The sequence below is a fragment of the Ascaphus truei genome (assembly GCF_040206685.1).
Source record: "Ascaphus truei isolate aAscTru1 chromosome 2 unlocalized genomic scaffold, aAscTru1.hap1 SUPER_2_unloc_6, whole genome shotgun sequence".
NCBI classification, from domain to species: domain Eukaryota; kingdom Metazoa; phylum Chordata; class Amphibia; order Anura; family Ascaphidae; genus Ascaphus; species Ascaphus truei.
The window spans coordinates 209,410-280,000 of NW_027453820.1; the positions used below are offsets into that span (position 1 = coordinate 209,410).

At 43.8% G+C, this 70,591-nt stretch overlaps 1 protein-coding gene and 1 pseudogene across 1 annotated transcript; one reads left to right on the top strand and one right to left on the bottom strand.

Moving 5' to 3' along the window:
- Positions 1–29,847: 29,847 nt before the first annotated feature.
- On the bottom strand, positions 29,848–31,685 carry LOC142473290 (uncharacterized; annotated as a pseudogene).
- An 11,542-nt stretch (positions 31,686–43,227) lies between these two features.
- LOC142473291 (uncharacterized) lies at positions 43,228–48,076 on the top strand. Its single transcript, XM_075580493.1, has 4 exons — positions 43,228–43,272; positions 44,940–45,111; positions 46,507–46,584; positions 46,950–48,076. The coding sequence occupies exons 1-4, from the start codon at positions 43,228–43,230 to the stop codon at positions 48,074–48,076; spliced, it is 1,422 nt and encodes a 473-aa protein (XP_075436608.1).
- The last annotated feature ends 22,515 nt before the right edge of the window (positions 48,077–70,591 follow it).

A 70,591-nucleotide genomic window follows, 5' to 3' on the forward strand; every position in this document is an offset into this window, starting at 1 on the left:
TATACAGTGATGTGAAATAATCCTTTCTGTGTGTCTGAGAGTGTTGAAAGTCACCAGGTCCTCATCTAGTAGAGTACATTCTCGAATACCTTTAGAATAAAAATACAGTATATATAAATATACAGTATAAATATTGCACAGTATACTGTAATGTTAAATAACCCATCCTGTTCTTTTTCCCTTCATACTGTAACAGTATCCTCATTGTGTCTGCGGTACAGTAGTTCATTGAGAGAGGAGAGGTTTTGTGTACATCATTACTGCTGTTTATATACTGTACATTTGACTGCACAAGCAGATTTGACGAACACAAGGCCCCCCCTCCCCTCTGGTGCACCCTTTTTCCTGGAACGACAAGAAAACAAAAACTTTGTTCAGTTACTGTACTGTACTGTATGTGCGTACTGTATTATGGTAGAACTACTGTACAGTAGGTGGCTGGTGCAGCTTTCTCTGGAAAGAAAAAATGGAGCAGTTAGTAGGCAGTTACTGTAGTATGTCAAACTAGTCTACTGTACTGTATACTGGAACTACTGTAAACTCTGACTATTGGGAAAGCTAAAATCTGTGCCATACTTACCTGTATCATAGTGTACCTACTGTACAATACTACAGCACTGTACTACTTTCCTGATGCTTGTCCATTGCGCGCGATGACAATGGGCAACACAGTGGCAATATGGTCTATATATTTATTGCATCGTTCAACGGTGAGTACATCGTTCCAAAAACTCATTATGGCTGTATACAACTCGTCCTTCTTGGAGGGTTTCGCCACTTTACGGATGTGGTCCTTCAGCTGATGCCAGACCATTTCGATCGGATTGAAGTCTGGTGATCTGTGATTGGAAAGAAAGGACAATTAGTTTAAGAGATACAGTACACAGTAAAAACAGTGGGGAACATATAAATGGGACACGGTCTACTACACTTACTCCGCTGGCGTCTTCACCCAGTTGATGCCGCGCTCAAGGATATGCGCCGTCGACGCGGTGTGCTTGGGATCATTGTCCTGGTAAAAGCGATGACCATTGGGAAAGTCTTCTGTGATGTATCGCACTATCACGGGCACAATGTTGTCTTGGAAGAAATCTTTATTCATGATTCCTATAGCAAGAAAAGAAAAGTGCTCAATAGTACAGTACAGTGCATACGGTAAGGCAACACTAGTCAAGTACAGTGCATTAGGCGGCATTATATTTGAGAAATTGTACCTTCAAAGACGACAATGCATCCCGGTCCACGCCTAGAGATGGCACCCCACACATGCAGCTTCACAGGGTGTTTTGGCCGTGGCTTCAAAGTTATGCGGCCTTTTTTGTGGAACGCAAATCTTGCAAATCTCTCCAGCGACACAGTAGACTCATCAGTGAAGATGCAATCCTGGAAAGTCTCACCGCTGTCGATCCATGCCTGGGCCTGGAGCACTCTTTTGATTTTGTTTGCGTCCCGTATCATGGGGTACGCTCTGTAATGACAATGAATAAAAAATGTTAGCGTCACAGCGCAGTACAGTTTGCAAAACAACATTTTTACTTTACAGTACAGTACCTCCTGTACTGTCCACTACTAACCTCACACGTCCATATTTCCATCCAATTCTGCGTCTCATCTTCTTTATGCTGCTCTCGGATACAGTCAGATTGTGGTTTTCCTGAAGAGTGTTTTTAACCCTTAATGCGCTCCTCTCATCATTCTCCTCACTTATTCTGTCCACCAGAAGAGTAGTCTCCCTACAATGCAAAGAAATTATATTGTGTTATTAATATGCAGCAATATAAAATGTATATTGTATACTGTACATGTAATGTTGTAATATACAGTAAATATAAATATACAAAAAATGTATACTGCTGTACTATAAATATAAATAGACAAAATATACAGTATACAGTACTGTTGTAATATAAATATACTATATAAATACGGTATACTGTTGTTACTGTATATCATAATAAATACACATCATATACTGTATATTCCGTTGTCAGATGAATTGCAATATACCAAAAGTGTATACTGCTGCACAAAAAATATAAATTGACCACACATACAGTACACTACAGTATATACTGTTGTAATATAATAAATATACTATATAAATACGGTATACTGTTGTTATATCATAATAAATACACATCATATACTGTATATTCCGTTGTAAGATGAATTGCAATATACCAAAAGTGTATACTGCTGCACAAAAAATATAAATTGACCACACATACAGTACACTACAGTATATACTGTTGTAATATAATAAATATACTATATAAATACGGTATACTGTTGTTATATCATAATAAATACACATCATATACTGTATATTCCGTTGTAAGATGAATTGCAATATACCAAAAGTGTATACTGCTGCACAAAAAATATAAATTGACCACACATACAGTACACTACAGTATATACTGTTGTAATATAATAAATATACTATATAAATACGGTATACTGTTGTTATATCATAATAAATACACATCATATACTGTATATTCCGTTGTAAGATGAATTGCAATATACCAAAAGTGTATACTGCTGCACAAAAAATATAAATTGACCACACATACAGTACACTACAGTATATACTGTTGTAATATAATAAATATACTATATAAATACGGTATACTGTTGTTATATCATAATAAATACACATCATATACTGTATATTCCGTTGTAAGATGAATTGCAATATACCAAAAGTGTATACTGCTGCACAAAAAATATAAATTGACCACACATACAGTACACTACAGTATATACTGTTGTAATATAATAAATATACTATATAAATACGGTATACTGTTGTTATATCATAATAAATACACATCATATACTGTATATTCCGTTGTAAGATGAATTGCAATATACCAAAAGTGTATACTGCTGCACAAAAAATATAAATTGACCACACATACAGTACACTACAGTATATACTGTTGTAATATAATAAATATACTATATAAATACGGTATACTGTAGATGTACACTACAGTTTTCTATATTTTTTTTGGTTAAGTTTTATAAATACAGTATACTTACGCATTTGTTACCCTTGGTGCCTTTTTGCGGTCTCTGTTTTTTCCTTGTGCATGATAGCACACAGTGCTTGATGGCACAACGAGGCCAGAAGCAGTTAACCAGCGCTGGATATCTGCAATTCGTTTTCCGCTCGTGTACATCTCCTTCATTCTCATGCTGAGATCCTTTGAAATCTTCTTAACAGGCATTGCTGCGAGTAGAAAGAAATACAAAACAAGAATGTGTATTCGATGTTTAGTCGATGTGTATTCAATGTGCAGTGAATCCACAAAATGGATGGTGTATTTATATGTTAATGACTCACATAACAGACCACCCACTTTCAACACCTGTACCTGGCCACCATGCATAAAAGGTTGTACACGTTGCATAGCCCACCACTTGCTGATCTTTATCTGAGCCATTGTCCAGATACTGCATTGTGCCTCCCGCTTACATGGAGCAGCCCCGGTTCTATGGACGAAAGAATCATCTCACCTCTGCTGTGCCTGCCACACTGAAAAAGAGAAAGGCAGTTACTGTTTCCAAGCCAAAGGCAAAGCGACAGGCTAAGGCCAACAAAGAAAACCTTCTGCTGACCCCAAAGGCTAAGGCTTTTAAAACACGTCAGCCTTATTATGTGAAGAAGAAATACGGTACTGTGCTCGGTACGCAAGACGCATGGCAGCCAACTCACCGAATCCGCAGACCACTTGCTCCCATATGCTTCGACGACTCTGCTGTAGCTGTCCCGGAAATCTTCAGCCCGGCTTCTCCACCCCCATCTTCTCCGGTTCCATCTGAAGATGCTGCTGCCTCTGAAATCAACGGGTCACTGTCTCCTTTGCTCTTGGACGACTCTGCTTCTCTCCCGGAAATCCAGCGGTCACCTTCTCCATCCCTCTTCCACCACGCTGCAGCTTCTCCTGTACCGGGCATCCCCAGGTCACCTCTTCCACTCTCCATCGATGCCGCTTCTCTCCAGGGAACCCCCATCTCATCCTCCGTTGCACCCATCCCCCCAGATCTCCAGATGCCATGCACAAGCAGCTCGTTGGACCAGATCCTGAATGGGCTAAGTGTGGATCTCCCCGGGAATTCTAGTGTGCTGGCAAAGCTAGATCTGCTTCTGGAGTCGGTGCTACATATGGAGCAACGGATGCTACAAATGGAGCAGCGGCTGGATCAACGGATGCTACATATGGAGCAACGTATGGATCAACGGATGGACAAGATAGAGGCAGACATAGCGGGCATACATTATTTGCTCGGTGTTAATGCCCCTGTTTCCCCGACGCTGGAGCAGGGGGGTGACATGGATGTGATGCATGGTACCTTCGACCCCCTTCCATCACCAAGCACACCCCCTCCACCAGAAGATACAGTGTACTATGCTATTGAGGAGGACATGACAACCCCATCTAGACCATGCCAGGAGACAACCCGGCGACCACTACCGGAGGAAAGCTTCCTCCCAGACACCCTACCATTGCCCATCGCCTCAAGTACACCCGCTCCCAAAAGACTTCCTACACCCGCTCGCATACAAACAGTGCCCGACATCTCCCTGTGCGATCTGACACCGGCGCTGAGGGAGAAGTATAGGGTGAGGAGTGCTGGTATACCATACAAGTATGCCTTGATCATATTTAAACACCATGTTCCCTACACATTGTACTGCGAGTGGGTGTTCAAAGTGAACTATGATGGGAATCGCCAAAAAAATGCCCTTCCTGCCAATTTAAGGAAAAAGATTGTGGAAGAAATGCAGCGCTATTACCCTGTTACAGATCCTGTAATGAGAGGCGTTAGAGACTGCATTAATGGCGTTTTGCGCCATGCAAGGCATCGGCCATGGCTGGAAAATGGGGAGGACTTTCAGTGAGACCATACTGTAATGTTGTGCTGTACTGTACAGTACATGTTTTACCCTATAGTACCTGCTGTACTTAAACAAAGGATACTGTATGTTGTTGTGTGTTGCACGGTTTTTGTACTGTATTTGTAAATAAAAGTTTTTAGTGGCGACTTCAGCAATAAAAGAACTGGTTACTTTATCTCACACACAGTACTACAAACTGCTTTTTGCTGCCAGACTGCAAACCCGCAAGACCAGCAACATTGTAACAAAAGAGCAATGAGCGCGCAATTGGCGTGGGAACTTCTGTTCTAAGGCCCCTATAAATAATATTCTTTATTTTATTTATAAACTCACATTTATAAACCCCGTCACCCACCCCCGCTAAACACAATAAAAAATAATCACACACAGCATCCCCGCAATAAATAAATAAATAAATAAATACAAATAAATACATTTGAAATACATTTTTATTGATAGTGTAGATGTGCAGGGGGTCTCTGGAGCTGAACCGCACAGGTTTCAGGTCTGGGGACCCAGTGCCCCCCGAGATACAGGCCCCTTTAGGGGGTGCCGGTATCCAGCTCTGCGTTAAAAGCCCCGATCACGTGACCGCGGCCTGTAAACCAAGCAGAGCAGAGGGATGCCGGCACCCCCTAAAGGGGCCTGTATCTCGGGGGGCACGGGGTCCCCAGACCTGAAACCTGTGCGCTTCAGCTCCGGAGAACATCTACACTGTGAATAAAACACACACATCATTAAAGAATCATTCTTTAGCTTAGCGGCTATGCGCTATGGTAAAGAAGCAGCATTTCTGTATTTTTAATAATATTGTAGAGTGAGCAGGGGGTTCCCTGAGACAGAAATCTAATCTCAGGGGACCCCCTGCTCCTGCACAATATTATTAAAAGTTCAGAAACGAGGCTTCATTAGCATAGCGTATAGCCGCTAAGGTAATGAAGGGGTTAAGGCATAATAACCAATAAATACATTCAATACACTACCCACTACCCATGGCAACCTCCGCTGCTGTACAGTAAAACAGAGAAAAAAAATAACACTTTCAAAGTAATGTCCCCTAACCCCTTAATCACCATAGCGGTTATTAACCGCTACAGTCATGAAGGGGTTAACCCGCCCTCACCCACCACTCGGGACGCCTACTGTACATACCCTCCCACTCTAACCCCCCACCCCGTGAGGCCTAACCACCCTCAACCCTCACCCACTAACTACCCACAAGGGAGGCCTACCCACATACCGTTGGGGAAACACCCCACCCCCACCCCAGTACCCACAATAAAAACAGTACAATCACCCACAATAAACAGCATTCTATTTATTAAATACATTACCCACCCCCTGTGCCCCCCCCCATAAATACAAGATTTATTCTTTTACATTCAGGGTCCATAACGTAGCCCCACGCTAGTCCCCGGTGGGCTGGCAGGGCACCTGGACAGACCTACAGTTTACCAGCAGCATTCCACAGGTTCTGGAGGCCTGCTGGTGGATCCTGCCAGCACCATGGCGCCCAGGTGGTCTCCTTGGGTCACCGTGAGCCTCAATTGGGTCCACACGGTAGGCCCAAGGATGTCTGGGAGCCCCGGGTCAAACCCACAGGTGTCTGCGGGGCCTCGGGTGGTTCCCATGGGGGTCTGGGGAACTCACGGGTGCTCACTACGGGTCCGCGGTGCCCCCACAGAAGTGGGACCACACATCATCATCCCCGCACCTACGGCTCAGAGGTGCCCCCACAGAAGTGGGACCACACATCGTCATGCCCGCAGACTACGGGTCCGCGGTGCCCCCACAGAAGTGGGACCACACATCATCATCCCCGCATGTGTCACCCGTGGAACCACCAGCCTGCTACCCTTTAGGATACCCGAGGATTCCCCGCGGGTGGTCTCCAGAGGTCCCACGCAAAACCACGGAAGTAACCCTGAATGTAAAAAAAATAAACCTGGCCAATACATTCAATACATACACCCTCCCCCCCAACACCTACAGTACAATAATGTGCAAAATAACTATTATCCAGATATGGATAATAGATTAATTGCCCATTATTAAAAACATTAACTAGCATATACAAATAAATAAAGTACTACTGACCTCATCAATACGAAGTGTCCGACGCCAGCGCCTTCCTTCTCTTGCCCACACAAAACATAGCCAAAACCAAGCCAATACATTGCAATTACATTCAGATATCAATTAACCCCTTAAACACCTTATCGGATAATAACCGCAAAGGTAATTAAGGGGTTAAGCCACACAGGCACGATACCCACCCTTCACCCATGAATTTGTACTGCGGCTTCATCATGCAACTGTATATATATACTGTATATATATACATACAGAGAGACAGAGAGAAAGAGAGAGAGAGATATATATACAGTATATATATATACACACGTTATATACACACCCATGATAAACCAAATATACAGTACAAATAAATGTAGAAGGGTTATCAAAACCATACTGTTCTACAACCAAACACTTCTCCATACAGACACTACATTAAAAATCAATTTCCTTTAAAAATCCTAACTGATCTCACAATCTACTGTACTGTATATGATCACAAACCAATGAAAAAAGTCACATTCCAAAATGCATAAAATCTATGCACCATACTGTATACATTCTGCAAAAATCAATTAGCAATCATTATTTAGATCTCTAAACATTTCACACTCAATCATGAACAATGAAACCATTAACAGATTCACGCCTAGAGCAGAACAATTAAGCCTTTGAAAAAAATATAAGTACCAACAAAAATACAACCTTTACAGTACAACCAAGGCTATCTATCCCTGACCTTCCTCAAACACACAATACAATACCAAGGAATAATACATCTATCTAATTTTAAAATACTTTAAACTCACAAAATAATTAAAAACACATCTAATCCAGCTTTTAAAACATCATCATTTCTTACCCTGAATGTATACTGTACAGTATATCTCTCTAGACATACAGTATATATTGTACATACATACATACAGTGGCAAGAAATGATATACCACAAACAAAAAAAAAATACACATGTTAAAAAACCTTTTGAAATAATGAACAAGTTAAATAAAATACATTTCTTTACTGTAGTTCACTTACCATTACTTGCCCCCACCGACTCCCGTTGCCCAGCTTACTCACGAACCAATCCACGATCAGGAACCCATAAAATAATAAACCATTGAAAATAATAAACATTAAACTAAAAATCCAAACCAATCCACGGGTCTTCTACTTGTAATACACCTTCATCTGTATTCTTCTTTCTTCTATCTCCTTCCGGGCGGGGCAGGGCGTGGTCTTCTTTCCATCATCGGCCACGCCCTTGTCTTTTTTCTTCTCCGGAGGTCCTTCCTCCGCGGCGTCTGGCTGCAAAATGAGACGACATAGGCTTTTAAAGACCTATGACGTCACATTTTGCGTCATGGTTCCCACGGTCCTGATTGGACCGTGAAAACCATGTGTTTTGGCCGATAATAAAAAAATGATGACGTCACTTAAAGGGAATGAAAGCACAGCCAATCAGAATGGCTTTGCTTCAATTGCCTTTAAGATGACGTCATGAAAAGGCACATGGCCGTGCACACATGGTACTAGAGCCAATCAGAGCGTGGGAACTTTATCCCTACTCTGATTGGCTCTGGTATACCATGTGTCAGGGGCTTGGGGGAGAAAGGATGTGACGTCAATGAAAACCTGTCACGTGGTACGGTAGCCAATCAGAGCGTGGGAACTTTATCCTTATTGACGTCACATCCTTTCTCCCCCAAGCCCCTGACACATGGTATACCAGAGCCAGAGTAGGGATAAAGTTCCCACGCTCTGATTGGCTCTGGTATACCATGTGTCAGGGGCTTGGGGGAGAAAGGATGTGACGTCAATAAGGATAAAGTTCCCACGCTCTGATTGGCTACCGTACCACGTGACAGGTTTTCATTGACGTCACATCCTTTCTCCCCCAAGCCCCTGACACATGGTATACCAGAGCCAATCAGAGTAGGGATAAAGTTCCCACGCTCTGATTGGCTCTAGTACCATGTGTGCACGGCCATGTGCCTTTTCATGACGTCATCTTAAAGGCAATTGAAGCAAAGCCATTCTGATTGGCTGTGCTTTCATTCCCTTTAAGTGACGTCATCATTTTTTTATTATCGGCCAAAACACATGGTTTTCACGGTCCAATCAGGACCGTGGGAACCATGACGCAAAATGTGACGTCATAGGTCTTTAAAAGCCTATGTCGTCTCATTTTGCAGCCAGACGCCGCGGAGGAAGGACCTCCGGAGAAGAAAAAAGACAAGGGCGTGGCCGATGATGGAAAGAAGACCACGCCCTGCCCCGCCCGGAAGGAGATAGAAGAAAGAAGAATACAGATGAAGGTGTATTACAAGTAGAAGACCCGTGGATTGGTTTGGATTTTTAGTTTAATGTTTATTATTTTCAATGGTTTATTATTTTATGGGTTCCTGATCGTGGATTGGTTCGTGAGTAAGCTGGGCAACGGGAGTCGGTGGGGGCAAGTAATGGTAAGTGAACTACAGTAAAGAAATGTATTTTATTTAACTTGTTCATTATTTCAAAAGGTTTTTTAACATGTGTATTTTTTTTTTGTTTGTGGTATATCATTTCTTGCCACTGTATGTATGTATGTACAATATATACTGTATGTCTAGAGAGATATACTGTACAGTATACATTCAGGGTAAGAAATGATGATGTTTTAAAAGCTGGATTAGATGTGTTTTTAATTATTTTGTGAGTTTAAAGTATTTTAAAATTAGATAGATGTATTATTCCTTGGTATTGTATTGTGTGTTTGAGGAAGGTCAGGGATAGATAGCCTTGGTTGTACTGTAAAGGTTGTATTTTTGTTGGTACTTATATTTTTTTCAAAGGCTTAATTGTTCTGCTCTAGGCGTGAATCTGTTAATGGTTTCATTGTTCATGATTGAGTGTGAAATGTTTAGAGATCTAAATAATGATTGCTAATTGATTTTTGTTTACGTTGATTAATTTGCAGAATGTATACAGTATGGTGCATAGATTTTATGCATTTTGGAATGTGACTTTTTTCATTGGTTTGTGATCATATACAGTACAGTAGATTGTGAGATCAGTTAGGATTTTTAAAGGAAATTGATTTTAATGTAGTGTCTGTATGGAGAAGTGTTTGGTTGTAGAACAGTATGGTTTTGATAACCCTTCTACATTTATTTGTACTGTATATTTGGTTTATCATGGGTGTGTATATAACGTGTGTATATATATATATACTGTATATATCTCTCTCTCTCTCTCTCTTTCTCTCTGTCTCTCTGTATGTATATATATATACAGTATATATATATAGTTGCATGATGAAGCCACAGTACAAATTCATGGGTGAAGGGTGGGTATCGTGCCTGTGTGGCTTAACCCCTTAATTACCTTTGCGGTTATTATCCGATAAGGTGTTTAAGGGGTTAATTGATATCTGAATGTAATTGCAATGTATTGGCTTTGTATTTGCTATGTATGTTGTGGACAAGACAAGGATTTTGCTGGCAACGGACACTTCGTATTGATGAGGTCAGTAGTACTTTATTTATTTGTATATGCTAGTTAATGTTTTTAATAATGGGCAATTAATCTATTATCCATATCTGGATAATAGTTATTTTGCACATTATTGTACTGTAGGTGTTGGGGGGGAGGGTGTATGTATTGAATGTATAGGCCAGGTTTATTTTTTTTACATTCAGGGTTACTTCCGTGGTTTTGCGTGGGACCTCTGGAGACCACCCGCGGGGAATCCTCGGGTATCCTAAAGGGTAGCAGGCTGGTGGTTCCACGGGTGACACATGCGGGGATGATGATGTGTGGTCCCACTTCTGTGGGGGCACCGCGGACCCGTAGTCTGCGGGCATGACGATGTGTGGTCCCACTTCTGTGGGGGCACCTCCGAGCCGTAGGTGCGGGGATGATGATGTGTGGTCCCACTTCTGTGGGGGCACCGCGGACCCGTAGTGAGCACCCGTGAGTTCCCCAGACCCCCATGGGAACCACCCGAGGCCCCGCAGACACCTGTGGGTTTGACCCGGGGCTCCCAGACATCCTTGGGCCTACCGTGTGGACCCAATTGAGGCTCACGGTGACCCAAGGAGACCACCTGGGCGCCATGGTGCTGGCAGGATCCACCAGCAGGCCTCCAGAACCTGTGGAATGCTGCTGGTAAACTGTAGGTCTGTCCAGGTGCCCTGCCAGCCCACCGGGGACTAGCGTGGGGCTACGTTATGGACCCTGAATGTAAAAGAATAAATCTTGTATTTATGGGGGGGGGGGCACAGGGGGTGGGTAATGTATTTAATAAATAGAATGCTGTTTATTGTGGGTGATTGTACTGTTTTTATTGTGGGTACTGGGGTGGGGGTGGGGTGTTTCCCCAACGGTATGTGGGTAGGCCTCCCTTGTGGGTACTGACTGGGTGGTTAGGCCTCACGGGTGGGGGGGGGGTTAGTGTGGGAGGGTATGTAGGCATCCCGAGTGGTGGGTGGGTGAGGGTGGGTTAACCCCTTCATGACTGTAGCGGTTAATAACCGCTATGGTGATTAAGGGGTTAGGGGACATTACTTTGTATGTTTTAATTTTTGTGTCTGTTTTGCAGAAGCGGAGGGGCCATGGCCAGGATGGGGGGGGGGGTTAACGGTATGTGGGTAGGGGGTGAGGGTGGTTAGTAATGCAGGGAGGGAGATTTACTGGTAACAGAAACATCTCTCTCCCTTCAATGTAATCTGTTTAAAGCCCCCTCCCCCCTAATGTGTGTTTCTGTAAAATCTCTCTCCCTTCAATGTACTGTAATCTGTTTAACAGAAACATTAGGGGGGAAGGGGCTTTAGGCCTTTATATCTCTCTCCCTTCAGTGTAATCTTCTTAACACAAACATTAGGGGGGAAGGGGCTTTAGGCCTTTATATCTCTCTCCCTTCAGTGTAATCTGCTTAACAGAAACATTAGGGGGGAAGGGGCTTTAGGCCTTTATATCTCTCTCCCTTCAGTGTAATCTGCTTAACACAAACATTAGGGGGGAAGGGGTTTTTAAACAATGCTGTGTATAATGTATAAGGTTTTTTACAATTAGATAGATGTAATCCTTGGTATTGTAAGGGTTAGTTTGGTTTTAAATTGTCTTTTCTGGTTGTTACTTACAGTATATATTGATTTTGGTTTACTTGCTTGGTTAAAATACTGTAGTTAAGTTGACTTGTTTGGAAGTGTTTGTACAGTATTTACTGGTAGAGTAGCTTGCAATTATATTGTTAACATTCATTTGCAGAATGTACAGTACTGTATATGGTGCATAGATTTAATGCTATGCATCATTTACAGTATACAATGTACTGTAAATGCAATGTACTGTGTGGATTGTAATGTTATGTTTTACTGTATACTGTATGCTATTCATTAACTTCATTGCTCTACACATCTAGGGATTTCATTCCACCTTACCACCTTTCCTACACATGATTTGTGCTGTAGGCATTGGTTATATTACTGTATGCTAATGCAGATGTGTGATGCTTTGAGACTGTCATTTATACTTTGACAAGTCTACCTTTTGGTGTGTAGTGTGCATTATCCTTAGCGTTGTATACTGTAGGTGCCTTTAAACCCAGTAACCTATTGTGATTCACTTTGATTCTCCCTAGTGTTTTTTGAGTCACTATCCTTTTCATGTTTAGGGTTGACAGTGTGTGTCGTTCCCTAGTGCTGTTCATTAGTGTTTAAGGGTCCATGCCTCTTTTTTAAGTGTTTTTAAATCATGTACTGTTTATTCATCCCTTTTTGCACTGTGTCAAATAAATAAACAAATATATCAATTGCATACCTGAGTGCTCCCATACGGGTTACTTTTTTCTCTTTTCACTCACATACAGTATGTATATATATATATATATATATATATATATATATATATATATATATATATATATAGCTGTATGATATATATATATATATACACAGTGTATATATGTATACTGTATATATATATATATATATATATATATATATATATATATATATATACAGTGTATATATATATATACAAAGTATATACTGTACAGTATATATTTATTTCTCTTCATGTCTTTATTTATTTATTTAGATTTATTTATTAATTGTGGGGCTGCTGTGCGTGAATTTTTTTTATTGGGGGTGAGGGGGGTGTTTGGCCCTTGGTGTGAGTTTACGACTTGCAGCAGCAGCACAATTAATAAATATAAATAAATAAATAAATAAATAAATGACAATAAATACATTTGAAATACATTTTTATTGATAGTGTACATGTGCAGGGGGTCTCCGGAGCTGAAGCGCACAGGTTTCAGGTCTGGGGACCCCGTGCCCCCCGAGATACAGGCCCCTTTAGGGGGTGCCGGTATCCCTCTGCTCTGCTTGGTTTACAGGCCGCGATCACGTGATCGGGACCTTTAAACGCAGAGCACTCAGCACTCAGAAACACAGGCCAGCCAGATTTAAACACACACACAATAGGGGGAGGTTTTTTTACATAGCTTGCAGGGAAGCTTAACGCACACACACAATAGGGGGATAGGGGGAGGGTTTTTTACATAGATTAGAGAGAAGGCAGGGCGTTTTAAAAGCGAGAATAGGGGGAGGGGGTTTTACATAGATTTTATTTATTTATTTATTTAGATTTATTTATTAATTGTGGGGCTGCTGTGCGTGAATTTTTTTTATTGGGGGTGAGGGGGGTGTTTGGCCCTTTGTGAGTTTACGACTTGCAGCAGCAGCACAATTAATAAATAAATATAAATAAATAAATAAATAAATGAAAAATAAATACATTTGAAATACATTTTTATTGATAGTGTACATGTGCAGAGGGTCTCCAGAGCAGAAGCGCACAGGTTTCAGGTCTGGGGACCCCGTGCCCCCCGAGATACAGGCCCCTTTAGGGGGTGCCGGTATCCCTCTGCTCTGCTTGGTTTACAGGCCGCGGTCACGTGATCGGGGCTTTTAACGCAGAGCTGGATACCGGCACCCCCTAAAGGGGCCTGTATCTCGGGGGGCACGGGGTCCCCAGACCTAAAACCAACGCGGTTCAGCTCCGGAGACCCCCTGCACATCTACACTATCAATAAAAATGTATTTCAAATGTATTTATTGTCATTTATTTATTTATTTTTTGGCGGCTGCTGTGTGTATTTTATTGTTGTGGGTTGCGGGAGGGTGGGTGAATGGGGTATTCGCCCCAACGATGGTTGGGGAGGGCTTGCGGGGGGGGGGGGTGGGGTAGCGGGAGGGCTTAACCCCTTCATGACCGTAGCGGTATTAACTGCTACGATCGTGAAGGGGTTAAGTGCACCCGCAACCCCCCCCCCCTCCCGCAAGTCCTAAACTCACACCAAGGGCCAAATACCCCCCTCACCCATCCCCACTACACACAATAAAGCGGGCACGGTGGGTTAACCCCTTCATTGCCTTAGCGGCTATCCGCTATGGTAATGACGCAGCATTTCTGTATTTTTAATAATATTGAGCAGGAGCAGGGGGGGTCCCTGAGCATTAATTTCTGGCTCAGGGAACCCCCTGCTCACTTTACAATATTATTAAAATAATGCTTCTTTACCATAGCGCATAGACGCTAAGGTAAAGAACGAGTGTTTATTTATACTGTATATTGTATGTGTTTTATTGATACTGTACATGTGCAGAGGGTCTCCAGAGCAGAAGCGCACAGGTTTCAGGTCTGGGGACCCCGTGCCCCCCGAGATACAGGCCCCTTTAGGGGGTGCCGGTATCCCTCTGCTCTGCTTGGTTTACAGGCCGCGGTCACGTGATCGGGGCTTTTAACGCAGAGCTGGATACCGGCACCCCCTAAAGGGGCCTGTATCTCGGGGGGCACGGGGTCCCCAGACCTAAAACCAACGCGGTTCAGCTCCGGAGACCCCCTGCACATCTACACTATCAATAAAAATGTATTTCAAATAATTTTTAATGTGCGGATGTTTGCGCAGAGAGAGAGCAGCGGATCTCTCTCTGCTGCAAACACATCTCGCCCCCGCCGCCCATACAGTAGTATCATTTATGTATGTGCATATACAGTACAGTACAGTACTGTACAGTACTGTATGTTAGGGCTTACAGGGGTTGTTGTTATACAGTATATATATATATATATATATATATACTGCATTACAATTCATTATAGGGGACGGCTTCACAGAGAATAGCTCGCAAGCGCCACCATGTGTATTTTGACGGCATTGCAGTATTGTAACCAGCCGGAATAAAAAGCTTAAATTCCTGCCGGAAAATAACGCAATGCACTCTGGCTGAAAAATATCAGAAACCTGAATACAGTGTGTCGCCAGTGTCAGTTATGAATATTAAAGGAAATTGATTTTAATTTAGTGTGTATGTATGGAGAAGTGTTTGGTTGTAGGACAGTGCTTTTGATAACCCTTCTACATTTATTTGTATATTGGTTCATCGTGTGTATATATATATACTGTGTATACAGTATATATATATATACTGTATATACATATATATATATATATATATATATATATATATATATATATATATATATATATATATATATATATATATATATAGTTGCATGATGAAGCCACAGTACAAATTCATGGGTGAAGGGTGGGTATCGGGCCTGTGTGGCTTAACCCCTTAATCACCTTTGCGGTTATTATCTGATAAGGTGTTTAAGGGGTTAATTGATAGCTGAATGTAATTGCAATGTATTGGCTTTTGATTTTTGTTTACTTGGTTGATTCATTTGCAGAATGTATATGGTGCATAGATTTTATGCATCATATATATTGGAATGTGAGGTTTTTCATTGGTTTGTGATGATATAGATTGTGAGATCAGTTAGGATTTTTAAAGGAAATTGATTTTAATGTAGTGTCTGTATGGAGAAGTGTTTGGTTGTAGGGCAGTATGCTTTTGATAACCCTTCTACATTTATTTGTACTGTATATTGGTTTATCATGGGTGTGTATATAACGTGTATATATATATACTGTATATCTCTCTCTCTCTTTCTCTCTGTCTCTCTGTATATATATACAGTATATATATAGTTGCATGATGAAGCCACAGTACAAATGCATGGGTGAAGGGTGGGTATCGGGCCTGTGTGGCTTAACCCCTTAATTACCTTTGCGGTTATTATCCGATAAGGTGTTTAAGGGGTTAATTGATATCTGAATGTACTTGCAATGTATTGGCTTGGTATTGGCTATGTCTTGTGTGGGCAAGAGAAGGAAGGAAGGCGCTGGCGACGGACACTTCGTATTGATGAGGTCAGTAGTACTTTATTTATTTGTATATGCTAGTTAATGTTTTTAATAATGGGCAATTAATCTATTATCCATATCTGGATAATAGTTATTTTGCACATTATTGTACTGTAGGTGTTGGGGGGGGGAGGGTGTATGTATTGAATGTATAGGCCAGGTTTATTTTTTTTACATTCAGGGTTGGTTCTGTGGTTCTGTGTGGGACCTCTGGAGACCACCTGCGGGTATTCTCGGGTATCCCAAGGGTATCAGGCTGGTGGTTCCACGGGTGACACATGCGGGGATGATGATGTGTGGTCCCACTTCTGTGGGGGCACCGCGGACCCGTAGTCTGTGGGGATGATGATGTGTGGTCCCACTTCTGTGGGGGCACCGCGGACCCATAGTGAGCACCCGTGAGTTCCCCAGACCCCCGAGGGAACCACCCGAGGCCCCGCAGACACCTGTGGGTTTGACCCGGGGCTCCCAGACATCCTTGGGCCTACCGTGGGGACCCAATTGTTGCCCACGGTGACCCAAGGAGACCACCTGGGGGCCATGGTGCTGGCAGGATCCACCAGCAGGCCTCCAGAACCTGTGTAAAAAGGGCTGCTGGTAAACTGTAGGTCTGTCCAGGTGCCCTGCCAGCCCACCGGGGACTAGCGTGGGGCTGCGTTATGAACCCTGTATGTAAAAGGATAAATCTTGTATTTATGGGGGTGGCACAGGGGGTGGGTAATGTATTTAATAAATATAATGCTGTTTATTGTGGGTCATTGTACTGTTTTTATTGTGGGTACTGGGGGTGGGGTGTTTCCCCAACGGTATGTGGGTAGGCCTCCCTTGTGGGTACTGACTGGGTGGTTAGGCCTCACAGGGGGGGGGTTAGTGTGGGAGGGTATGTAGGCATCCCGAGTGGTGGGTGAGGGTGGGTTAACCCCTTCATGACTGTAGCGGTTAATAACCGCTATGGTGATTAAGGGGTTAGGGGACATTACTTTGTATGTTTTAATTTTTGTGTCTGTTTTGCAGAAGCGGAGGGGCCATGGCCAGGATGGGGGGGGGGGGGTAACGGTATGTGGGTAGGGGGTGAGGGTGGTTAGACCTCACAGTATGCACATTGGGTCCCCCCCCCTCCCCACATTTACATACACTGCACTCACAGCAATGCAGGGAGGGAGATTTAACAGAAACATCTCTCTGCCTTCAGTGTAATCTGTTTAAAGCCCCCTCCCCCCTAATGTATGATTCTGTTAAATCTCTCTGCCTTCAGTGTAATCTGTTTAACAGAAACATTAGGGGGGAGGGGGCTTTAAATCTCTCTGCCTTCAGTGTAATCTGTTTAACAAAAACATTAGGGGGGAGGGGGCTTTAAATCTCTCTGCCTTCAGTGTAATCTGTTTAACAGAAACATTAGGGTGGAGGGGGCTTTAAACAGATTACACTGAAGGCAGGGAGATACAGGGGATGTACTGTACTGTATGTTGTTTATTGCAATGCTTCAATGTGTGTATAATGTATAATGTTTTTTACAATTAGATAGATGTAATCCTTGGTATTGTAAGGGTTAGCTTTGGTTTTAAATTGTGTTTTCTGGTTGGTACTTACAGTTTTCTGGTTGGTACTTACAGTATATATTGATTTTTGTTTACTTAATTGGTTAAAATAGTTGACTTGTTTGGAAGTGTTCGTATTTACTGGTACAGTAGCTTGCAATTATATTGTTAACATTCATTTGCAGAATGTATATGGTGCATAGATTTTATACATAATTTATACAATGTAAATGCAATGTACTGTGTGGATTGGAATGTTATGTTTTATATTGTAAGATCAGTTAGGATTATTACATGGATTATTATTATTGTCTGTATAGAGAAGCTTTATTTGTAGGACAGTATGATTTTGATAACCATTCTACATGTATTTGTATATTGGTTCATCATGTGTGTGTATATACTGTGTGTGTGTATATATATATATATATATATATATATATATATATATATATATATATATATATATATATATATATAAATAAATATATACTGTATATATATACTGTATATATACAGTATATATATAATAACAATCCCTATACATATACAGTATACACTGTGTATATATATACTGTATACATATATCCACCTTGAGAAAGGTCCCACTGGGGGACCGAAACGTCGTTTTTTGTGTCTTCTATCAAATATAGAACATTTTTGATTTACTTACCTGCGTGCTGTCCCTTGATGTCGTGTTGCAACCGGTATCGTATGGTCTGTTATTGCTTTATGGGATAAGCACCAAAACTTATTTACTTGCATATGGTGTGCCGGCTGTGCATTGGATTCTATATATATATATATATATATATATATATATATATATATATATATATATATATATATATATATATATATATATGTATGTATACAGTATATATATACACAGTGTATACTGTATATGTATAGGGATTGTTATTATATATATATACTGTATATATACAGTATATATATACAGTATATATTTATTTCTCTTCATGTATTTATTTATTTATTTAGATTTATTTATTAATTGTGGGGCTGCTGTGCGTGAATTTTTTTATTGGGGGTAGCGGGGGTGAGGGGGGGGGTTTGGCCCTTGGTGTGAGTTTAGGACTTGCAGCAGCAGCACAATTAATAAATAAATCTAAATAAATAAATGAATATAAATAAATACATTTAAAATAAATTTTTATTGATAGTGTAGATGTGCAGAGGGTCTCCGGAGCTGAACCGCTGTGGTTTTAGGTCTGGGGACCCCCTGCTCCCCGAGATACAGGCCCCTTTAGGGGGTGCCGGTATCCCTCTGCTTGGGTTACAGGCCGCGGTCCCGTGATCGGGACCTTTAAACCAAGCAGGGGGATACCGGCACCTCATAAAGGGGGCTGTATCTCGGGGAGCAGGGGGTTCCCAGACCATAAACCAACGCGGTTCAGCTCCGGAGACCCCCTGCACATCTACACTATCAATAAAAATGTATTTCAAATGTATTTATTTATAGTCATTTATTTATTTATTTATTTCGATTTATTTATTTATTTTTTGGCGGCTGCTGTGTGTGTGTTTTTTTTTATTGTGGTTAGCGGGGGTGGGTGAAGGGGGTATTAGCCCCAACGGTGGCTGTTTAGGGCTTGCGGGGGGGTAGCGGGAGGGCTTAACCCCTTCATGACCGTAGCGGTATTAACTGCTACGGCCGTGAAAGGGTTAAGTGCACCCGCAACCCCCCCCGCAAGCCCTAAACTCACACCAAGGGCCAAATCACCCCTCACCCACCCCCGCTACCCACAATAAAGCGGGCACGGTGAGTTAACCCCTTCATTGCCTTAGCGGCTATCCGCTATGGTAATGAAGGCATTTCTGTATTTTTAATAATATTGAGCAGGAGCAGGGGGCCCCCTGAGTTTAGATTTCTGGCTCAGGGAACCCCCTGCTCACTGTACAATATTATTAAAAATACAGAAATGCTGCTTCTTTACCATAGCGCATAGCCGCTAAGGTAAAGAACGAGTGTTTATTTATATATGTGTTTTATTTATACTGTACATGTGCAGAGGGTCTCCGGAGCAGAACCGCACTGGTTTCAGGTCCGGGGATCCCCTGCTCCCCGAGATACAGGCCCCTTTAGGGGGTGCCGGTATCCCTCTGCTCTGCTTGGTTTACAGGCCGTGATCACGTGATCGGGCCCTTTAAACCAAGCAGAGGGATACCGGCACCTCATAAAGGGGGCTGTATCTCGGGGAACAGGGGGTCCCCCGACCTGAAACCAGTGCGGTTCAGCTCCCGAGACCCCCTGCACATCTACACTATAAATAAAAATGTATTTAAAATAATTTTTAATGTGCCGATGTTTGCGCAGAGAGAGAGCAGCGAATCTCTCTCTGCTGCAAACACATCTCGCCCCCGCCGGCCCATAGTATCATTTATGTATGTGCATATACAGTACTGTATGTGTACAGTACTGTATGTTAGGGGTTATAGGGGTTTTTGTTATACAGTATATATATATATATATATAAATTCATGAATTGTAATGCAGTATATATATACAGTACTGTATATACACAGTATATTTATATATATATATATATATATATATATATATATATACTGTATATACAGTACTGTATATATATACTGCATTACAATTCATGAATTTATGCCATCTGGTGGACACGTGAAGCATTGCAGCCTATTAAATCCTGATCATTATCATTTAACAGATCAGGCCCCCATCAGCCAGGCATGAACCGTGGCTGGGAAGGCAAACGCAACACGGCATGCCAGAGGTGAGGAGCGGCGCATTCCAGGTATCTGCCAGGTACAAACTGGTCATTTGCTCGAATAAAGTGTGTCGCAGCAGTACAATTGTTTTGGTGATCCAACTCTAGAACATGCAACATACAACTGGCCGTGGGAGGAACATGGTGATTGTAAGTTGATACCAGTGCAATTGATTGACTGTCCTTGTGCTTTGTTGATTGTGATAGCAAAAGCTAGTCTGATGGGGAACTGTAGCCGTTTGAAAGTAAAAGGCATGTCTGTTGGAATGAGTGGAATGCGGGGGATGAAGACATCTTCTCCTTTGGCGTTGCCGGTTAAGATAGTAGCTTCAATGAGGTTGGACATCAATGTTTTGATGCACAGTCTGGTTCCATTACAAAGGTTAGGTGTGTGTAGGTTGCGAAGTAGCATGATGGGTGAACCAACTTTTAGGCGAAGGTGATGTGGTGGCATTCCAGATGGTTCCAGGGAGTGTAGGAATTCTGTTGGATTGTTGACGGTTTCATCGGTATCCACAACTTTATCGATGGAGTTGTATTGAGTAATGGGGAAGAATTGAGTGTGGGGAAGAATATCTTGAATTTGATGATTTAGGTCATTGACAGAAGTATTTTTGGCAGCAAGGATGGCTCTTTCACAGAGCCACTGGTGGTTTGTGTAATTGTCTAAGAGATTTGGATAGACGTGATGTATGAGATCTTGAAGTGATGTCATCATGTTACAAAAATGTGTGGGAAAAGCAATTTTACCTGATGTCAAGTCAGTAGGTAAAGTACCTTCACCTATTTGAAGAAGGGTGTCTGCAAAAACTTTTTCATTTGAGTGGCCGAGAAGTTGTACTCGCATATTGGTTGTTAATGGTAAATGTTTGACATGTCGCCATAAAATAGAGGATTTAAGGCATGCATGAAGTTCGTCTGCTGGTATGGATCGTGGTATGACTGGAAGTGTTTGTCTGAAATCACCAGCTAAAAGAATGACAGCTCCGCCCATTATTTGTTTATTGTTACGCAAGTCTTGCAAGGTTCGATTAAGTGCTTCAAGTGCTTTTTTATGCGCCATGGTACATTCATCCCAAAACAATCAGTTTGCAAATTTGCAGAACGCGTGCTTGTCCAGATGTTTTGGTAAGATTACATGTTGGGTTTTCTTCATGAGCAATGTTTAGAGGTAATTTAAGAGCTGAGTGCACAGTTCGTCCTCCATCCATAAGAGTGGCTGCAATTGCAGATGATGCTAGTGCAAGTGCAACATCATTGTGCATTCTTATTTCGGCAAGGAGAAAATTGATGAGAAATGTTTTGCCTGTTCCACCTGGAGCCTCAAGAAAGAATATTGCACCTTGTCCGTTGTTGATGTGCTCCATGATGTTGTCATAGGTGGTAAGTTGTTATGCAATTAACATTGGTTTTCTTGTTGCAACATATTGTTTGAGAAGTGAAATATTGTATTGTTTCTCTCGCATAAGCTCTGTATTGAGTACATCGTGATGATTACGTTGTGGAGATTGTAGACCTAATTGAAGTAGTGTTTTGTTATTGATAGATAGACATGTATCTTATAACAATATGAGTACCTCGTTGAAAATCTCTGGTGAAAATTGAAGATTGAGTGATGGATTGTCTCTGTGCTTTGGCAAGTATATCTTCACTCATGCTTTCTCGATGTGTCCCATAGAGTGTTGGGGTTTGATGGGTTGCAAGTGGTAAGGAAAATGGCAAAAAGGTTGCGAATTTTGGTTGGCAATGACTGTAATGCAGCTTCGGCTAATGTACTATTCCAGTGTTGATCATCTTCTAGTAAGCCAAGCTTTTGGCAAGCTTCTCGATAAGTCTCACACAGTTGACCGTTGACAGTTTTAAGAGTGTCAAATGAAGTTGGGCCTGGAACGGTATGAAGTAGCATTCTGAGAAAGAAGCATTCAGCGTTGTTTGGGTGAACAGTGTAGACACGCCCTAAGGCTTCACTTGCAAGGGTATCCGTTCCTGGAACTGCTATACCCTGCTTTCTTTTCTTGAACTGTTTTGTGGATGCATTCCAAGTGTAATATCGTGGCGTTTCCGGATAAAGCAATGTCCTTGCAAAAGAGTTGTGTTGACATAATTGAAAGAAGGCAGTTAAAGTTGTGCTTGGTGGTTGAGCAGCAACTGCCTCTGCGTTGTGAGGTGTGAAGTATACTCTGTCCATTTTCTAAATGAACAGTGAGGTGAACAACGGTTGGGTGTCGTTCGTGAATGGGAAAAGCGAAAATCCTCCAAACGGCTTAATTACTACTTATATATCTTCCCAGCTGGTAGAGTGTCACTTCGTCCCGGATGTGTTCATTTGTGATTCCGAAAATTGCCATGTCGCTTCCCTTGTTGACATACTTGCAAATGTATTTAATTGATTTAACCGAATTACAGTATTCGACATTAATGTGTGCGTTATAAATTTTACAAAGAAGTGGACAATATGGAATAACCCATTTGTTGTCGACTTGGATGTGTTTGTTGCCTCGAATAGTTATTGTTGCTGTGTATCCACTGTCTGTGGGAGCGCGTCTTCGATATTGAGGATATCCATCATCTCCACTTTGTGTGTCTGCAATGAATGGTTTAGGATATTTTTGGTGCATTTACCGTCTTTCATACATGGTGCATGAATATTAATGTTTCCACATGGCCCATAAATCATATTTTTTGTGACTATTGCAAATAGTATTGGGTCTTCTTCTGGATTTGGCAACTCTGCTGAGATAACGTTATCGATGTCTATGGCATGTAGCTTTTCTTTGAGCCATATAAGAATATGAGCATGTGGAAGGCCTCTTTTCTGCCACTCTATTGAGTACATCCAGCATCGTGTTTGTCCAAAGATATAACTCTTAGTGATGATGTAAATGAATGTGATTAGTTTTTGTCTAAATACTCTGGCGATTAAGTCGTGTCGATCGCTGTGTGCCTGGCCATCCCCAAGTTCTTGTTTTATTTCTGGCCAAGCTGGATTACATGTAAATGTAATAAAGAAGTCTGGTCGTCCATATGCTCGAACATATGCCATAGCGTCTTGAGCATATTCGTGCATGTGTCGAGGACTTCCTGTGAATGTTGCTGATAGAATTAACATTTTGCCTATGTTCTCAACGTGACCATCGTTGCCAACAGCATCCCTGAGATGTATGTATTGATCAACGCGAAGTTGTTTTTGATGTAAACGTATGTATAGAAGACGCTCATGTGAAAGCGTAGAAATAAAATCAATGAGTCAAGGGTTCAAAAGTAACAACATGAGTTTATCTGTACCAAGGCACCATTGAGAGAAAAGAATTCCAACAAGGAACTCAGGCCTCTGAAAACCTATTGCTTGGATCACATTTTTATACATTTCAAAATGAGTAATACACCCCTTAAGGGGGCTGGCTTAGAGATAAATGATAATATGATGACATGCAAAAATACATATTGGTTGATACCTAAATATGCTGCATACGCTATATTCTTATCGATAATTTACCAGAATGTGGGCCTCTTAACCTTGTGACATAAGGGAGTTACTCTGTTCAGCCCTGTATACACTGTAACTGTTAGATAATAAAGCTTAAGATCAGCAGGAATGTCTAAGACTGGAGAAATCGCTTACGAATGCTATTTCAAATCTTGCATGCCTTGTAGGAATTACACACAAGGGTTAGTTATATCCAGGAGCGATACTCTGCAGAATCAAACATTCACAGTTCATTCATTCACGAATGAAACAAATAAACATTCCTATAAGCAAACACTCAGAAAATGGTGGTTTAGGCCAAAATGGAGGTGATGATAACCACACACATTATCTCAATCTTCACACTCACTTTAAATTGTTGCATACATGTAAACAGTAAACTGATGAAAGAGTTGGCGACAATGTAAAATGTGGTTTTGCGATGCATCTCGTATCATTAATCTGTATGCATAGAAGTCCATAGCGGAGACAGTTTTTTTAGTGTTTGCTTGGGAAGCTGGGTCTACTTGCATGATGTTGAAGTGATAGCCATCGTCACCGTTCCAAAGTATGAGAGGGTATTGAAGTGCATCATATGAGCGATGTGTTTCACAAATGCGTGTGAGTGAATGAGCGTGTCGCTGAAGAATGATGTCCCGTGTATTAAATTGTTCCCCTGCTATAACAATAGCGACTTCGTTGATTTGTGGAGCATTAAAGCGACGTTCATGTTGACCCACTGGTGTTCTGTCCACTCTGATAATGACTTTATAGTCATCAGTTGGCATGCGTTCAAGTGATGTTTTGAATGTGTTAATGTGATGGTTGTGTTCATGTAACATCCTTTGTAAGGAGATGACAATATCACGTCTTGTATCGGGTATCCAATGGCATCGTTGATCAGCTTGTTGTTGTTCATCACCCATGAAGTAAATTTGCAAGAATTGTGGATCTTGTTCTGGTAATGGGAGCAGAGAGCCGGCCCTGTGGTAAACTTGACCTTGTACTTTGAAAGTACTTTTAAATCCTATTTGTTCCACTATAGATGTAGCACCAAAGGATGTCATTTGGAAACAGGAGTTGTATTTGCGTTTGTTTTGTAGAAAATGTTTAGATTCTGAAGTTGTTCCTGACATGTATGAAAGAAGTGGATTTGGTGGTGAGTGTAGAGGTGGTAGTTGCACTTTGCCATTGCTGCAGCACATTCCAGCTGATTCTATGTGGAATTTCTTTGCTTGACAGTAGCGACATATAGTGTCAATGTGTCCAATGTTGACATTTGGATGTTGCTGGTATAGTATGTGTGGATTATAAAGGAAAGCAGCGCATAGCAAAGTGTAATGTGTTGAATGCGTTAATGTACTATGTGTGTGTTGTTGTTGTTCTTGTAGTGTCTCTGTTGTTGTCTTTTTTTGTGCTCTTGATGTGCGCCGTATTGTTCTGTGTTTAGCAAGGCGTGTTTCATGTTGTTCTGGAGTGTCCGTGGCTCTTGATGTTGTAGCTCGTAGTCGCATTTTTGCCAGGCGTGTTTGATGTTGTTCTGGTATCTCTGCGTCTCGTGATCTTGTAGTACGTTGTTGGTCTTTTGCAAGGCGTGCCTCATGCTGTTCTGTAGTCTCTGCGGCTCGTGATCTTCTAGCACGTTGTTGGTCTTTTGCAAGGCGTGCCTCATGCTGTCCTGGAGTCTGAGCGGCTCTTGATGTAGTGGGTGTGTCTCTGTGTTGTTGTTGTCGTTCTGTTGCTCTTCTGACTCTGGCTCTGTCTCTTTGTTGTGCAAGGCGTGTTTGGCGCTCTAGTGTTTGATTAGCAGGTGATGTTGTGTGTGTGTGTGTTGAGGAATTGGTGTGTTAGGATGCTGTGTGTTTCTTTGTCCCTTTGATGTACTTGGTGTCTGTGTATTATATGGAAGTAGTGTGTGATGTTGCTTTGTGCTATCTGTTGCTGTTGATGTTGTGCTTGAGTATTTGTTGGTGAGCTAGTGTGTCCTGCGTTGTGAGTTGTTTATTTTGATTGTGTGCGTGCATTTCAACGTGTGTGAAATGGGTGTGTGCATTGTGTGGTGTAGTAGACATCGTTGCTGTGTGTGTGTGTGTGTGTGTATGTGACCTGCATTGTCAGGGTGTGTATGTTTTGTTTTCTGAAGGTGTTTTTTGGGTGGCATGTTTTGGTTTGGCAAGATGTGTTGTTTGTGTTGAGGTTTTGATGTGCGGTATTGTAGGTGGTGTAGAGCTGTTGTGTGTGTCACTTGTGGTGTGTTGTCAAAAGTATACGGTGTGTGTGTGTGTTGCGGTAGGCGTGGTATGTGATCTTAGTGAAGTGTTTCAGTGCGTGTGTGTTTAGTATACTTACTGATGTTGTTGTGTGAACGGGCACTTGGATCCAATTGTTGTGTTCTGTGTTTTGGGTACAGCGTTCAGGTGTGGAGGTGCTCAAGGCATCCGGTGGTGGTCTGTGAAAGGGTTGTAAATGGGTTAATTGTGACAGTCTTGAGGGGTGTTTTGTGGTTGTTGTGTGGTGTGTGTGTGTGTTTGAATGTTGTGTGTCTGGGTGGGTGTTTGTGAGTGTTGTGTGAATGTTGGTTGTGTGTGTGGCTGAATAGTGTGTGTATGTGTTGTATTTTTGTGGTGTGCGTGATTTTTGGTTGTGTGTGTGGGGTGGGTGGATGAGTGTGGGGTGGGTGGATGAGTGTGGGGTGGGTGAGTGTGGGTGAGTGACTGTTGTGAGTGTGGGTGAGTGTTGGGTGTGTGAGTGGTGGCTGGGTGTGTGAGTGGTGGGTGTGTGTGTGATTGAGTATTCTGTGTCAGTGTTGGGTGTGTGTTGGCTGTGTGGGTGTATGTGTGAGTGTTGCGTGTTTGGGGGTCTGAGTGGTGTGTGTGTGTGTTGTAGTATTGGTTGTGTGGTTGGTGGAGTATTGGGTGTGTGTGGTTTGTGTAGTGTTGGTGAGTGCTGTGTGTGTCTGTGATGAATGTTTGTGCACCAAATGACAGATACGGGCCAAGTAGTATTGTGTTAATAATTTTTTTTTTTTAAATGAAGAGCCAATTGGCTGTGTGAGGTGTGTTGGGAGCGGAGGGTGTGTGTTGGTGTGCATGTTTGGGGGTTGGTTTGGCGTTGTAGGGGAGGGGGGGGTGTGGTGGTTCAGGTGCAAGGGGAGGGTGGGCATACAGGTGGTAATTTGCATTCTCTTCAGTGTAGTGTGTATGTCACCACGGTGAAGGTGAGGTGTGTTTCCAGCGGAGAGGGTGTTGTGGGGGTAGGGGATTGTTCAATTGTTGTTGTGTGTGGCGTATCAGCACAGGAGGGTTGGGTGTGTGTCTGGGTGAGGGCGTGTTGTGTGTGTGAGTGTTGTGTGGGTGTGTGTGAGTGGTGGGTGGGTGTTCTGACTGTTTGTGCAAGAAATGACACAGATGGCTCAATTTTCATTGTCTTCCAAATATCTTTTATTTCAACGAAGAGCTGAGTTCCTGTGGGAGGTGTGTTGCCAGCGGAGGGGGTGTGTTGGTGTACACGTTTGAGGGGGTGGGGAGTTGATGTGCAAGGGGAGGGGGGCCCAGACCTGTAAATCTGCATTGTGTTGAGTGTAGTGTGTCTGGCAGCACGGTGAAGGGGAGGTGTGTTTCCCGTGGCGAGGGTGTGTTTGGGTGTTTTGGCGTCCGTGTGTGTGTGTGTTGAGGCGTTGGGTAGGGGAGGTGTGTTGAATATGCGGCAGCGTGAGTTGTGCGTTGCGGTGGTTGTGGTGTGGGGGGTAGGTAGGGGTGTGGTGAAGTGTTGTTTTGTGTGGCGTATCAGCACAGGAGAGTTGGGTGTGTGTGAAGCCGTGTGGCATGGCTGAGGGCGTGTGGCGTGGCTGAGGGCGTGTGGCGTGGCTGAGGGCGTGTGGCACGGCTGAGGGGGTGTGGTGTGGCTGAGGGCGTGTGGCGTGGCTGAGGGTGTGTAGCGTGGCTGAGTGCGTGTGGCTTGGCTGTGGGCGTGTGGCATGGCTGTGGGCGTGTGGCGTAGCTAAGGGTGGGGGCGTGGCTGAGGGCCTGTGGTGTGCCTGAGTGCGTGTGTGCGCCTGGCTGAGGGTGTGTGTGTGTGGCGTGCCTGAGTGTGTGTGTGTGTATGGCGCGTGTCTGTGGGTGTGTCTGTGGGCATGCCTGATGGCGTGTGTGCTGTGGCTGAGGGCGTGTGGCGTGCCTGAGAGCGTGTGGCATAGGGTGTGTTTGTGCGTGGCTGTGGGCGTGTGTGCGTGGCTGAGGGCGTGTGTGTGCGTGGCTGAGGGCGTGTGTGCACGTGGCTGAAGGCGTGTGTGTGGGGCGTGCCTGAGGGCATGTGGCGTGCCGGAGTGCGTGTGGCGTGCCTGAGGGCGTGTGTGTGTGTGTGTATGGCGCGTGTCTGTGGGCGTGGCTGAGTGCGTGGCTGAGGGTGTGTGTGTCTGTGGGCTACGTGCGTCTTTGTTGGGGGGGTTGTGGGCCACGGGAGGGTTATTGTGGGGGGTGCGGGCTACGGGAGTGTTTGGGGAGGTGGTGCGGGCTACGGGAGTGGTTGGGAGGGGGCCTCCGGGATACAGGAGGGCTTGCGGTGTGCGGGAGGGGTTGTGCTCCACGGGAGTGGTTGTGGTGTAGTTTTGGAGATCCGTGCATTGTCCGGTGCCGATGTGTGAGTATCAGAGGGTGATGTGGGCTCGGGGGGTTCGTACTCTTTGTGGGTGGGTGTTGCGGCCTCCGGAGGAGATGCGTGCGTTGTCCGGTGCCGATGTGTGAGTATCAGAGGGTGATGTGGGCTCGGGGGGGGGGGGGTTCGTGCTCTGTGTGGGTGTGCGTTGCGGGCTCCGGAGGAGATGCGTGCGTTGTCCGGTGCCGATGTGTGAGTATCAGAGGGTTATGTGGGCTATGGGGGTGTGGGGGTGGGTGGGTTCATGCTCTGTGTGGGTGGGTGTTGCGGGCTCCGGAGATGCGTGCGTTGTCCGGTGCCGATGTGTGAGTATCAGAGGGTGATGCGGGCTCGGGGGGGGGGGGGGGTTCGGGCTCTGTGTGGGTGGGTGTTGCGGGCTCCGGAGATGCATGCGTTGTCCGGTGCCGATGTGTGAGTATCAGAGGGTGATGTGGGCTCGGGGGGGGGGGGGGGGTTCGTGCTCTGTGTGGGTGGGTGTTGCGGCCTCCGGAGGAGATGCGTGCATTGTCCGGTGGCGATGTGGTTCTGTGGCGGTGAAAGTGAGTAGCTAGCAGAGTGTGTGTTTGTTTGCTAGGGGTGTGTCGTGTTTTGGCGGTGAAGGTGCGGTCCGGCGTGGTTGTGTTGAGGTGAAGGGGAGGGCTGTTGGCAGGGTAGGCCGGAGTGTGTGCGGGTCGTACAGGGGCTGCGGTACCGGGAGAGGTGTGGCGTGCGGTCGTGGTCTGCATTGGTGGGGGTGGGGGCGAGGGGGGTGTTGTTAAGAGGCGGTGGCCGTTGGTGTGCGCTCTGTGACCGTGCGGTGTGTGGAGGTGATCATGTGCTGTTGTGTGAGGGTGGGGAATGTTGCAGTGGTGAAAACAATATTTATATCTAAGAGTCTGTACCTGATTCCGAAGTTCTTTTGGTGGTAGCAGGCGGTGAGGGTTTTGTGGGTTGAGAGCTGTGAAGCGTCGTCCCAGAGCAGTGAGGGTTAGGTGCTGTGTAGCGTTCCCAAATCTCCCAGAGCAGTGAGGGTTAGGTGCTGTGAAGCATTCCCAAATCTCAGTGAGGGGTGGGAGAGTGTGGCAGTGGTGTCAGTGTGTTGGCTGCAGGCCAATGAGAGGTGTGCGGGGGCGGGCGGGCCAAGGGAGCCATCTCATTGGCCTGAGGCGTAGTGAAGGGCCTCAGGTCCAATGCGATTGCCCCTAGGGACAGGGAGACAAGGACAGGCAGGCAGACAGGCATACGACGGTTTGAGAAATATATAGATAGATATGGTGTGTGAGAGGGATGCTCTTAATACGGAATTCTTCCCCACACTCTGTACATGTGAATGGTTTCTCCCCTGTATGAATCCACTACTGGTTGAGGAGTTCTGTCTTCCGAGAAAAGCTTTTACTACACTCTGCACATGTGAATGGTTTCTATCCAGTATGAGTCATCTGGTGTCTGAGGAGGTGGCTCTTAGTACTAAATTGTTTCCCACACTCTGAACATGTGAATGGTTTTTCTCCTGTATGAGTCATCTGGTGTCTGCGGAGGTATGTCTTAGTACTGAATTGTTTCCCACACTCTGAACATGTGAATGTTTTTTCTCCTGTATGAGTCCTCTGGTGTCTGAAGAAGTTTTTCTTAATACTGAATTGTTTCCCACACACTGTACATGTGAATGGTTTCTCCCCTGTATGAATCCGCTCATGGTTGAGGAGCTCCGTCTTCCAAGAAAAGCTTTTACTACACACTGTACATGTGAATGGTTTTTCTCCTGTATGAGTCATCTGGTGGCTGTGGAGGTTGCTCTTAGTATTAAATTGTTTCCCACATTCTGAACATGTGAATGGTTTTTCTCCTGTATGAGTCATCTGGTGTCTGAGGAGGTGGCCCTTAGTATTAAATTGTTTCCCACATTCTGAACATGTAAATGGTTTTTCTCCTGTATGAGTCATCTGGTGTCTACGGAAGTATGTCTTAGTACTGAATTGTTTCCCACATTCTGAACATGTGAAAGGTTTTTCTCCTGTATGAGTCATCTGGTGCCTGAGGAGGTGGCCCTTAGTATTAAATTGTTTCCCACATTCTGAACATGTGAATGGTTTTTCTCCTGTATGAGTCATCTGGTGTCTGCGGAAGTATATCTTATTACTGAATTGTTTCCCACATTCTGAACATGTGAATGTTTTTTCTCCTGTATGAGTCCTCTGGTGTCTGAAGAAGTTTTTCTTAATACTGAATTGTTTCCCACACACTGTACATGTGAATGGTTTCTCCCCTGTATGAATCCGCTCATGATTGAGGAGCTCCGTCTTCCAAGAGAAGCTTTTACTACACACTGTACATGTGAATGGTTTTTCTCCTGTATGAGTCATCTGGTGGCTGTGGAGGTTGCTCTTAGTATTAAATTGTTTCCCACATTCTGAACATGTGAATGGTTTTTCTCCTGTATGAGTCATCTGGTGTCTGAGGAGGTGGCCCTTAGTATTAAATTGTTTCCCACATTCTGAACATGTAAATGGTTTTTCTCCTGTATGAGTCATCTGGTGTCTGCGGAAGTATATCTTATTACTGAATTGTTTCCCACATTCTGAACATGTGAATGTTTTTTCTCCTGTATGAGTCCTCTGGTGTCTGAAGAAGTTTTTCTTAATACTGAATTGTTTCCCACACACTGTACATGTGAATGGTTTCTCCCCTGTATGAATCCGCTCATGATTGAGGAGCTCCGTCTTCCAAGAGAAGCTTTTACTACACACTGTACATGTGAATGGTTTTCCTCCTGTATGAGTCATCTTGTGTCTGAGGAGGTGGCCCTTAGTATTAAATTATTTCCCACATTCTGAACATGTGAATGTTTTTTCTCCTGTACAGTATGAGTCCTCTGGTGTCTGAAGAAGTTTTTCTTAATACTGAATTGTTTCCCACACACTGTACATGTGAATGGTTTCTCCTCTGTATGAATCCTCTGATGATTGAGGAGGGTCCTCTTGGTACATAACCGTTTCCCACACACTATACAAGTAAAAGGAGTCACTGCTGACTGGATCATCTGGTGTGAAATAAGTTTCCCCTTCAGTGAGAAACTGCTCCCACCATCTGTACATGTAAAGGTTTGCTCTCTAGCGGGGACACAAAGGTGTGTGAGCAGGTCCCTGTAGAGTGAGAAGCTTTTGCCACACTGACAACAGAGAAAATGCTGAGCATCATGGCTTCTTCTTAAATCTCTTGCATACCTTTTGCTGGACCCATATTTAGAGTCCGTCTGTGATGTGTGCTGTACAATGTCTGTAAGTTCACAATCATGTGGCACTGGTTCCTTGTATGTGTCCAAAACATGGCAGGAATCATTGTTTTGTGGCACTTCTGGGCTGCGAGGAGTCAGACAGCTTCTGGATGTATCAGAGCTCAAGTTCTGTTCCTCATTCAGGCCGTTCTCTAACAGAAGTAAACAAAAAAGACTGAAAACATTTGTTCTATCTGTAAATCATGGGGAGGGGGTGAGCGGGGTCAGTGTCATGGGGAGGGGGTGAAAGACATGGGAAGGGAGGAAGAGGGAGAGAGAGACACTGGGGGGGAGAGTGAGAGAGAGACACTGGGGGGGAGAGTGAGAGAGAGACACTGGGGGGGAGAGTGAGAGAGAGACACTGGGGGGGAGAGTGAGAGAGAGACACTGGGGGGGAGAGTGAGAGAGAGACACTGGGGGGGAGAGTGAGAGAGAGACACTGGGGGGGAGAGTGAGAGAGAGACACTGGGGGGGAGAGTGAGAGAGAGACACTGGGGGGGAGAGTGAGAGAGAGACACTGGGGGGGAGAGTGAGAGAGAGACACACGGGGGGAGGGAGAGAGACACACGGGGGAGGGAGGGAGAGAGACACACGGGGGGAGGGAGAGAGACACACAGGGGGGAGGGAGAGAGACACACAGGGGGGAGGGAGAGAGACACACAGGGGGAGGGAGAGAGACACACGGGGGGAGGGAGAGAGACACACGGGGGGAGGGAGAGAGACACACGGGGGAGGGAGAGAGACACACGGGGGGAGGGAGAGAGACACGGGGGGGATAGAGAGAGACACACAGGGGGAGGGAGAGAGACACATGGGGGGAGGGAGAGAGACACACGGGGGGAGGGAGAGAGACACACGGGGGGAGGGAGAGAGACACACAGGGGGAGGGAGAGAGACACACGGGGGGAGGGAGAGAGACACACGGGGGGAGGGAGAGAGACACACGGGGGGAGGGAGAGAGACACATGGGGGGAGGGAGAAAGACACACGGGGGGAGGGAGAGAGACACACGGGGGAGGGAGAGAGACACACAGGGGGAGGGAGAGAGACACACGGGGGGAGGGAGAGAGACACACGGGGGGAGGGAGAGAGACACACGGGGGGAGGGAGCTAGACACACGGGGGGAGGGAGCGAGACACACGGGGGAGGGAGAGAGACACACGGGGGGAGGAAGCGAGACACACGGGGGAGGGAGAGAGACACACAGGGGGAGGGAGCGAGACACACGGGGGAGGGAGACACACGGGGGAGGGAGAGAGACACACGGGGGAGGGAGAGAGACACACGGGGGAGGGAGAGAGACACACGGGGGGAGGGAGAGAGACACACGGGTGGAGGGAGAGAGACACACGGGTGGAGGGAGAGAGACACACGGGGGGAGGGAGAGAGACACACGGGGAGGGAGAGAAACACACGGGGGGAGGGAGAGAGACACACGGGGAGGGAGAGAAACACACGGGGGGAGGGAGAGAGACACACGGGGGGAGGGAGAGAGACACACGGGGGGAGGGAGAGAGACACACGGGGGGAGGGAGAGAGACACACGGGGGAGGGAGAGAGACACACGGGGGGAGGGAGAGAGACACACTGGGGGAGGGAGACACACGGGGGGAGGGAGAGAGACACACGGGGGGAGGGAGAGAGACACACGGGGGGAGGGAGAGAGACACACGGGGGGAGGGAGAGAGACACACGGGGGGAGGGAGAGAGACACACGGGGGAGGGAGAGAGACACACGGGGGGAGGGAGAGACACACACGGGGGAGGGAGAGAGACACATGGGGGGAGGGAGAGAGACACACGGGGGGAGGGAGAGAGACACACGGGGGGAGGGAGAGAGACACAGTGATCCAACAAAATCCAAAATGAGTAAACCGCTGAAGGTTAATGGCCGAGTGCCTCCAACATGTATCTTTTGAATCTGCAGTCCCCTACTGGGACGAAATAAAACAGGCAGAAGTCTGAGTTATGCACTATACTGCTACCTCTTATTCGTGTGTTTTATCTAAATAAACCCTAGAAGACTGTGTCGGTAAGAGCCCAGACAGACGTCAGCGCTACGCAAGGGTGGCGTTTGTCACTTACGGTGGAGAATGTGGGTCGACACTAAAAAGTCTGTGGGTTTGCAAATAAATGCATGGGTTTAAAATGGCCGCCCAGCCGAAGTAAAGAACAGACTGTGAGAAATGTCTTTGTCATACTGTGTCATACTGTGTATGACTACCAGTTCTGCATAAAGTATACACAGGGAAAAGTGTGACAAGTATTGACGCAATAGCACCTCCAGAGGTCAGGGTGAAAAATACACTTGAAAATGCAAAAATGAAGGGAAAAATGTGTTTAATGTGTAATGTGTCTATCCAGTCGGTGAAGACTCCCCCATCATGACCTTCACTGTCCTGAAGAATTGCCTGGACTCTTGGGACGCTGTCCCCCATCTATCAGTTAAGCTATGTCTAGAGACTGTGGCTATTATTGTGTATCTAATGACCCTAAATGAGAGGGTATTGTTTAAGCTGGGGAACCAGATTAGTTAGGGAAGGGTCCCTTGAATTTGTTTCCCCAAATGCGTTTTATCGTATCTATTGATGGTCAGATGCCCATAACTCTGCAATTCCAACCTTTATACGTGTTTGAGAGCCATATTGCACTTCTAACTCTGCTGCATGTGGCTTGTTCCAGAACACCCAGCAGGCCTGGGGACTTCCTACGAGAGGCAATTAACCATGAATATTTGCTAAATGTGACCATGTGTCTTGTAACAAGATAACACCCCTTTGTGCAGACAAAGGGGAAAAGGTACTCCCCAGAGACAGGAAATGGAACAGTTTCACGCTTTATTGGGGTCAGATGTTGCTCAGTGTTCGGATCTTCCTTCTCTGACTTAGGGTCTCATGCAGTAAGCCCCGATAAGGCGTTTATGGGCATTTTTTCCCTTCCAGATTCAGTAAGCCCCGATAAGTGGGAATTATCGGCAACTTTTCTTCCGAAAAAAAATTTTTCGCCACCCGGCTGCCGATAAGCCACTTATCAGGACTTTTTTAACCCGCCTGAATTCAGTAAGCCCCGATAAGCTTTTCGGTGCTGATCGGCAGGCCAGATTGGAGATTTTATGGCCAATCCAGCCCGCCAACTAAAGTTGGCAACTTGCTGAAGGAGAAGCATCGGCAAGGGCGACACTTAGAAAAAATCAGCCCTTTTTCCTGCCTGTGATTGATGCCGGGGGTCTCCGGAGCTGATACCCGCACCGGAGCCCCCCGGCATGCATCCGAGGCAGGAAAAAGGCATTTAAAAGCCACTTCATTACCTTAGCGGCTAACCGCTAAGGCAATGAAGGGGTTAACCCACCGTGCCAGCGTTATTGTGGGTAGCGGGGATGGGTGAGGGGGGTATTTGGCCCTGGGTGTGAGTTTAGGACTTGCGGGGGGGTTGCGGGGGCACTTAACCCCTTCACTACCGTAGCAGTTAATACCGCTACGGTCCTGAAGGGGTTAAGGCCTCCCGCTACCCACCCGCAAGCCCTAAACTACCACCGTTGGGGCTAATACCCCTTTCACCCACCCCCACTAGCCACAATATTAAAAAAATACACACCCCAGCCCCACAATAACTACATAAATAAATAATTAAAGAAATATATATATATATATATATATATATATATATATATATATATATATAAACCCAACAACACCTATACCCCCCTAACATACAGTATAGTAATGTGCACAATGACTATTATCCACAAAAGGATAATAGTGCAGTTGTCCATTTACAATACATACACACCAATAAAGACATTAAATACATGTAGCACTCACCCATGTACGGCTGCCACGATGAAGGCCATCCTCATCTTCATCCTGCCCATGCCCCATCCGCTTCTGCAAAACAGACACAATAATTAAAACATTCTATGTAATGTCCCCTAACCCCTTAATCACCATAACGGTTATTAACCGCTACAGTCATTAAGGGGTTAACCCACCATCACCCACATACCCTCTCCCACTAACCCCACCAACCCTGAGGCCCAACCACCCTCACCCACTATCCACAGGGGAGTACTACCAAATACCCTTTGGGCCTATACCCCCTCCCCCAGCACATACAGTACAATAATGAGCCAAATAAATATTATCCACATAGGTATAATACATTATTTGGCCATTATTAAACACATTCAATACCGTAATAAAGTGATTTAAATTGTACTAACCTCATCAATAAGAAGTCTCCATCGCCAGCATAATCCTTGGTGTCCGTTGCCAAAATAATAAATAGCCAAAACATTTGAATACCAGTAACATAACACTGAACCCCTTAATCACCTTGTCGGGTACTAACCTGAAAGGTAATTAAGGGGTGAAGCCATCCTGCAATGCCAACAACACTTATGCATAACATCCTCAATGATTTAAAAACCAATTGCCTAACCAAATCACATTTAATCATTCAATCTGAAGGCTCACATGCCTCTTAAAACATTGCATTTACAGTGTATACATGTAGCATAACATGTAAACTACATGTACACGCTGCAAATCAATGTTAACAATACAATAATCCCACTCAAATCGCCATACATCACAAGAAGTATATTATTTAATCCAATTAACTCACCATCAATGAATTAACACACATCAATTACATCCCTAAACAATTAAAATACCATCCATACCAATTACACAATGAACTAAAGCTATCGTAACAGAGAACCACTTCAAAACATAGAAAAAAGTACACCAACAATTACAATATACTAAAGCAAGGCTTTCCATATCCTACTGTACGGCCTAGAAGCCCAAAACTTACATCTCTCTAATAATAAAATACATTTACCACACATCTATGCATAGCCACAATGATTAACAATACAGAATATCAAGCTTTAACAACAGTATCATTTATTACCCTGTATATATATATATATATATATATATATATATATATATATATATGTAGACATACATACATACATACATACAGTGGCAACAAATGATATGCATTTTAAAAAATGAACACATGAAAAAGCAACAAAAAACACAGTTACATTCAATACATTTCTTTCTTAAACTTACCATTACTTGCCCCCACCGACTCCCGTTGATCAGCTTACTCACGAACCAATCCACGACACCATCCACGACACAATCCACGACACAATCCAGGAACAGGAAACCATGAAATAAAAAAACATTACAAATTAAACATTAAAATAATACAACATGACAATCAAGGGTTGTTCTAGTTTTAATCCATGTGAATCTGTATTAAAATACCTTGTTCCGGGGTCTTCTTGGCGTCCGGTGCCACGCCCTGGTCTTCAATCTTCAGGAGGAGGTCCTTCCTCCTCGGCGTCTGTCTTCAAAATGAGACGCCATAGGCTTTTATAGGCCTATGACGTCACATTTGTCGTCATATGGTTCCCACGGCCCTGATTGGGCCGTGAAAACCATGTGTTTTGGCCGATGTAAAAAAAATTGATGACGTCACTTAAAGGCAATGACAGCACAGCCAATCAGAATGGCTTTGCTGCAATTGCCTTTAAGAAAACGTCATGAAAAGACACATGGCCGGACTCACATGGTACGGCAGCCAATCAGAGTAGTGATAGACTTCCCACGCTCTGATTGGCTGCCGTACCATGTGAGTCCAGCCATGTGTCTTTTCATGACGTTTTCTTAAAGGCAATTGCAGCAAAGCCATTCTGATTGGCTGAGCTGTCATTGCCTTTAAGTGACGTCATCAATTTTTTTTACATCGGCCAAAACACATGGTTTTCACGGCCCAATCAGGGCCGTGGGAACCATATGACGACAAATGTGACGTCATAGGCCTATAAAAGCCTATGGCGTCTCATTTTGAAGACAGACGCCGAGGAGGAAGGACCTCCTCCTGAAGATTGAAGACCTGGGTGTGGCACCGGACGCCAAGAAGACCCCGGAACAAGGTATTTTAATACAGATTCACATGGATTAAAACTAGAACAACCCTTGATTGTCATGTTGTATTATTTTAATGTTTAATTTGTAATGTTTTTTTATTTCATGGTTTCCTGTTCCTGGATTGTGTCGTGGATTGTGTCGTGGATGGTGTCGTGGATTGGTTCGTGAGTAAGCTGATCAACGGGAGTCGGTGGGGGCAAGTAATGGTAAGTTTAAGAAAGAAATGTATTGAATGTAACTGTGTTTTTTGTTGCTTTTTCATGTGTTCATTTTTTAAAATGCATATCATTTGTTGCCACTGTATGTATGTATGTATGTATGTCTACATATATATATATATACATATATATACAGGGTAATAAATGATACTGCTGTTAAAGCTTGATATTCTGTATTGTTAATCATTGTGGCTATGCATAGATGTGTGGTAAATGTATTTTATTATTAGAGAGATGTAAGTTTTGGGCTTCTAGGCCGTACAGTAGGATATGGAAAGCCTTGCTTTAGTATATTGTAATTGTTGGTGTACTTTTTTCTATGTTTTGAAGTGGTTCTCTGTTACGATAGCTTTAGTTCATTGTGTAATTGGTATGGATGGTATTTTAATTGTTTAGGGATGTAATTGATGTGTGTTAATTCATTGATGGTGAGTTAATTGGATTAAATAATATACTTCTTGTGATGTATGGCGATTTGAGTGGGATTATTGTATTGTTAACATTGATTTGCAGCGTGTACATGTAGTTTACATGTTATGCTACAGTACATGTATACACTGTAAATGCAATGTTTTAAGAGGCATGTGAGCCTTCAGATTGAATGATTAAATGTGATTTGGTTAGGCAATTGGTTTTTAAATCATTGAGGATGTTATGCATAAGTGTTGTTGGCATTGCAGGATGGCTTCATCCCTTAATTACCTTTCAGGTTAGTACCCGACAAGGTGATTAAGGGGTTCAGTGTTATGTTACTGGTATTCAAATGTTTTGGCTATTTATTATTTTGGCAACGGACACCAAGGATTATGCTGGCGATGGAGACTTCTTATTGATGAGGTTAGTACAATTTAAATCACTTTATTACCGTATTGAATGTGTTTAATAATGGCCAAATAATGTATTATACCTATGTGGATAATATTTATTTGGCTCATTATTGTACTGTATGTGCTGGGGGAGGGGGTATAGGCCCCAAGGGTATTTGGTAGTACTCCCCTGTGGATAGTGGGTGAGGGTGGTTGGGCCTCAGGGTTGGTGGGGTTAGTGGGAGAGGGTATGTGGGTGATGGTGGGTTAACCCCTTAATGACTGTAGCGGTTAATAACCGTTATGGTGATTAAGGGGTTAGGGGACATTACATAGAATGTTTTAATTATTGTGTCTGTTTTGCAGAAGCGGATGGGGCATGGGCAGGATGAAGATGAGGATGGCCTTCATCGTGGCAGCCGTACATGGGTGAGTGCTACATGTATTTAATGTCTTTATTGGTGTGTATGTATTGTAAATGGACAACTGCACTATTAACCTTTTGTGGATTATAGTACTGTTGCCCATTACTGTATTGTATGTTGTGCATTGCTGCTATGTTTATTGGGGGCATTTGTCCCCAATAAACATGCTATAATGCGTTAACCCCTTCATTACCTTAGCGGCTATCCGCTGTGGTAATGAAGCAGCATTAATGTATTTTAATAATATTGTGCGGGAGCAGGAGGCCCCCTGAGCTGAAGCGCATTTATTTGTGGCTCAGAGACCCCCTGCTTCCCGAGTTACAGGCCCCGGTTTGGGCCATCGGTTACAGTGTGGACGCCATATTTGTTGCGGGAACGCTATAAACATGGCGGCGACACTGCCACCCGATGACACATACCGGGGCCTGTAACTCGGGAAGCAGGGGGTCCCTGCTCCACAAAGCAATGCGGTTCAGCTCAGGGAACCCCCTGCTCACTGTACAGTATTATTAAAAATACATTCATGCTACTTCATTACCGTCGCACATAGCCGCCAAGGTAAGGAACGAGTCTTTATTGATGTGTGTTTTTTACTGATAGTGTAGATATGCAGAGGGTCTCCGGAGCAGAACCGCGTTGGTTTCAGCTCCGGGGACCCCGTGCTCCCCGAGATACAGGCCCCTTTATGAGGTGCCGGTATCCCTCTGCTTTGTTTACAGGTCGCGGTCACGTGATCGGGATCTTTAAACGCAGAGGGATACCGGCACCTCATAAAGGGGCCTGTATCTCGGGGAGCACGGGGTCCCCGGAGCTGAAACCAACGCGCTTCAGCTCCGAAGACCCCCTGCACATGTCCACTATCAGTAAAAATTGTTTTTAAATACTTTATTTGTTGCAGATGTTTGCGCTGAGAGAGCGGCTTGTCTCTCTCAGCTGCAAACATCTATCGGCAGAAAAGGCCTTATCGGGAGCCAGGCTGTATCGGCACAGGCTCATCGGCAGCTTTGCTTTCGCAGTGCTTCGGCAGGGATCGGAAGGATTCGGCCCTTACTGAATACTGCGAGGGCAAATCGCCCAAAAAAAGCCTTTTCGCAATTCTTGCCGAAAATTTTGTATCGGGGCTTACTGCATGAGGCCCTTAATCTCTAAACTCTCCGGTACAACCACTGGGAAACCTGGCAATAAGAAAAGGGAAATCCATCATGTAAAGCAGGGAGTGGGGGCGCTTCTTGTGATATCAGTATACAGAAATACTCTATACTGATTCCTATGGGGGAGGGGTGAAGTGATTGATTTTACTTTGTTATTAACCATTTGAGTGCAAATAAGTTTTTACCCCTGAGTGCTGAAAACATTTTGGAACTACCAATGTTCAAACCTCAATAACAATAATATTCCCAATATAACCTTAGACAAATTATTTTTTTCATTAGGACAGGTATAATATAATTATATATATTATATATATATATATATATATAATATATATTATAATTACCTCGTGGTAAGGAGGAGCAGGGAGGGGGGCACAGGGAAAAAAAAGTTTGCGCTCCCCTGCCTTACACAAATTATTTTTTTCATTAGGAGAGGTATCTTATAATTGTATGCACGCTTTAATATTATTTCCCAAAATATTGCAGACATTTCAGTCCATTTTTAAACATACTGAATAAAGACAAGTGAGGATGTAATGGTACTTACCACAAACCGGAAATGCATCTATTTCTTCCTTTATTGGGGTCATATGTTCCTCAGTGTCTGTCTCTTCTTTCTCTGATTTAATCTCTAAACTCTCCGGTACAACCACTGGGAAACCTGGCAACAAGAAAAGGGAAATCCATCCTGTAAAGCTGGGAGTGGGGGCGCTTCTTGTGATTTCACCTCTTCTGATATTGGTATAATATAATTCCTCTTGTAAAGAAATGTATTACTAGCCCTTCTGGCAGAAAATAACAGGTGAAGATATATTATCTTCTTACCTGCTGGTGGTTCTATAAGAAAACAAGATTAGTTTGGGTGTTTGACTCTGTCATGGGAGAGGGGGTTTGGCCAGGTATTAAAGGGGTTACACCCCATTTGGCCACCCCATGCTCTCACTTGGGAAGCAAGGAGTTAACTGGACGGTGGTCCAGTAATGTGTTTTTTACCTTGCTGCAACATGAAAATACGTGTTCCCCTGTTACAATGTATTATCACCATGTAAGTGTCTGCACCACACACACACTGGGGCTTAAAAGGTTAATGAGCTACAGTTTTAGGAAAATACAAATATGTGTGGTGTCTTTTCAGAAATATCTGGGCTTCAAAAGGCTTGATTGAAGTTGGGTGTGAAAAGTACAGAGGGGGTTTGGTGTATGTTAATACCTAATTTGCACGCCAAGGGTATATTGCTGGTAGAGACAGCTAGGACCCATGTCTGGAGCATTGGGTGTGAAAAATAGCACATGTGACAAACGTTCTCTACACAGGAGGCCCAGCTTAAAAGCATTTATTGACAAGGGGTTTTATGGGGGCCAGGGGTGCGGCTACAGAAGGAGATATCAGAATGAGTGACCTTATTAAATATAAGAATATCATGAGACATCCTCTGCTGAACATGCTAAGAGTTACATATGTGTATCCGTGGGACCGAGTCGCAAATAATGATTACAGACACATGATGTCTAGCAGGTACTAAGAGGCAGATATTAATATCTCTCTTAATTTTAGTATTACATGGTAATATTTAGTCTCATTGGGAGCGTCATGCGTGCCGGAATGTATTAATATGTCTTGCATGCCAGTAAGTATTACTAAACAGAAGTTATGAAGTTATTTAGATAGGAAAAGCCGTTTTTAAACGTCCTGGGGTGGGAGGAGTTTTACTCTGGTGTAAGACTGTCAACCTCACCACTGATTTATGACAGGGGTAAGGGATAGGACTGAGATTGTATATAAACAAGGCTCAGCCCTTACCCATAGTCTTCGTGTATTTTCGTGATGTCTACATATGAAGCTGTATTATGGAAGAAATGGCCCATCCTGTATCCTGATGGCTTTCTTGTCCAAATCCTTTAAGTGAATATTTTGCCTGTTATTTATATATCTTGTGTGTTCACTGTAACAGGGGAGTTATCCCTGTTCGGGTAATGTGACTCTAATCCAGCAGTGTGGTGGTTAACTGCTGGTAGTCAATTAACAAACACCACCTGCCTGATTAGATTGCTTAGAAAAGCCTGTCTTTTGAGACAGGAAGAGAGACACCTTAGCTCACACCTGAGCTGAACTTGGAGACAGAGCAGGGATTGTCCTTGGCTCTCACAACTTGTCTTGAGCCCTGCCAGAAGAAACAGCAGAGCTGCTTTCAAGACACAGGGGAAACTTCTAAACCTGAATGCTGACAAAACCTGAGGAACGGTAGCAACGCAGGAACAGAGAAGATTTTCCCTCCAAACCACAAGGAACAGATAAAACTTTCATTTATGAGACTTTATATATCTGCTTATTATCATGCTATATGTTTGGGGCTGGGAGACATGCTTATCTAAAGGGAGTGTGGACTGCATACAGTAGTATTTCACTAGAAATACTCCCAAGTGAATAGAAGCTTTGTTTACCTCTTGTTTGGATGGTTTCCTGATGTTAAGGAAACAGGCGCAATAAAAAGCCTTATTTAATTTCACTATAGACATGAAGATGTGCCTAAGGAGGGCACAGAAGAGATCGCTTTAATAGGCGCGCTGCAGACCTTTATAAAATAATATGGTCAGGGGTGAAAAAAGTGTGTATAAAAATAAAAAATGTTTATTAATAAATATACTTTAAAAACGTGTGTGGTTGTTATACTTTCTATAATAAAAATAGTCAGATAGTCTATATGTTCTACTCTGGTCACCCAGTGGATTGAGGTGGCAGAATTTGACTGGCGAAAATGGGCATGTGCATTAAATCAGATTATCCTCTCAATGGTGAAACGGTAATGTGATACAGGTCTGAAGGTAATGGGATTATGCTTTCCCTGGGAAATTCTGCCACCTCAATCCACTGGGTGACCAGAGTAGAACATATAGACTATGGGCCTCATGCAGTAAGCGTCGATTATGTGAAATCGGCAATCTTACCGATTAGTCATGTTATTGGCGTTTTTTCCTCTCCGTATGCAGTAAGTGCCGAATACATTCAAAATCAACCCGAAAACAAATCCGCCCACTCTCACGATGATTAGCCGATCACACACAGGTGTATCGGCGTGCGTGGCGGGGTGCTGTTAGGTTGCCCAATCATAAATCTTGCTGAATCAGGCGAAACAAGCATGTTTTGGATTGCGCGCCATATTTAAAGGCAACGTGTACTGCTATTCATTCTCTGTGTTGTTGGGAGTGAGAGAGAGAGAGACGCACAGAGCTGGCTGTTTGAACATTTGCATATTGACTGAGAGACTTGTTGTGTATTGGGTGAGCTTTGTCCATTGTTGTTTTGTTTACATCTTTGTCTTGTTTTATATGTGGAAGTGTTTCGTGTGATTGCCTGTACATTTCTTGTCTGTTTTTTGTGAGTGCTGGAAGTATGCCCGCAAAGCGTGGGAAGAGTGATGCTGGTGGGAGTGGGAGTGCTACTCGTGCGAGTACGCGTCGGAGTGAACGTACTGTTCAGGGGAGTGATGTTGCTGAGAGTGAGAGTGGTGTTGCAGGGAGTGGGAGTGCTGGTGCTGCGAGTGGTGTTGCTGGGAGTGGGAGTGCTGTTGCTGGGAGTGGGAGTGCTGTTGCTGGGAGTGGGAGTGCTGGTGCTGGGAGTGCTGGTGCTAGGAGTGTGAGTGCTGGTGCTAGGAGTGTGAGTGCTGGTGCTAGGAGTGTGAGTGCTGGTGCTAGGAGTGTGAGTGCTGGTGCTAGGAGTGGGAGTGCTGGTGCTGGGAGTGCTGCTGGTGGCGCAGTTGCTGATGGGGTGGATGGTGGTGGCGTGCTTGCTGGTGGGCAGCTTTTGGAGGCTCTTCCATTGGAAGAAGGAGAGTCCAGTCAGCACCAGCCAAGCTCTGACCCTAAACCTGCTCGGAAGAAACGTGTGGAGAAGCCACGTAATCCTCGCTTCAATGACCAGGAAAATACAGCTCTTGTCACTGGCATTCTGGAGCACTATGACAGTATATATGGACATTTACTAGGTAAGTGTACATTTACATTTATTATTCAAATACATGTGATCCTAGGTCATCTGAGTTTTGTTCATATGCAAATATGGCTTCACAATATCTTTCTATGTTAATTAGTCTGGAAACACAGCTTTTTAGCATGCCTTACAAGGACAACTAAACACAGGCGGTCAATTTGCCATAACTGCATACAATATGAATGCAACCTTGCTTACATGTATAGGTTTAGTAGTGAATGCTCATGTGCTTCACATATTACACATAAAACAGCATGTTTGCTATCTCTTGGAACAGCTAGCAGTGTAGGAAACTGGTGCTTATATTATTATTCATTTACCTCATATATTTGATATGTTTTTCAAGGGCGGACAAGTTCAGCAAGCAGAAAAGAAATGTGGGACACAATAGTCATTGGTGTCAATGCGTGTGGGAATCATGTGAGGGACAAGCGGAATTGTCACAAGAGATTTGATGATATTAGGTCCAAATTGAAAAAGAAAATACAACACCAACGCGTGCATGCTACTGGCACTGGAGGTGGGCCCACACCACAACGTCTCATATTAAGTCCATTGGAGGAGCTGCTTCGGGCAAAATTACTTCCCGTCGTCGTGGAAGGCTTACCTGGTGACCGTGATATAGGAATTTACCCCTCACAATTTCCACCAGGTGAGAAATATTACTGTACTAGGCGTGTCGTTGCTTACAGTTATTTTGCATAGTTACACTGCTTTTTATACTGTCTTCACAATATAAGCATACCTGCATCTATATATGTATATGTCTGATTCTGTATACATATATATCTCAAAATAGACATATATGTTGTAGTCCTACTAAAAGCAGTAACTAATATAGCACGTGCCATTGCGTGCTCATTTACATGTGAATTCCCAAAATGCATTGCTGCAGTGGAAGCAATTGATGGTGGGCGAAGATGGGGAACAACAGGGTAGTACACATGTGTAACACATGTTAATCAGAAATTATTACTAGCTACAGGTACAGAACAGAAATATGTAGAATATTATTGTGTATTTTATTTATTTTACTCCGACAAACATGACATTACTGCCTATTTTAAGCATGCATCAAATATATTGCATGCAACGGCCTACAAACATCACTTGCACTAACACATCTATAGTTGTTAATGAAAAGGTCCATTTTTGATTTAAGTCATATACAGACAGCATAATGAGGCACACGTATCATATTTTATGTCATTGTTTTCATAACTTAAAAACTGCACACGACTATTTAGCTCATCTACCATTGTGTTAAAGCAGCTGCAATTAATATCTCATCACAGCATACACTTCAACAGAGGGGGTGGGGTTCAGCACACACACTAATTACAGCCTCATTTTAGGGGCAACTTAGTTCACACCATTTTCACCTGTTTCAAGTAATTGAAAGGTGTGGCTGATTAGGCTTTTTGGGGAAGGGAAAACCGTTCTTACAACCTCACTAGCACAACTGAAGTTAATCACACTCATTTGAAAGCTTCACTTTAGCTACTAAATGCCCCAACAACTCATTACTTATCAAACCGTACGTCACACATTAGTTCACTCATATCTATAGTTGAACTACTATCAACGACACATTATCACACACTGCATGTGTTGTCTTGTTTAGTCACAGCCACATTCAGGTGTGCCACATCTTATATTAATGTACCACACATATCCTCTACCAAAAACAACACTTTTTGCAATATGACCACCTTCATGATAACCATTGTGAATGGTCATCTCATGATAGTTATGTACATTATGATACTGATATCACTACACAACATATGATTTTTATGTACAAATTTAATGTATTTTTCCTCACGCATTACTGCAGAACCATAGTATGTTGTATGTTAGGGAACTCAAAACTTCTAAGTACACAGGCATGTACATTGTTATTACAACTATTTATGTTCACTTTCACACACACATTTTGGGTTAAGGAAATAATGCTGTTAGATACTCATAAATACAGAACATACAATAACTGTTTGTTCAATATTTACACATGTAAATGTAAAACTTATGTTATTGTTATATATAGTTGCCCCTGAAGGACATGTGTCACCTGAGACTGAACAAGTGTCTTCACCTGGGTCAGCCAGCTCAACACACCTAGAAGGTGAGTGTATCAGTTGGTGGCCATATAATATGTGCTCTTCTATATGTTATGTTGTCATGTTCATTATTTGTTTTGCACATGTTCTTTAAATAGGATTACTTAGTGTCAGTGAAAATGAAGTGTAAGGCAACTTGTATTGTGTTAGTGATGTTAACTATCATGTAGGAGTTGTGAGTTTACAGCAAGTTTTCATTCACTCATATTTCATACTGAGTCCAAACATTATTCTTAAGTCAAGGTAGTTTTTAATGTGAGGTTATAAAACGTATGGAAACATGTTAGTTGTTACTTATGACACAGTACAATTACATAGTAACACAGCAGAGATTAACATGACATTTAATAATTTGTACATTTATTTGTAGAACATGATGAAGAGGATTTTGATGATGATGATGATGATGATGATGATGATGATGCCGCCGCCGCCGCCATAGACACACAAATACAAGCAAGTGACCATGAAGAGGTTCCAATTGAAACTGTTTTACCGCCAAAACGTCCAGCAAATACCACATATGATGCAATTGTAGCTTCTGAGGGAAAAATTGTGGAAGCAGAAAATCGTCGCCATTCTGACCTGATGACAGTGCTGGAAAGGATGATTGCACTGCAGGAAGAAACAGTTTCACAATTGGCACATCTCCACAGAGTCTTCATTGAAGTGCCTAAACAGTTGCAAAAAATCAACACCTCATTCGAAGCATTAGTTGTTCAGCAAACACAAGCTAATTACTGGAGAATGACTAATGTACCACGATTCAACACCTCACAGGCAGGATCTGTTCATGCAGGTCAGTTTTCACCACATTCATCTGATATTCATTCACCAGGCCCAAATGTTACCGGTCAAGTAGCAGACATTGCTGTGCAGTTTCCTGATGACATCCTACCGCTGCCATCTGTACAAATTCAGCAGCAGACACCTACAAAGGAGGCGACAAAAACAAAACAAGACACACATGAAACAGACCAACCATCACTTGTGCAGTGTCTACCAACTTGCTCACATGTGTCAGTGGGCACAAGCCCTGTCCGTGAACAGTCACTACCCAAAAGCCCTGTAGGTGAATCACTGCCCAAAAGCCCTGTAGGTGAATCACTGCCCAAAAGCCCTGTAGGTGAATCACTGCCCAAAAGCCCTGTAGGTGAATCACTGCCCAAAAGCCCTGTAGGTGAATCACTGCCCAAAAGCCCTGTAGGTGAATCACTGCCCAAAAGCCCTGTAGGTGAATCACTGCCCAAAAGCCCTGTAGGTGAATCACTGCCCAAAAGCCCTGTAGGTGAATCACTGGCCACAAGCCCCGTAGGTGAACAGTCACTGCCCAAAAGCCCTGTAGGTGAGTCACTGCCCACAAGCCCTGCCCGTGAAGTGCCAGAGGCCACTCAAAGTGGCTCTGCTGTGCCTAAAGTTGGTGGCAAAAGAAAAAGGAAAATTCAAGAGACAACAAGCAGGCCTGTTACTCGCTCGCAAAAGGAACAAAAAAAATAAATGTTATAATTCAGAAAATATGTCTTTGGCCTTGTTTTGTTGACTTTACATTATCTAATTACTATTGTATGTATGCTGAAGACTGTGTTGTTTCCAAACTTTCAAGTATGTTCTTGTACACGTGAAGTTTTGGAAATGTTAACACTCAATTAATGAATAGTGTTATAAATATTTATGTATTAATCGTCTGTTCAGTAATGGTCCACCTGGAACCAGTTGCAAAGTTTAGAGAAGCTGCCATTGACTTTGCAGCAAAACATTGCATTTGGGTGTGTTAATTGATGTAAGAATTGCATATGCATATTAGTCACATGCATTTATAAGAACACCTAAGTAACTGCAAACATCTTTCTTGTACGTGTACAGCAGGATTATGTGTAAATTATTACTTACCTTTGCCTTGCTTGGGCATTCTAATTTTGTCCTTTAATCATTTGTGTGTTCTTGTTTCAATAACATCTCAGAATGTATAAAAATATATATACACACACACACACACACTGAGTGTGTGTGTGTGTGTGTGTGTGTGTGTGTGTGTGTGTGTGTGTGTGTGTGTGTGTGTGTGTGTGTGTGTGTATATATATATATATATATATATATATATATATATATAGTACTATATAAACTGGTATACATGTATTTTACAAACTAATACACTTCATGCTTCCTTGTGAAAGCACACTATTTTAATAATACAGGCATAATGTTTGAGAAATATCCTAAGTATGAGACTCTAACAGTATTGTGCTTAAACAAATGTTTATTACTTCATTCAATCATGTTTCTCACCATTTAAATAGGTTTCATACAAGGTATACTTACTGCCATCAATGTTGTGTGTACTCCTGCAATATTAAAAAAAATAAAATATAATATATAAATATATATATATTTTTATAAGAGAGATATATTTAGATATATATATATACACACGTATTTAAACTCATGCAGACAGGGAGTTAACCAGACTTTCACATACACACAGAAATGTAAGCGGGGAAAAAACATTTCTTTTTGCAGGTGTGTGTTTGTACTGATATGCCTGGCTAAGAACTATTTTCACACAGTGGTCTTTGTTAGTTTTCAAAAAAACACTATGTGAACGAATTCAAAGTCTAGGGATGTTTTTCAGAAACGAGATAAAAGAAGGAGAAATGTTTCTCCCACAGTCCCATATCACTAACCACAACTGTTAACCCAATTAGATTTACAAAGCCAATTGGCGTTTGAAATAAGGAGTCAAAGTAGTTAGTTTTGATGACCTTGACAAGGAAAAACAGGAGTTTGTTAGCCATTCAGCACATTCATTTTGATGAGCAAATAACACAGACCTGCACACAGCTTTTGTGCTACTCAGACATGGCTGATGAATTCGTTACCAATATTAATCCCCTTTTAGGGTATAAGTACATGATCTGTGAAGCCATCTTGAACAGTCGCGGACAGAAAGCAAGCACACGCCAAATCGATGATTTCATTCGAGCAAAATATCCTTATTACCAAGACCGTAAGCATGCACGGAATTTTAATTCCTCAATAAGATTCACTTTATCAAGTAATGACTTTTTTGAACGTGACCAGGATAAGCTACAACACACCTATGGTTTCTGGAAGATTGCCCAGGAAAAACAATTTCTCCTGAAAGACGGCACTTATATTGTCGTGAAAGGCATATTTATTCCTAATGGCAATAGCAATGTATCCGCTACTACTGATCCGTTTGAATCGATACGTGCTGCAATATCTGCAGCCTCCATTCCTGAAACCCACATTGTACAAGAACAAAAGTACTATGATTATGTACCAAGCCTTTCAGCTGAAAATGCATTGGAATGGGAACCCGAAGAAATGAACCTACCTCCCGACCAATTATTTGAAGAAAGCAGTGGCGATTCCTATGAGCGCTTCCTGGAGGAGATATGTGTCATACTGGATTCAGCGGTTGGGTCAAGCGTGGATGAAAATGCCTTGCATTTCTGGAGCGACCAGTTGCAGCCAGGCGAAGAGTTAATTCTAGAAGAATGGTAAATATAACAATCGTTATGCGTTGACTCTGCGTTTAAATTTTATTTTTTTTTGTAACCACCATTTTCACTTTCAATGCGTGGATACAGCGTAACATTGCAGACTGCATAACATGTAGCGATCACAAACAAATTGTTTCCTAATACAATATAGTAGAACCTGAAAGAGTAGTACACATTGCTGACGGTATACATATACGTACTTTCCTATCCCTTTAAACATATTAGCAACATTTTTCCATAACTCTAACACATACCTGTTTTGTTATCATGCAACATCTACAACATTGAAAACCGGGTCCACCACGTATGACGTGGGACCCTTGTCATGGGCCAAGGCGTCCTTAAAAAGGATTACGGATGTAAGTCCCGCCCCCAAGCGACGTGCGCGCCTCAAAGCCTATTGGCTGTCATGTTTTGTTATAGTAACGGTAACTGCAGTGTGTGATGCGTGCGGCTCAGTGTTTGTAGGCGTACCCTGGGCGTTAGCCGAATGTTAATTGAGTGGGAGGAGTGTTAGCGTGCGTTTCACGCTGGCTTAACATGACGTCACACGTATTGCATTTGCGCATTGTGTTATCGGCCGTCCTTTCTGTCCAAACACGTCTGGTTTAAAAGAATACAGATGTACTCGTTTAGAATGATTTTAGTTTCATCTTCATTGTATTTGAAATAAAGATGTGATGTTTACTGGTATTTTCTACATGTATTGAACGCACAACGTTCGCTTTGTTTTGCGCATGCGCTAACAGTTAGTGGAGCCAAGCGTGAAGTGCGTGCGCACACTAAGATGTGCGCGCACATTTTTCAGTATACAGGCAACGTTCACTTCATATACATAGTTATGGCTGCTACAAATGATAATAAAAATTACATACTGATGTACACTTGTAGTTGTAACATATAAATGAGTGACGTGTGTATGTACACAATCATATAGAGCTGTGTAACGCGTTGTCACGGATACATATATAGTAAGGTGCCATATTTGACCATCATGTGTTTGCTGTATTTCAGAGATGTCGGGGAAGATACAATCGGATCAATGTATGATTTCAGAAGAGTCTACCTTTATATGAGATGATTGTGAGGAGGAGCCACCGACTACTATACTACATATGGAACTAATTTTATATTGCTTGCAGCGCTTATTAACAAACAATTAAAAAAGTGATACCCTTATGCCTATATTGCATAAGCACTTAATTAACATAATGATGTTGCAAAATAGTGCCTCTTGAATTTTTCTTGAGTGTTCTTTAATGACTACTAACATTTTATGACATGGTGTGTTTTTTATATAACAACCATTCCCACTCTGCTAACACATTTGTGTATTCTATTGTGTAATGGAACGTATGACTGTCGAAACTATGTAACAATAATAATAATAATAATAATAATATGAGCATGTTCATGTATAGGGCTGCTAGTTGTACGCAGCGATTTACAGACACATGTTTCAGCCTGAGGTCCCTGGCCCGTGGAACGTACAAATGTTTTTTTGCCGCATGAGGCACAGGGAGATAAAGTGACTTGGCCAAGGTCACAAGGAGCCCACACCGGGAATTGAACCAGACTCCCCTGCTTCAAACTATCAGTGCCAGTGTGTGTCTTTACTCACTGAGCCACTCCTTCTCCCAATGTAAAGGACACTTACAACCAAGTAGCCATTTATATTTAAAATCTCTTGTTACATGGGTATGTAGATAAAATGGTTTGGAACTGTAGCAAATAATGTTACTGGCCAGATGTTATGGTCCCCTCCAATGCATGATGTTCTGAATATGACATCACCATCATGTTATGAAGTACGTTTCTGTGTATATTTCATTAACCTAACTAACTATAGTTTACGGTGTTTATTAATCGTTTAAAAATACATAGTATAGTCAATATGATGATATAAGCTACCATAATAAAGCTGGTGTTATCATTTGTCGGTGTTATACATGGATCCTACACCAATTGATAGAGACACAAACAGTTGTCTTAAAAAGTGTGTCTATGCTAGTGATGAATGTGCTCCCGTAAGTAAACAAATAAGTACAGTTATCCCCTTTTCTCCAAACACCTCTATATTACATTAATGGAAATTATAAGGAAACATACATAAAATGTGATGAAATGTGAGTAATCATTTTGTAATACAATGCACATGAAACCTCAAGAGTAGCTAAATGTATATACATGATACAGAAAGTACATATATGTAACATTTGTGTTTAAACCAATATGTTGGGTTTTTAGTTCAAATAATTATAGGAAGATTGAGGTAGCCACATCTTATGAGAGATGTCAGCAAATATACATACCATGATCAGTCATACTGCAAATATACCTATAATGCAAAGGAACAATATATAAATTGCAAACATTGACATGCCATCTTCAGTACCGTAAACAACACATCAAAGTGTGTATTTGGTGTTAAATGTGCAACACCATGTATATTTAATGACATTCAAAATGTAAATGAGCCTAGTGTACACATCATATGGATGTACATGTTACACTGCACCAATAACATTGTATGTAAGCATACTAGAAGCATGAATGAGTATGGGCATAATATGTGTATTGTGTTAGCATAAGGAACAACACAATGCTAAAATATTAGTGCTTTGTTACCCCAGTTGTATTCACATACACACAACTAAAGTACAATTGAAGAGGGATTATATAACCTGTGCAACAATAACATACCGGTGCCACATCCCTTTGTGCACACAGCAGAGAAAAGAAAGGTGTGCAACCCATATTCATCTGTGTCCTAACAGAAGGTTATATAAAAAAAAATTATTGTTAAGATAACATAATGTAAGTATAAAAGTAGAACTTGGAACATATCTGTTTTTACTTACAAGAAAAAAATGAATTGATGAGATTCTGGCGTGTCTGGCCACCACTGGCTGTTTGTTCATTTTCAGCAGCTACATGGGTGGGATGCTCGTCTACCAAAGGCTCAGCTAGGTCTGATTGTACATTGTGCCTGAGTGCAACATTGTGCAAAATGCAACAGGCAAGGATAATATCAGAGACTTTTTGAGGCTTGTATAGAAGAGCCCCACCAGTTCTGTCCAGACACCTAAATCTGGTCTTGAGTAGGCCAAATGTCCTCTCTATAACAGATCTTGTAGATATATGGGCTGCATTGTACCTCTCCTCTGCTTCAGTTTGAGGGTTTAGCACCGGAGTCAAGAGCCACGGCCTAATTCCGTATCCTGAGTCACCTATAATGAATGGAGCACACATAAGCTTACATTAGTGATCAAATTCTACAATGCCAACATTCCTAAATAAAAATGTGTTTTGTGTTATAACATGTAAATGTGTACTCACCCAGCAGCCAACCATATTCAAAATGTCCCTCTTCGAACGCATGGAAGACTGAAGAGTTCCTCAGGATAGAGGAATCGTGACTGGAACCAGGGAATTTGGGTACCACATGCATTATCCTCATCGTGGCATCACATACCACCTGTACATTGAGTGAATGGTAGTGCTTCCGATTGCGGTACACATGCTCACTCTGACTAGGTGCAATCAAAGCAACATGTGTGCAATCGATTGCACCCAGCACACATGGTATCCCTGCTATATTATAAAAGCCAGTCCTGACTTCCAGCCACTCTGTCGCCTCTGTAGGAAAATGAATATAATTCCTAGCGCGTCTATTGAGTGCATAGAGAAACTGGGTCAAGGCCCGCGAGAATGTAGATTGCGAGACCCCGCCCACTATGCCCACAGTTGTCTGGTATGACGCGGAAGCAAGATAATGTAATGAGCACAGCATTTTAACAAGCCCAGGGACTGCACGACCTCTGGCTGTGAAAAAATCTAAATCTCCCCTTAACTCCTGATAAAGAGCTAAGATTGCTGCTGAACTCAAACGATAGCGACTTACAATCTCCTCCTCACTCATCCCATCTAACAGGGTTCTCTCCCTGTACAGACGCGGACGAGGCACAACTTGTCTCCTCTGTCTTCTCCTCTGATCTCCTGTCCCTCTCCCTGTCCCTCGGCCTGTCCCTCTCCCTGTCCCTGTCGTATCCGCGTCACTGTCCCTGTCACTGTCCCTCGGTGTGTCCCTCCCTTGCCCTATATGATTGTCTTCATCATCAAGCATGTCATAGAAAAGAATGTTCCTCCGTCTCCTAAACAATCTCAACATTTTGAAATGAGTAGCTGTGAATGAGCAGGTAATGGGCGTCCTTTAAATAGGTATAATGATGTCAGGTGACATAGTAAAATGCAAGGTTTTACATGAACATAATAAAGTACTTGTGTGGCAAGCTGTGTGCAGTTGTTGTGTGTATTCTGCAGGGAATGATGATATTTGCCAATGATGTGACGTGATGCTTTGTAGAAACATTGCTTGCAAATAAATAGTTGCATGTGCAATGCATGTAAAACTTGTGAACGCAAGAGTCAGTCATGTAATGAGACAAAAAGGCTGAGATTGATGTGGGAAAAGTTTTGTGTAACATGTGTAATTAGCCATGTTATTGTGACATGTTGCCCACAATGAATAGTCGTGTGCATATGCATGCATTTGTGTAATGAGGATAGTTGCTATAGAATGAGTTTACAAGGTGTCCCAATGATGAATTACTGTACATGTGCGTATAAGTTAGGTTGAAGTGCTTGTAATGCAACGGTTATAATGTAAATATGCAATGTGATTGCGCGTCCAATAAGTGACGTCATGAAAATAAGGAGGACCAAACGTAGATGTAAACATGAGAATTTAGATGTACATGAACGTTTAAAGATGCGTGACACATTACAAGCATTGTGTAATGTAAAGGAACATGAATATACGGTGTATGTGTGACATGTGTGACATGTGTAACATCATGTAAACAATTGTCGATCAATGCAGTAAAATGTGTGCTATGATGTGAGGTTCTCCTTTAAGAGTTGAGTATAGTATTTTCCCTTGCCACATCATCACATGATGAGTAATGTGACCCGCAAATGCTGCAAACATGTAAAAGTATAATGTTATGCAAATAATACACGTCAGCCGTGACACAATGCAGGGAATGCCCCCCACACTGTAATGCAAATGACGTTTGTATTGTGAGCAATGAAACGTAAACAGTACTATACTGTTATACGTCCCCGCTCCATTGACTCCATTGATGTACAGAAGATTTTTTTTTTCTAAGTGCCGTTCCGGCAGCCTTAGCGATCGTTCTCCCGTCCAAACTGCCAACTTTAGTTGGCGGGAGAAATCGGCCATAACATCTCAATTTCGTAGTGCCGATCAGCCCCGATAAGCTGATTTTTTTTGTTGAATCCAGCCGATTTAAAAAAGTGGCGATCAGTGGCGAAAACAGGCTTATCGGCAGCCGACTGGCCATAACAAAATAATCGGCTCCGAAACCTGGCGAAATCAAGCACTTATCGGCGCTTACTGAATCTCAAACCCAATTTTGGCTATAAAATGGTGATAATTCCCTTATCAACGCTTACTGCATGAGGCCCTATCTGTCTATTTTTATTATAGAACGTATAACAACCACACACGTTTTTAAAGTATATTTATTAATAAACATTTTTTATTTTTATACACACTTTTTTCACCCCTGACCATATTATTTTATAAAGGTCTGCAGTGCGCCTATTAAAGGGATCTCTTCTGTGCCCTCCTTAGGCACATCTTCATGTCCATATTGTTACACTCCCTAGGCAGCACGCACTCATCAAGGGGTTTGAGCGAGGTCACTCTCTGTCGTTAATTTCACTATAACCAGACTCCCTTGCATACCTCTGTGAGCATCCGCCTACATTCACCTTTTTCAAGGAATAAATTATATTTTATATCATATCTAGTCGTGTTCAGTTCTACCCAGGTATTTTGGGTGTATATTATACCTTGTCATAAGTTACCGTGAGAGACTCGCATAACTGCAAAATAAATAATCAGATATTCCCTCCTTGCAGATTCCAAAGACACCAAAATATCTTCTCAACTCACTAAACAAGCGTGGATCCATGCTGGTAGTGGGCAGCACTGCTGTGGAGGTGCTGGCAGTGGGCAGTGCTGCTCTGGAGGTGCTGGCAGTGGGCAGCGCTGCTCTGGAGGTGCTGGCAGTGGCAGCGCTACTCTGGAGGTGCTGGCAGTGGGCAGCGCTGCTGTGGAGGTGCTGGCAGTGGGCAGCACTGCTCTGGAGGTGCTGGCAGTAGGCAGCGCTGCTCTGGAGGTGCTGGCAGTGGGCAGCGCTGCTCTGGAGGTGCTGGCAGTGGGCAGTGCGGCTCTGGAGGTGCTGGCAGTGGGAAGTGCTGCTCTGGAGGTGCTGGCAGTGGGCAGTGGTCCTCTGGAGGTGCTGGCAGTGGGCAGTGGTCCTCTGGAGGTGCTGGCAGTGGTCCTCTGGAGGTGCTGGCAGTGGTCCTCTGGAGGTGCTTGCAGTGGGCAGTGGTCCTATGGAGGTTCTGGCAGTGGGCAGCGCTGCTCTGGAGGTGCTGGCAGTGGGCAGCGCTGCTCTGGAGGTGCTGGCAGTGGGCAGCGCTGCTCTGGAGGTGCTGGCAGTGGGCAGCGTTGCTCTGGAGGTGCTGGCAGTGGGCAGTGCTGCTCTGGAGGTGCTGGCAGAGGGCAGTGCTGCTCTGGAGGTGCTGGCAGTGGGCAGTGCTGCTCTGGAGGTGCTGGCAGTGGGCAGTGCTGCTCTGGAAGTGCTGGCAGTGGTCCTCTGGAGGTGCTGGCAGTGGACAGTGCTGCTCTGGAGGTGCTGGCAGTGGGCAGTGCTGCCCTGGAGGTGCTGGCAGTGTGCAGTGCTGCTCTGGAGGTGCTGACCGGAGGTTACTTAATCTATATGTGTTGGGTTTTAGAATGTCCCTGTATATAAAACAGAATTGGAATGATCATTTTTTTGGACAAATATACAGCATTTAGTATCAGCTTTTTCAAACCTAAATTATTAACCCCAAAGGAGTCGGAAAAGACAGGGGCACCAAAAAACCCATATGGTCCATTCGCAAACAGGCACTTAATTTCAGACACTGCAAAACTTTAATGGCTCAGGATTGTGTCACACATAACCATCTAGAAAAGTATAAAGAGAGTCGGACATTTTAACAGCCAAAAGACCAGTAAAGTCCTCATAGTGTAACATAGTAACATACTGTAATGTTCCATAGTATGAATAAAAAGCAGATACAGTACATGAGTGAGACTTTGATAAATGCTCCCGATACTCTCTCAGGTCCAGCAGTTCTGCTCCATACTGACACAGTCTCACTTTCCTATTTCATACGGTGAGAAGTGGGTAATGCAGAGGAACCAGTGCAGTAACTTCCCCTCACCTTACCCCCCATAATAAATAGGGGGGTTTGATCCCTCACACCCTCATTAATTTGTTCCTCGATCACCTCCAGTTTCTCACATTCAGCACATTTGTACCTGGCAGGACATGCTTATATAAAGGAATGCCTGGGGAAACACTGACATTTTACTCACTGATTATTTATTTTCCCCGGTCTCTCAATGTCAGCACATGACATGAGGGAATAGGCTCTGCCCATCTGAAGGTAGGACACAGACGTCTGACCTGCTCACACCCTTATCAGCCCGGCCTATTATGACAGGATCACCGCTTCCCGACCCAGATAATTTCCAGAGGAATAGTTATATTCTGATACTGAATCAAGAGCACTATTCTCTGTGTTATATCTGTGGAACGTATCCACACGTATAATACAAGTATTGTAAACACAATAAGACAGTCTGTCTGTGAGTGGGTTTATTGGCTTTGCATCTCATCCCAGGCTATGTTTAAAAGCGGTGTTTAAAGCAGCAAGCATTGGCATAAAGCTGCAGTTCAGTCAATATCCTGTATGTGTGTTGTTTTTAATAAATCAGTTCTGTAGTAAGAAAAAAATACTTTTAGCATTTTCTGTTTTAAAAAAAACAACTTTGAAAGACCAATTTTCTTGTATTCTATTTTAACAGCGCTTTGCTAAGGCACTGCCCCTTCATGTCCTGTCACAAGCTCTGGCACACCCCTTTGTCAGCCCTGCCCTCCCTCTAGCATATGTCAGTGCAGGAATGATCATGAATATTCATGAGCTTCCACTGACAGACAAGCAGAATATAAACAGATCCCTTCACTAATTATGTCACCAAATTTCGACCTATCAATACATGGAGAACGAATTGACTGACAGCTATACAGCTCTTTAGGTAATTAGAGATTGCACACATAAAACTATTGAAGTAAAAAAATAAATAAATAAAAAAAGACTGAACTGCAGCTTTAAGGGTTTTATATGTAATAATGGACTTGACAAAAGGTGGCACTGTGCTCATTTGCATGTCATTTCCCAGAATCCCTTTCTGCAATATATATATATATATTTATTATTTGTTTTTGTTTTTCTAAGCAGAGTTATGTGAAATAATTATATAAACTTGCGTAAGATGGCATTAAAAATGAATTAGTACGTATCTTCTGTGCTAGGGGGAGAATGCTAAAAAGGTTGGAAGAGATTTTAAACTAGGATGGAGGAGGTCTCCTATCTCCCCTCACTGAGAATCAGTCGCATAGTGTGACAAACGCGTCAGGGTATGCTAATTATGATACTACATCATCACGCAAGTGCACGCTTTACGGCCGGAGCGTGCAGGGAGCTGTATTGTGGCTGCCTTAATCGTAAGCTATACTGTAAGCAGACACACGGAACACAATCTGTGGGACGAAATAGAGGATGAACTTTGAAAGTATCCTATTCTCTAACGTCGCTGCGTGAGAATACGTCTCCTGGTACTTGAATCGATTCACCTCCGGAGGCTTTCCCCACTCTTAAAGCACTGATATCTGGAAAAGACAAAATGGCGGACGAGCTCGGAGGAAGCAGTAATTGAGTCAGACAACCAGTGAAGCATTGTCAAAAACTGTTCTCCTGTTTATTAAAGATTTTGAGTCAGGTTATATAGCCATCTTGAGCATAGAAAAAACACAGATATGAGTAACACACGTCCCCTTTAATTCATAGTCTGTCTATCTCAGAAAATGACAGCTAGACGGTTTACGATCTGGGAAGTGGCCTGAGCATAGATTTTGGAGGCTGTTGAAGGAAATGTCATTCTTCGGAACAGTATATTGTGTAAGACATGCGTAAAAGTCATGCTCAGCATGGCTGGCGACATTTCCTGTTTCTACAGAGCTAAATAAGTCTGAACAAACAGAGTTCAGTTATCAGTAAGTGGGTAAGAGGTCACTTTCTCACATCTGATTTGAAGGCACAATTACATATGGCATTTAGTTAGTTTTCTGAGATTTAAAATGTTATTACATAATGGTTATAGAGAAATGGTTATATAGCAATCAAAATGGAGTCCCCCCTTAATATACACATTATCAAACTTTTTCTGGTGATTCGGCAAGAATTTTCCTTTGGACTGTCCACGTGACCCGGGACGGTGCTTACCTCGTGGTGATGATATTATCACAAATCGCTTGTTATATACTACCTTTGTGAGTGTTTTTAATTCCTTCCCCTATCCCTATTTTTATTAAATGTACAAGTCCACGCTATGAGGTGTGCGCTCTCTGTTCTCTTTTCGTTCCCATAGAATCATCATTGGAACTGGTTATTCCATTTCAGAGCAGCCGTGGACCTCTGGACCTTTATTTGTTCTGTTGAACCTATCAGGACTCAATTTAGGGTTGGACTTTTGCACATGTTTTTATTTGATATACTATCTATGGATAGAGGATGGATAGAGGATGGAGCAGGATTTGGAGGGTGAATACAGCAAAGGTAACAAATACATTAGTTGTATGTTATTCAATTATGTATTTTTTTAGGATGCCCATTAACTGCCAATGTGCTTATCTATGCCCCTTTATGGGTATAGATAATCAGTGACAAGCAATGCAGATTTAGGCAAATGCTTGTTTTATTTAAACAGAGAGGCTGCTCCATCCCCAAAAGTCAGTACGCCCAGGAGGAAGAGGCGTGGAAAATTGAAGCTGATGCCACGAAAATCGGCAGAGCTGAAAAATATGATGGAGACATTGATGCAAACTCAGAGCTTCCACCTCTTTCCTGTGCTTGCTCTAAGTGGAGAAATTGCAGGATCAAGTGAATTTTCAAAAATAAAATGGAACAAGCTCTGAAGCCATTGGAGGTCAAAGATAGAGATTACAAAACTAAGAGACACTTGAGGGGACTCAGCACTTGGACGTCACCAGGGAGGGAAGCCAGGAATCGAGGGAGCTCCTGGGACCCTCGCATGAATAATAATAATAATAATAATAAATAATACAAGTTTTCCACAACAAAAAAGGTACAAGAAGCATCACAAAACCCCAGAACCAAACCAAGATGTCAGTAAAGTATAAAAAACCCACGGCAAAGGAACCTACGTGCTTCTTTGGAGGCTCTCAGAGTGCAGCCGACCATGAGGGAGTAGATCTTGGAGCAGATAAAGCATGTGAGCAGGAAGATCAGGCTGGGGAGGGCCACTTGCAGAGGGTTCATCGAGGAGCTCTTTAAAAACGACAACACAATCATTTCAATCAGAACTCCGCTCAGCAGTCAAAGAATTTAAAGAAATTGCAGTATTGAGCCAGCGGACCACAGACCTACAGTCCAAAATGGAGGACTCCCTCCAGCTGCAAGCACAAACAGATGACGAAATTCTGAAACTGATTTCATAGTTCAAACTCCTCAAAGAAGCCCAAGAAAATAGGGAGAGGAGACAGAACGTTAGAATCCGGAATATCCCGGAAACTATTCCTATGGATGGCCTACGCCCCCATTTTAACAGATTATTTAAAAACATTGATCCATCGCTGGAAGAAAGATATTGAGATGGAAGGGGCCCACAGGGCCTTAGGCCCTAGATCAGAAGAGCCCAAGAGATGCATGGACGTGATCGTCAAGATGCATCATTACACCACACAAGAAAGAATCATCAGATGCTGCAGGGAAAGAGGGGACATCCACTTCGAGAACAACCTCCAAATATTCAACGATCTTGCTAAAGAAACAGTGACCAGACGGAGAGACCTAAAACCAGTGACTTCCCTCTTGAGAGAGAGGGGAATCAAATACAGACGGGGCTTCCCATTCAAACTAATGGTCATAAAAACGGAAAACAATTCATCCTGAGATATCCAGAAGAAAGTCCAAAATTCCTACATACTTCCAAGGCCCAAACATCAGAGACCAGAGTGGCAAGAAGTCCCCCACGCGCCTCAGATTGGCTTGCCTCACAGAATCACCTTAGACCCACTAGCAAAAAATAGGAGCCAACCCCACCCCCCTTTACACCCCGTTCCCCTGCTCAGCGACTTACCAAAGACCCCAGCCTCAACAAAAGAACCACAACCACAACGAAAGAAGAAAGATCCAATTGAAAAACCCCCCACAAACAACAAGCAAAAGGTCCAAATAGAAACATAAGAAGCGTTTGCCTACCTCTCCACTTGGGCTGGCGGGACATCATGGGACACACCCGGTCCTGGGGATTAGAAGATCAACGCAGAGTACACCCATGCCCACGAGCGCAACAAAGGAGATCCGAATTGGCAAGAAACATGTGGGCTCCAGAGCTCCAAGCGTGGCTGGAGTCCCAAGCGCTGCAGGAGATCGGGCACACCACACGGGTTCCAGGGGGACATCCATACCAGACATGCTTCCTCTCCCCCCCGACACCCCTCAGTGCTCCATAACAAAACCCCCTCCATACCCCGTTCCCCAATTCCCCCTGTGCACCGCACCCCAACCCCCATGTCCAAAACTGCGGGTGGAGGCCGCAACCTTCCTGGGCCTGGACCGAGGGGGTCGCGGGCGGGAGAGGTGGATGAGACCTGGGTGGCCGGTCAGATGGGCGCCATACTGATGGGCGAGCCAGGAGAGGAGGCGCGAGGGGGACATGGAAGATCGTGGGGGAGGGGGGTGACTGGGAGAGCAGCGCAAGGGCTCCGGAGCTCTGCAGGAGATCCGGAGGCTCCCTCCCCTTCCACGCTGGTGCTGGAGCTCTTTGCTCTGCCGGAGAGCCGGATACTTCCCCCCCTCCATGATGGCACTGGGTCTCTGAGCTCTGCTGTAGAGCCGGACGCTTTCCCCCCCCCCCTCCCCTCCATGATGGCACCGGATCTCTGAGCTCTACTATAGAGCCGGACGCTTCCCCCCCTCCCCTCTCCTCTCCTCCATGCCCTGTGCCACGACGCCCTCACCCAGATCTGCGGGAGGGGGCCGCGACCATCCGAAGTGGCGAGGGACCTGAGGGAGGGGTGAGAGACAGGTGCCCGGTCTGAGGCTAGCCAGGAGTGGAGGCAGCATATCAAAGACGCCCGGCCCAACCAACAACCCCAGCTACAACACCGGATGAAACCTTGCAGACACGCACAACCAGGTACAATACCCCTGATAAATGGGCTTCAGCCAAGCTCCGACCTGGGGTCCATGGTGGGTGGTGGATAATCGGCCCGGCACAAATGCCTTGCCAGGACTTGAGCCCGATACCAGTGGTACCGAGCAGAGCTTCGTCCCCCCCACTCTAGAAAGTTAAGATGGCCAACCAGCTGTATCATTATCGTTAGCATAAATGAGGACCTAGAGGATCTTCAGAGGGGCCCAAAAGTAAAAATAATGCTAAATGTAGTGTCAAATGCAATGGGGGATGTTAGATAAAAGAAAACTTGGGCGCTACCTCAATGGCAGATAGAAAAAAAGTAAGATAGTAATAAATATTACCGTCGTTTTAATGTCTCCCAAATGGACCCCAAATAACGGGGGCACTTGATGTAACGTAGGCTCCTGCAGCTCAACCCCACTAGGATCTATCCAGGATCCTTAGGTATATGTGAACAATAGAAACATTGGGGAGCACAAGATAAATAAACAAATTCTTCAATCAACATATTTGAATCAACTTGCAGATATCAATGATGGAATGGCTATGAGTATAACCAGACCACCATAGTACTCAGTGTAATGTACAAGGGTTGTAAACGAGTCAATACACTCACACTGGTATTAGCAGAACCAGACTGGGATAGAAATGTAATATAATATAGCATTACTTACACGGCCATGTGTAATTACTTGATCCCTTAAATGTTTTCTTTCCTCCAAACTTCTGTCCAACAGGTGGGTCTTATCCTGGTATTCTGGTGTTCAGCCTCACACTTGGCTTTTTGAACCGAAGAGTGCTGTTCACACATCCTCGTCACGTAATCCTCCCCGTAATAAGGTCCCATGTATGGAGAGTATATTGGGTTCAAATATAATCCATTTATTAGCATAGTAAAAATATACACTCACATGAATAAGTCCTGGTCAGCAACTGTACACATCCGTACGGAAACCTCCTTTGGACAAAATTCGAGCTACGGGTTTCTCCGTTAATGCAGCCTTGTAAGGCTCAGGTGCACACCGGACGCCGGAGCAGGAATTTTCTATAACGGAAGGGTGCACTGACCTATACAGTTGGTGGCCAGGACTTTTTCATGTGAGTGTATATTATTACTATGCTAATAAATGGATTATATTTGAACCTAATATACTCTCCATACATAAACTACAGACAAATATTAAGAATGGCACAAGGCAGGGCTGCCCCCTATCTCCCCTCCTCTTTGCTCCATCAATTGAGCCGCTGGCCTCAAAGATCAGAAAGATCTGAACGAATGTGTGTGTGTGTGTGTGCGTGTCTAAACGAGTGTGTGTGTGCGTGTCTGAACGAGTGTGTGTGTGCGTGTCTGAACGAGTGTGTGCGCGTGTCTGAATGAGTGTGTGTGTGTGTGTGTGCGTGTCTGAACGAGTGTGTGTGTGTCTGAACGAGTGTGTGTGTGTGTGTGCGTGTCTGAACGAGTGTGTGTGTGTGCGTGTCTGAACGAGTGTGTGTGTGTGCGCGTGTCTGAACGAGTGTGTGTGTGTCTGAGCGAGTGTGTGTGTGTCTGAGCGAGTGTGTGTGTGTGTCTGAGCGAGTGTGTGTGTGTGCGTGTCTGAGCGAGTGTGTGTGCGTGTCTGAGCGAGTGTGTGTGTGTGTGTGTGTGTGTGTGTCAGAGACAGTGTGTGTGTGTGTGTGTGTGTCTGAGACAGTGTGTGTGTCTGAGACAGTGTGTGTGTGTTTGTGTGTCTGAGAGTGTGTGTGTGTGAGAGTGTGTGTGTGAGAGTGAATACAGCGTCTAGTATCGTCATAGCGATACCACAGAAGGGGGACCATCGCGCATATGTATACTAATATGCCAAAGCACGGAGCGCGAGAGAGCGACACCATTGCGCATGCTTACAGGGACGGAATATGAGCGTCTCACGTTGCCATGGCGATATAATACCGAGGCAGTCATTGCGCATGTATGCGCTGACAGTCTGAAACACGGAGCGCGAATGGAAGCCCATTGCGCATGCTGCAGGTATAGCATGTAAAAGCCAGAATAACTGGTAGAGTATGAACGCAGCTTAAACGCACAGCCTAAGGGTAAACTGAAAACATTAATGAGCATGAGATAATGCATCCTGAGGGGGCACAATACAGTGTGATCACCAAAGTGCTAAATAAAGATAAAAAGCAAGATATAAAAACCATGAGTGTGTAGGCAAGGAAGGGAAAGGAAAAAAGGGGGGGGGGTTGAGAAGCAACATACAGGGGGACAAAAACAAAGGAAACTACAAAAGGATAATGGGAAAGGGGAAGGTAGGAAATGAGGGAAAGGAACCAGACAAATTAGAAAAAAATTAGAAAAAAAGGGGGAATAATAATAAACAATAAAGACCAATGGGTATACTGAGGGCCATGTCAAGGACAATGGCAGAAGTGTATAGGGGAGGCAAAAAAGGAGCGTATGTAAGATAAACTGATAAGGTTGAAATAATTAAATAAAGCAACTAAGTCTCAAGTCCTCGTTCAAGCCATAAGGTGACAATGTCCTCAGATCGTGAATGGCTTTGGCCTCCAACTGGAGCAGCAATCTGTCACGATCCCCACCACATGTTGATAGGTTCGCTTGTATAATCGGCATACATTTCAGCGACGAAAGGCCATGACGGTGTTGTTTGAAATGTCTCGCCACTGGGAGGAGTTTAAGGTCATCATCAGCATTTTGGTCCAGGAGTGCCTTACGGATAGTTGACCTGTGCACAGCCATGCGTTCTTTCAGCATGCGGCTTGTTTTGCCTATATAGTAAAGGCCACAAGGACATTTAATAAAATAGACCACAAACTTCGACTCACAGGTCATAGCAGTCTTAATGCCGATGGATTTCCCACTATGTGGATGTGCAAAGGACTGGCCGGTCTGTAGAAAACCACAGTTGATGCATCCATGGCATTTGTATACACCAGGTTTTCACTGAAGCCATGTTGTAGCATTGGCATATTTGGTAGTCGGATCAGCCTGCACGAACATATCCCTTAAGTTCCTTCCACGGCGATAGCACATTCTTGGTGGTGTCTGACAGATGCTCCCAATTTTAGGATCATTGGCTAGAATGTTCCAATTTCTTTTAATACTGCGTTTAATAAGATTGGACGAGGTAGTGTAAGTGCTGCTAATGTTAATTGATTTGTTATCAATTATTTTTGTAGAAGGTAAAATCAGGGAAACCCTGTCAATAGCCCGTACCTTAGTTAGGGCCACATTAACTTCCGATCTTGAATATCCCCTATCCAAAAACCTCTTAGCCATTTTCCATAATGCATCTTCGACCAGCATAGGGTCACTGGTAATACGTTTGACCCTTAGCATCTGAGAGAATGGGAGTCCTCGTTTCAGTGGTTCTGTCTGTAGGTTTGTGAAAAATCTCAGTCGCTGGTCTACCATCTTTTTTATAGACCACTGTGTCTAGAAAGGAAATACGGTCCAGGCTGTAATTAACAGTAAACTGAATCGTTGACGGTATCGAATTCAAGTAACAGGTAAATTGTGTCAGTTCCTCCTCCTTTCCACGCCAAATTAAGAAGATGTCATCAATGTAGCGGGTGTAATGAACAATATTGTTGGAAAAAAGGGCATCGTTAAGCAAATGCAGTTGTTCATAGCTATCCATAAATAAGTTGGCGTATGCCGGGGCCATATTAGAACCCATCGTAGTCCCTGTTTGTTGAAGGAAGAAATCCCGTTCGAACCGGAAAAAGTTCTTATGCAGTATAACATCAATCAAGAGGAGAACAAATTCACTTGGAGGCCCATAATATCCCCCAAGATAGGAAAAGTGATCCCGAATGGCCTCCAGACCCTCAACATGTGGGATATTGGTGTAAAGGCTGGAGACATCCATGGTTACCAGAAACATCTCTGATATGTCATATGCTATCGTGCCTAATTTGGTGATAAAGGCCGTGGTGTCCTTCACAAACGATGACATCTTCGCAACCATAGGTTGCAACAGGTGGTCCACAAATTGAGAGAGTGGGTGACAAAGTGATCCCATTGCTGCAATGATTGGTCTGCCTGGCGGGTTGACGATGGACTTGTGCACCTTCGGAAGTACATAGATAACATGGATTATGGGGTGGTCTTGGGACAAAAAAGTAGTGGTTGCCTCCGATATCCATGAGTTGTTAACTCCTAAGCGGATGATGGAGTCTATTTCTTTTTTATAGACAGAAGTAGGATCGCATTTTAATTTTTTGTAGTGATTGGTGTCCATTAATTGTCGCAAAATTTCAGCTCGATAGTCAGTATAGTCCATCAGGACAATACCCCCGCCTTTATCAGCCGGTTTGATGATAATCTTGTCATTAGACTTCAGGGATGCGATAGCCTGTTTCTCTTCGACGGAGAGGTTGGAGAAACTCCTTTTGTGTTGTTTGATGTTATTACGAGTATCTTTACCCAGGAGTCCCATAAAAGTGGTAATGCTGGGATTACTCACAACTGGATAAAAGGTGCTCTTAACCTTAAGTTTTGTATCAACATAGGTCATCTGATCAGCAATAGTAGGTACTACCTCAGTTCTAGAGAAAAAATCCTTAAGACGTAACTGGCGATCTATTTTGAACATGTCAATTTCCCATCGGAAAGGGTCCTGTGAGGTGGTCGGGACAAACGACAGTCCCTTCTGGAGAACACTGATCTCTGCGGTTGTGAGGAGGTGTGATGACAGGTTGTAAATCACTTCCTCCTGGGATGTCCTCGCTGCTTCTTTGCGTCTCTTTCCAAGGGACCTCTTCTTCCCGGTACCTCTCCTGACCGCTCTCCTACGTTGGAGTCCAGAATGGGTGGCTTGTGCGTACTCGCTGTGCCGCCACCTAAAAAAGGATCGGAGTGTGTCCCTTCTGGGGCATCCGAGAAATCTGTGTCACTCGTGTTGTTACCAGTGCCTGTTCCAGTACCTGGAGTCTTCTTAAAGCGTGAATAGGTTCTTCGCTGGGCACCGCGCCCAGTCCCAGGTTCGTGTAGTCCAAGAAGCCACCTATAAACCCGCTTGTCCTTGTAATCGTTGGTAACCTGCTTAAGTTTCTCACGTTTGTATTTCGTTAAGCTGTCACGATATTGGTCAAGGGTAGTTTCAATTTTATCAGTCCAGTCTGTAGAGGTATCAGAGGCAAGTGTCTCACTGTGTCTATCCGTTATCACCTGTATCTCTCTCTTAAGTCGTGAGATCTCTTTACTGGACTGCTCTATGACCAGAATCATAAGGTCATAAGAACACTTATTGAGGATACCAATCCACTTTCTGCAGAACTCAGTGTCTGTTCGACCAATTGTTGGTTGGTTTTTAATACGGAAACCTCTAGGAATCAGTTTCTCCCTATGATAGTGTGACAAAGTTACTCCATGCAAAAAGAAATCAATCTCTCGTTTTTTTAGTTTTATAAGGTCATTGTAGATATCTGACGCCTTGTCAGAGCCCAAAATTGCCTCAAAGGTCTCACTAAATCTAATCTTGGCAATGTCCGATTCACTATAACTGACACTGTCAGAAATGGTAGAAAAAACTCCAGTGATGTCTGGAAAATCTTCCATCATAAATTGTCACTCAATAAGGGATTGTAAATAGGTAACAAGAGAAAAAGTATATATAAGTGACACTCCGTGAAACACAGGGGTGTCACAAAAATGAAATTCCATGTGGGTGCTCATCTCATAGTGTGAAATATGTACAAAGGCAGATGTCACTCGCAATAAAGGTAGAAAGCCGGTGCTTGTCCCATATAATATTGAATAAAATGTAGATTCCTTACCAGGCAGACCAGGAGTCCAAGACCACGCAGCAAGAACCGAGACAGCACTCAGATTGATATCAAATATAAATGTATTGAAAAAAAAGGCACATACAACCGACGTTTCGGTCCTGAAACAGGACCTTTCTCAAGGGAGTGCTTACCCTTATGTGACAAAAACCACCATTATATACCCACATGCAACACCATTAGCAAACAGTGCTTCCATTCGCGCTCCGTGTTTCAGACTGTCAGCGCATACATGCGCAATGACTGCCTCGGTATTATATCGCCATGGCAACGTGAGACGCTCATATTCCGTCCCTGTAAGCATGCGCAATGGTGTCGCTCTCTCGCGCTCCGTGCTTTGGCATATTAGTATACATATGCGCGATGGTCCCCCTTCTGTGGTATCGCTATGACGATACTAGACGCTGTATTTCGGCGCATGAGTCTATACATTTACACTCGCGCCTGACATTGCACACCTGCGCATGCTCACGGGCTTCTGCTGTAAGGGTTCCCCCATACTCCGGGTCTCATTTAGATCGTTTTGTGTATAATTGCTTTCAGCTGATCCAGAGAGGAGGGGCAGGTTGTTAACCTATCACTGTTTGCTAATGGTGTTGCATGTGGGTATATAATGGTGGTTTTTGTCACATAAGGGTAAGCACTCCCTTGAGAAAGGTCCTGTTTCAGGACCGAAACGTCGGTTGTATGTGCCTTTTTTTTCAATACATTTATATTTGATATCAATCTGAGTGCTGTCTCGGTTCTTGCTGCGTGGTCTTGGACTCCTGGTCTGCCTGGTAAGGAATCTACATTTTATTCAATATTATATGGGACAAGCACCGGCTTTCTACCTTTATTGTGAGTGACATCTGCCTTTGTACATACATACATACATATATATATTATATATATATACACACACACACACATATACACACAGAAAAATATTTTACCAGATGGGGATCCAGGAAAAACGAGACAGCACACAGTCAGGGAAATCCAAAGTAGATGTATTCAAGACAAATACATAGGCACTGCATCCAACGTTTCGGTCATCATACAGTGACCTTCCTCAGGGACTGTATGATGACCGAAACGTTGGATGCAGTGCCTATGTATTTGTCTTGAATACATCTACTTTGGATTTCCCTGACTGTGTGCTGTCTCGTTTTTCCTGGATCCCCACCTGGTAAAATATTTTTCTGTGTATGTGCATATATGGGATAAGCATCAGTGAATAGTCTGTTTTCAGTGTGCCAACTGCTCTTTATTTTTTTATATATATATATATATATATATATATATATATATATATATATATATATCTATAGGGAACCATGTTAAAAATGGTTTTTGAAGCAAAAAGTGGCACTGTGTGCTCATTTGCATGTCATTTCCCAGAATCCCTTGCTGCAGTGGAAGTGCTGTGTGATAATGGGGAAAGGCGGGGTTGCAGACCTGCCTAAGACATGCAGATGAGCATACAGTTGTATTTACATTTGCATATTTGCTTTGCTGTGGAGGGTTTTTGTCACTTTTTTTACTCACCATAACTTAACTCAGTATTATATATATATATATATACTAGCTGAGAGACCCGGCGTTGCCCGTGAGTTAAATTTCCCGCTAGGAAAAGGTGGGGGGAGGGACAGTGGACAGGAGATGGGGAGGGGGGAGGGACAGTGGACAGGAGGAGGGGAGGGATGGGGACAGTGGACAGGAGGGGACGGGGACAGTGGACAGGAGGGGACGGGGACAGTGGACAGGAGGGGATGGGGACAGTGGACAGGAGGGGGGGTGAGAGTGGACAGGAGGGGGGGTGAGAGTGGACAGGAGGGGGGGTGAGAGTTGACAGGAGGGGGGGTGAGAGTGGACAGGAGGGGGGGTGAGAGTGGACAGGAGGGGGGTGAGAGTGGACAGGAGGGGGGGTGAGAGTGGACAGGAGGGGGGCATTGGACAGGAGGGGGGGTGAGAGTGGACAGGAGGGGGGGTGAGAGTGGAAAGGCGGGGGGGGTGAGAGTGGAAAGGCGGGGGGGGTGAGAGTGGACAGGCGGGGGGTGAGTGTGGACAGGAGGGGGGTGAGAGTGGACAGGAGGGGGGGACAGTGGACAGGAGGGGGGGGGGCATTGGACAGGAGGGGGGGGGGGAAGTGGACAGGAGGGGGGGGACAGTGGACAGGACGGGTGGGACAGTGGACAGGAGGGGGGGACAGTGGACAGGAGGGGGGGACAGTGGACAGGAGGGGGGGGTTTCTTAAAATTTACGGGTCCCTCCTCTCCACTCCCCCTGTATGTTTCTCCGCTCCCCCCTCTCTCCGCTCCTGCCCCCACATGCGTAGCTCCGGTCCCCACC

Excerpts from the sequence above, each read along its gene's own strand:
- LOC142473291 (XM_075580493.1), top strand. The coding sequence starts at position 43,228 with ATGGGCATGTGCATTAAATCAGATTATCCTCTCAATGGTGAAACG. Across the intron at positions 43,273-44,939 it reads ATCCTCTCAATGGTGAAACG|AAAATACAACACCAACGCGT; the intron begins GTAATGTGATAC and ends AAATTGAAAAAG. Across the intron at positions 45,112-46,506 it reads CCCCTCACAATTTCCACCAG|TTGCCCCTGAAGGACATGTG; the intron begins GTGAGAAATATT and ends TGTTATATATAG.